Source organism: Solanum lycopersicum, chromosome 3, assembly GCF_036512215.1.
Source record: "Solanum lycopersicum chromosome 3, SLM_r2.1".
NCBI lineage: Eukaryota > Viridiplantae > Streptophyta > Magnoliopsida > Solanales > Solanaceae > Solanum > Solanum lycopersicum.
The window spans coordinates 47,377,801-47,449,889 of NC_090802.1; the positions used below are offsets into that span (position 1 = coordinate 47,377,801).

The following is a 72,089-nucleotide window of genomic DNA, read 5'->3' on the forward strand; positions in this document are numbered from 1 at the left end:
TTTTTTGTATAAAGTGAGAGAAAAACATATATCGTCTTCCTATACGCTTATGATTATACAATACTTCAATTCAATTGTATGTAAAACAAAATTTATACACATATTGCAGCGGAATAGGCCAGCGAATTATACAATTGTGCATGATACAATTGCAGTGAAATAGGTCAGCGAATTATACAATTACAGGGAAATAGGCCAGCGAATTATACGATTGCAGGGAAATAGGCCAGCGAATCATACAATTTAGGCCAGCAAATCATACAATTGTATATGTATAGCGAGGCCAGCGAACTATACAATTTAGGTCAGTGAATTATACAGTTGTATATGTATAGCGAATTATACAATTATATATTTGCTATGGAACGCAATTATGCAAACTTTGTTATAACATATAAATGTGAATTTTTTGTTTGCTATACGTAAAAATTGCCCTTTAAAAATTAATAACGTAAGCAAGTAAACAGACTTACCGTTATATATGATTTAAATAATGATGCTCATATAATTGTTAGCTGCTTATAACCTGTTCTTTTGAGGAATAAAATATTAGGGGATTGACAAAAGATATAATCATGAATTGATAATTATATCCATTTCAAAAGTACTATGCATTATAAAAGTATTTGTTATAAACGTATATTGATAAGACACCTTTATTATGCATGCATCTATTTTAAAATTTGTTCTTCCTTCTAAAATTATTTGATTTATGTGACCTCTTCCATTGCACATGAAATTAGTTGCATATACATTGTACTAAATTAGTTACATACCTATTATCTTTTATTTTTAAAATAAAAAATCTTAAAATTTATAAAACCATCACATGTTATCTTTGAAGGTAGCCATAAGGACTTCAAAGCCAATTAATGAAGAAAATATACTAATGAAACGCAACAGAATTCAACGTATATTGTTCCAACAATGATGAATTATACGACCAAAATAAATAGAATACCATAAAAATATATGAATCACAAGAGAAAAAGAAAATACTGTGATAATATTGAAGTTTGTTACTAGTCAACAGAAACATAGCGTCATACATATATTGTTTTTTTTTATCATATAAAAACATGTATATTGAATCATCAATAGTTTCAACCCCATTAATCATTACGTATTATTTACGACATACTCCTTGCCGTACTTTGGATTTCAATATCAAATAGTTTAATTTTGACGATAAATTTGAATATGAAAATTTTAATTTTTAAAGATAATATTTACGTAAAAAGAAATTATGTTAAAATATTTTAAATTATAATAATTGTCAATTTGAGATATTCAAAAAATACTTTTTTTTCAATTTGTTTGACATATTTTTTTCTTTAGAATTTTTAAAAAAGAATGACTCTTTAATTTCAATTTTTTATTGACATGTTTAAAACTATAAGATTCAAGATCTTCTTTATTTTATTGAAATGCGTCATGTCAAAATAGACCAAGTAAATTGAAACAAACTGAGTATACAAAAAAAATTACAATCAAAGAAGACTTATTTAAATTTTAAAATTTGCAAAATGCCACATAAATTGAGATGAAAGGAATAATATTCAAATTTATACAATAATATATTTCTTGTATTCGTATGTACTTCCAAATCAAAGTGGAGACAGGTAGAACTACCGTAAAGAACTACATTACATGATTAAAATTATCTTTAATATTTATATAATAAATGTTGAATTTCACTATTTTTTAGGTGTATTTATGTTTTGATATTCTAAATTTTCTATATGAAAATTCTGACTCCAGAACTTTCGGTACTTCAAACTTCTAGAATTATATTTTTTTCCCAATAAATACAGTCAAGTATGTGTAAGAAACTCCTAAGGTATATCGCAAAATCGGTGTTAGACTTTCGATCAACCATATCTTTGCCCAATCAGAATCTGTCACCTTGAAGTAGGGTGGTCGAGTTACGTGATAAGAATAGACAGTGAGCAGATGTAGATTTGAGGTATCACAAATGTAACACCCAAAAAAATTTTCGAACTAAGACTCGAACCGTTCATCATAGTGAGTGATATTTTACCAAGGAATTAAATTTTTCTTAAGTATTAAGGTCGTTTCACTAGCTTAGCACCAAGAGTTCCACAAAGAACTAAATTGGAATTAGCAAAAATCTGAAATTTGGAGAGTTAAGTTAAGTATGAGTAGTAGGTCAACTTCAAATGACCATAACTCCTAGCACAGGATGAGCTAAATCTACAACAAGACACCATAGGAAATATTTTTGAATTATATTTTCAAATCCGCCAAGTTTGCTAAGTTTCGAGTTCGGATGAGTGATATATGACCTTTTGAAGTTAGGCTGTCCAGTTAAGGAAAGTTATCCAAAAATATAAGGGGTATTTTGGTCCTTTCCTTACCCGATCAGATTTAATTCATTTTTAGTAATATTTTAGGGTTCTAATCCTTTTAGGTTCAGTTTTAAACTCCTAATATGCACCTAGGGTTTTAGTTGATAGTCAAGAAGAGAAAAAAAAAAGAAAAGAGGAGAAAATATGAAAGGATGAAGGCATTCATCGACGTTCTTGAGTTTAGTTGTGGAATTTTTTCATGGGTCTAATTCCTAAGAGGTATATAAGCTTCCATAGTATTAGGTTAGTTCACCCACACGCCAATCATGTTATTTTTTCAGCGAAATTTCATGCTTAAAGGTTAAAGATTAGAGTTCTTGATGAGTTCTTGATAGGTGTTCTTGAGGTTCATTCTAAATCTTGTTGTGTTGGGTTTTTTTGATGAATTCTTGAGATGAAATTGAGTAATTTGAGTGTTGTTTTTAGTATATTATAGTGTAGTTAAGTAATCAAATCCAAGTGATCGGGGAAGAAACCGTTCAATTTTAGGCGAGTTAGGGTGAGAAAACGAGCAAAGACGTTCGACAGAATTTCTGGGTTGGGGCCTGGCGCGGCGCGCCTTCCATAGCTCCCCAAACCCTTCTTTGTACTTCAGGGGTTGGCGCCTCGCGCCACCCATAGCCCCAGGGTCACCTGCCCCATCTAGTTTGCCCCCGGTTTCTCCGTTTACACTCATTTAAAGTGTATCTTCACTCCTTTTTATTCTAAACACTTTAAACTACTGCTAAACAATTGGAAATCATTCAAAACATGAATAATAACCTTTAAATAATAATAAAAATTCAAGGTGTAGTTAAGATTAAGTTTTGAGAGTTCTTTCGAACCTTTTGAGAGAGTCCTTTCGATTCTTTTGGAGGAGTCTTCTACAACTTCTAGTAATTTTTTTTAAGACTTAAGTAAGTGAGAATGAGGGTGAGGAGAATGTATTCATGAGTCTAAAATATCACCTAGATCATTCATATCATGAACCATAACTCTTGAATTTCTGATTCATATTCAAGAAAGAGTTAAGAGTAGAGTTCAAGAAAACCTTCAAGTTAAATTGTGAATTCTTTGAGATACATCATTGATTGAACTTAGTTTTGAGGAAGTAAACAAGAGAATAAAAAGAGTCATATACATGAGTTCCATGTAGTTATGTAGTCCTTGAGTTGAATTGTTCATGCCCATAATTCAACATGAACCTTATGTGACGAACAATCTTGACATGAGAGGTACTTTTGAGTTCTCGAATTGAGTAGTTCATGCTCATAATTTCGCATGAACCCTTCAAGTTGAAAATCATGAAATCATCGATAAACATGAGATCATGAGCCTTAAATCCATACTTCAAGTCAAGGAAACTTAAGATTCAAGTCTAGAAGTTAAAGGCAAGTCAAAGTAAAGTTTATAAAGTTTTCAAAAGTCTTTCAAATGTTTTCATTTTGTTTAAAACTTAAAATTCAAGTTGAGTAAAGAGTAAAGATTGAAGTCAGTTCTTCAAAGAAGTATATGAGGACTAAGTATTCCCAAAGAGATTAAAAATGTTTTCAAATTTAGATAAGAACGGAAACTAAGATTTTCAAAGTCTCCGAGCTAGTTTTTAGTTAAAGAGAAATAGCTTCTAAATAAAGCAAGCAAGGAAATTGATATTTTCAAGAAATCCTTTGAGCTAATTATTTTGAGAACTAATATCAAACCACAGAATCAATATGTTTTAAAACATAAGAGCTAGTATATTTTGAGAGTAATACTGAGCACCGATATGAGGGATAGTTCAAACAAATCACAGCCCCCATAAACCATGTAGTCACCAAAGAGAAAAGTGCCATACTTTTTAGATGAACTCTTTTCATAGTAGACTAGTGGATCCATTAAACAATTCAGGTCCTATACTTTTGGTCGGGTATAGGATGCGCTAACAACGTGATATAGATCGTTGTATCATCACTATAACTCTTATGTGATGGTTGTCGGTTAGAGAAACTCCCACACAAGTTATTATATTTTTATATACATCAATTAATTGTATTTTCATATACATTCCAGAGTTATGTTGTATCCTTGTTACATAAGCATAATTGACATCATGTTTTAAAATAACTTTTCTTTATATTGCACTTGTTTTAAACTGCTTTATATTGAAATGAGTCAGTTAAGTATAAGGATTTGAGTATTTCGAATTGAGTAACTTAACTTGAATATCTTGAGTTAATATGTACTTCATTGAGTCTAATATCATATCTTTTAAGTTTAGTATCTGATCATTATGTTGAGTTGAGTACCTTATTCTTAAGTTGAGTTGAGTGAGTTTGAAAAGAGGTAAGTATATTTCCTTTTTATTCAAGTTTCAAGTTTATGTTATGCTTTAGAATTCCCCTTACATGCTCGTACATTCCACGTACTGAGCCAATTGGCCTGCATCTTCTCATGATACAGACATATGAATTCAGGATCATCAACAGGAGCTTCGTTGAACATCCAAGAGTTCAAGTTAGCTATCATAAGCCTCCTTGCTTCCGGAGGACTTCATTTACTTTTCAGTTTAGTTAGGAGGTCGTGGACCTTGTCCCGACTTCCATCATTATCAGTTAGAGGCTTCATAGATAGTCAGTATAGTTGAAGAGTTTGTATTAATTATTTATTCTATTAAATGTTTTAAAGACTAAGGTTGACTATTTTATGGCGAATTGAATAATTCATTTTATTCAAAGTTTTCATTTGACTTAAAGCTTTGTATTTTAGTTTCATGAATCTTTATTTAGTTTATAAGTTTTGTATGCTTAAGTAAGTCTTTTGATTGTAGTCATCCAGGATGAGGGTTTTCTTGGGGACCAACAATGGTCTTTGAGTACCCGCCATGTCCAGGGTGTAATCTCAGATCGTGACAGCAAAATACGCTTCACTGCCACTCAATGAGTGTCCATAAGACTGCATAAATTGTGAAACTTTATTTACTGTGCAAGCTATGTCGGGATGAGTTAATGTTAAGTACTGTAGGGCCCCAACTATTCTATGATGTATATATAGTAGGATCACTCAACGGAATTCCACTAAAAGAGGAAAGCTTCGTAGTAGGGGAAACTGGAGTAGTAACAGGATTGCATGAGTCCATTTGCTCGACGAAGGAGATCAGGGACATACTTGTGTTGCGATAGAAATAATCACTCTTTCATCCAAGTTGTTGCAATACCCAAAAAATAGGACAATGTCCTTAAATAACTGACAACAAACTAGGATTGAAGTTGAGCAACCAAAACCTGAATAGGTACATGATTATTACCCATTCCTAAAATATCATCCACATATATCAAGCAAAAAAGCTTGTCCCTAGGAGTGGACATATAAAATTGAGAAGTATCAATCTTATAACCCATGAACCTAAGCGAATGAAGAGCATTAGTGAATGGTTTGTTCCACATTCGAGGGGCCTGTTTAAGACCATAGAGAGAGTGCTTGAGAAGACATACATGATCTAGACGAGAGGGGTCAGCAAAATCAGGAGGTTGAGACACATATACCGTCTTATCCAAGTTCCCATGATGAAAAACATTAGATATCTCTTGTTGTATTAGCAGGCTTAACAACTGGACTAAATGTATCCATAAAATCAATCCCAAGCTATTAATGTGATCCTTTTGCAATGAGACGTGCCTTGTAACGCTTTAATGAACCACCAACCTTCAACTTTGTCTTAAATATCTAGCGAAAACCAATGATATTTGGTGATGGAGAAGAAGGCACAAACCCATGTGTCATTCTCTATTAGGGCATTATACTTTTTAACCATTGCATTGCACCAATGTTAAGTTTTAATAAATTGAGTGTAACATGCTGGTTTTTCAAATGAAAGATCGTAATAGTAGACATGGACAATGGCTGATGCTGTTTTAACGAACCTATATGAGATCAAGTAACCATTCGACGAGCTGGTGTTGAAGGCAACAAAGAAGAAATATAGTCAGAGGCAACAACCGACAAGTCAAATTTAGAGAGGTCAACACACAGAGAAATTTCATTATCATAGGAGTGTAGTGGTGAGGGTTGTGGATTTCCAAATGTAGTTGTAGGCGTAGAACCAATATGACTAGATGGTGAATGTGGTTGGGATTTGGAAGGTTGCCAAAACTAGAGGTGGAGATGTAACTAGAAGTTGTAACGTGAGAGGATGGGTGGTCGTATTGGTTGATGTTTCGGGAACTATAGCATCTAAGGAAACACAATTTCATAAAAAAATAACATGAGGAGATACAAAAATTTTGGAGGAAGTAGTATCAAAACATTTATATCCTTTATGAATTTTACTGTATCCCAAGAACACACAAAGTTTAGAGTGAGGTGATAATTTTTTCTTCGTATAAGGACAAACAAAGGAAAGCAAAGACAACCAAACGCATAAAATAGAGAATAATCTGGATCATTTCGAAATATTATCGAAAAAAGAGATTGATTTGCAGTCTTGACATAGGTAATTTATTAATGGTGTCAAAAGAATTAGTCCAAAAAGAGAGAGAATATTATCATAATATAGTTATGTTCTACTAGTTTCGACTATATGTCTATGTTTACGTTCAAGACAATCATTTTGTTCAGTCGTATAAGGACAACAAGAACGTTGTGTAATTCCATTATCACAAAAGTAACTTGTTAAGGCTTGAAACTCTCCAACCCAGTCAGTTTGAAAAGATCTAATAGAACAATCCAAATATTGTTCAACAAAGGTACGGAATAGAATAAACACAGAGAGAACATCAGACTTAAAGCGAAGAAAATATATCCAAGTATATTTAGGAAAGTCATAGAAAAAGATCACATAATAATGATAACCATTATTAGAGACAACTGAGATAGGACCTCAAACATCTGAACGAATTAAATCAAAAGAGTCGGAGGCCTAAAAACTAGACTCACTAAAAGGTACCTTATGACCTTTGCTGACTGCACAAGTAGTTTTTACACTAGAAGATTTACTAGATTTTAAAACAATTGATAGTAATGCTTGGAGAACGGTAGGATATGACGCATGAGCCGAACGAGCATGCCAGGTACTGAATGAAGCTGCAAAGGAGGTCGATAACTTTGTAACTGGGAGCGAATATAGTACTCCGCTACTCAACCCTGTGTAGTGGTGCCCACTTTGCCAAGTCCTTAATAAGAAAATACTTAGAAAAAAATTCAACAGAGATATTATTAGATTTGGTAAAATAATTTATGAATATCAAATTTTCAGTAGCAGTAGGCACATGAAAAATATCTTCAAGTTTAAACTTTTTGGCTGAAGCAATAATTGAAATTTTAACTGTATGAGAAATTGTAGTTTAGAGCCGTTACCTAGAGTTACCTCCTGTGGACCTTGATGTTCAGAGTGAATGCTAAGATTATTAAGGTCATCTGTCATATGATGCGTGGATATGCCACTATCCATCAACCAATCTTGGATAGGCGAGATTTACGTATTTGTTGGGTTAAACACGGGTTCGTCAAAAGATCGAATTCCATTGGCTGTTCTAGGTGACAGACATACTCATGAGACATACTCGTGTGAATTGACCTTTTCTTTCATAATTCTGACAAATAATGGTTGATGCATCTGTGATTGAAGACTAAATATTAGAGGATGGAGTATGGTTTTGATAAACACTATTATGAGCCATCTAGAAGTAAACTTAATTCGAAGATCAACCACGACCTCTATTACCTCTACCTCTACCTCTACCATGTTCACTATTGTGAGCAACTGAGCTGTGAATAAATTGTGTCGTCGGTGCCATGAAATTAAGAGCCTCATATCTTTTAAAGTGTCATTCCTTATTCAACACCAATCCGTATAAAGCATCAAAAGAAATATTCTTTTGATGCAATTCAAGTGATCTTGTAAGGGGTCAATAGGCAGGTCCTAAAACAGTGATAAATCTATTCATGAACTCATAATTAAAATTACAAAGAAATTTAAGAACTAAAAGGAAATTTAAGATCTTGTCTGCAATTCCCTTTGCCTATTGACAATAGGTTTCTATACTTGCATTATCTCTTCGTAATGTAGGTAATTATGTTTTCAACTCATGAATTTGTGGCTTTGTAGACAATGTAACAAACCCAAAAGTTAAATCAACACAATTCAAATTCATACAAACGAGAAATCTATTCAGGAACTCATAATTGAAATTACAAAGCAATTTAAGAACTAAATGGAAATTGAACAACACACTAACAAAGGGGATTAGAGGACTAGGCATTTTTTCAACAATTTGCATGAGCCTATTTTACTCTTCCAAATCTCTATTTATCAACCCGGATCCTATACATAGCCAATTATTCCGGTTTAGGGATGCTTTGTCAATGCTGATCTAGGCCCATTCATAATAATACTTTCGGTCCCAATAAGAACCTCGTCCTCAAGGTTCGAGTGGTACAAAATTGATATCATTGTGAGGATTCTCATTGTAGCTATTAAGGAAGCTACACACACTAACATCAGCAGGTTAGAAGCATGTGTAGGTAGTTCTCATACACTTTACCAATGAGCATTACATTGCTCCAAGTTATCATCGGGAGACTCCAACCTTTATCTTTTAGGAGATAAATTGACTCAAAGAACATAATTTCAACATTGTAAATTTGCGATATAACACTCACTAGCAACTTCGTATGCCCTTTTGGTGCAATATAGACCTTTGTTACTACGTATTCCTTGTTAACTAAAGAATCAGAAGGCTAGCTGTATTCCTGTAAGGACACATGTCCAAGTCCTAAGCAACACAATTTCTTGAATTAGCCTTCTTATTTTGAGATCCAAATGGTGTATCCATATTCTTAGTGTCATTAATCGAGATCACCAATTTGAACAGACTCCAATTGCATTCCAAGATGTTCGTCCCATGAATGATTTGTGCATTTGCTTCTTTGTGAATTTGGCCAGCAACATCTAAATATCATGACATAGAGCAACGACTAGTGCATCATTAAAGACGTACCTAGTTGGATTTCTAAAATATCTATCCAATAATCTTTAAGCACTTCAAATTGAATAAATTCAACCATCTCATACAAACATGATGTAAGCATTTTGAAGTCGAGTTGTTGTCGAAACACTTTTTGTACTACAATCAAGAGCAACAAACTGAAATAGATTCGTCCACAACTATCAAGTTCTAATTCTATCATGATTACTCTTGAGACTAAAACATAGGAAGATATTGCATTTGCCCCGTGCATTGGGCCAAACTTAGTGATATGAGGCATTGTAGCTGCAATAGTAATGTATTTGTATTATCAAATGGTGTTCAAAGACTGTCATTATAATACCTTGACAGTGCCATGTCATTAATATCAGAGTATATCAAATTGTGTCCAACTGTGTTTCTTATAACCTTTTGCAAACATATTTTTGGAACAATCATATCAATGTGACACACCTTATATTCAAAAGGCACTGCAACAAGCAAAATAAAAAGTGTCTCTCTCCAAGAAAATACGTTAGTCCTTTTTTCCAACTTGATTCGAACATAATGTTGGCTTCTAATTAAATGCCTCATGTTGCAATATAGAAACTTAGAGACACCCCCTCCCCCAAGGGTTATAATAAATAGATTCACATCAGGATCAAGTGGGAGTTGAGGCAAAATACATTCAGCGTTGGAAGTGGAGTCAATAAAACATTTGAATATCCTAATGAACTCCTTAACATCAGCCACAACCACGTGTGAGTCATAGCTTGCAGCGCCAAGAAATATGGTAAGCAAACTAGAACCTGAATCAAATGGAAAGCTAAACATGAATTGATCAGGTGTAAATCGATACAACCATAATAGGAGTTTAGTATAATTGAATTCCATGTAACAATAAAATATAGATCTTCAAGTAAGGTGGGCATGACTACAAGCCGAAAGCAAACAAGGTAATGCAAGATGACTATAATCAAACATGATAAGGTTACTGTGGGTTGGGCCCTTCCCCATAAGGCCCCACCGTCGGGTACTCTCCCTCCTTAACTGCAGAAGTTGTTTGAAACATTTCATCGGGCATATGGGATGCAGGACATCCTGAATAATATATCACTGGATGTTTGACTTCTATGTCAACTTTATTATTGGTCATTTTAGAGAACACCTTAGATGCATAGCTTCTTGGTTCGTCCTTTATGTCATTTTTATAGTCCAACATAGGACCAAAGTCTCAATGCAACCAAATGAAATCACCAAGGAAGGTAAAGGAATAGAGGTTAAAGAACTACCCCTTGATTTAACAACTTAGGAAGTACCTTCGATTTCGCCAGATAAGGTTCTAACATCGTATGATATGCGTGAAGATTGCTTCAATTTGTAGCAATAGATCAACAACAGAAGGCAATTCAAGTTCTGTAACAATTTGTTGGCTGTAATGGAAAGCTAATTTATCATTGAAATGCTTCAACTCATAGAATTGCTTATTGCGATACAACCAATAAACCAGGTGAGGGCTTATCCATCAAAATAAAGGTAAGGAAGAGATAACCACATATCCTTAGAAAATCCATAAAAATTGAAGTAACGTTCTGCCTAATAAACCCATACGGTTGAGTCGGAAACACTACTGAAACGATCCAACACAATTGCAGTTGAGGTATGGCAAGAAAATTTGAGGTAGCCGTCAGCCATGGAGTATGAGCAATGAAAGCACCAATGTAACAAACCCAATAGCAAAACCAACATAATTAAAATTCAAACAACTGATAAATTAATTCATGAATGTGTAATGGAAATTACAATGCAATTTAAGAACAAAAAGGATATTTAACAGCACACTAAGAAGAAATGTATGAGAAGTAGAACTCAAAGAAAGGGGATGAAAGGACTAGACATTTTTCTCAACAATTTGCATAAACCTATTTTGCTCTTCCAAGTCTCTATTTATCAATCTGAATCTCTTAAATAGCAAATTAATCCGATTTTGGCCTGCTTTGTCAATGCTAATCTAGGCCCATTCATAACAGGCAGCCATGAGTTTGCTCCATGCATGGTGAGTCGTCTCTGCACCAATCAATTGACATAAAATACCTTCGGAGGCTGAAGCAACGATCCAACTTAACGCAAATTGCTCTTGTCTTATCCAACCATGGTATACAGAATTAGGTTGATCACTTGTCAAAAACTGATTTGGAATCACTACACTACCATCGATGTAATGACCAAGTCCGCATACTCGAACCATCGAAAGAAATTGTGTCTTCCACAATAAAAAGTTTGAAGATGTGAGTTTAATTGGTAATTGGTGTGCAAAATTTGGTAATGGTAAATACATATTAGTGAATGAGGTTTGTAATGTTGCAATTAGCTCTGTTCCTATATTATCGTCCTTTGCCATTGGAGTCAGCTCCCTATTTTTTTGTTTTGGTTGTTTTAACCTCTTACGGCACCGATACCATGTAAGAAACTCTTCTTCAATAATAATGTTCAGTGAACACGAGGATATATATATATATATATATATATATATATATATATATATATAGAGAGAGAGAGAGAGAGAGAGAGAGAGAGAGAGAATAACTGAGAGTCCTAGATGACTTGGGTACAACAAGACAAAAAATTTATATAGACTAGGATACAAGAAACCAAGACGTAATAGAACTTATCAATATTATCCTTCATCCAAGTATGAACTTTTATAGCCAATATTTAAAGATTATGTAAAATGCAAATCATAGAGTATACCTACAATGACAGTATTGAACAATTGAAGGGATGTGACGCAACACGTTTGTTTTGAGTATAAGATATACGTCTTCAACATTGTTATATCTCACGGCGTAAGGAGTGTACTTTTAATGAAAGAATCAAAGGATCACTTCTACTTAATTTCTTTGTATCCAATATCATTTTAATGAAAGAACCAAAGGATCACTTCTACTTAATTTCTTTGTATCCAATGTCATATATTATTATAAATGGGAAGCTTCAAAGTGTAAAGTTGAAATACCATTTTATCTCTATACTAAAAACGTTTTTCTAAAAAAAATCATATATTATTAGTTATTATATATTAAATATAAATATTATGGGATGCTAAAAGTCTACTTTCCTTTTTCCTTTTTAATGAAATAGTAAAATATCTAAAGAATTTGAAAAGTCAGTTTATATATTAAATATAAATATTACTGGATTCTAGAAATTTACTCTTTTTAATATAATAGTAATTCCTGAGGAATTTGAAAAGTCAGCTTTCCATTAAAAACATAATAATAATAATAATAATAATGATAATAATAAAAAGTGAGAAGAAATTAGGAAAAAGTTAAATTGTTTTTTTCCACTATATTAGATTAAAATGTTATAAAATATCAAACTTATTAAATATTCTAAAGAATATCATATTAAATTTTTACAATAATATAATTAATATGTATTAAAGTATTATAATACGGATAAATTAATTTCCTTGGTACTGCCACTTATTTCAATATTCTAGAATGAATTATCATTTTTTTTTATATCAGTTTAATGTTTTAAAGTTCTTTTCAACTTCTAATAAGAAGATTTTAGAATTTTATAAATAGTCAGTTAGGGGTGTACAATACTGAACCGAAAACCGAATCAAATCACAAACCTAGTCAAACTAAAAAAAACCCGACTAGTGGTTTGGTTTGACTTGGTTTGGTGTTGGAAAAAAAACCTGATTATATTTGGGTTGGTTTGGTTTCAACTAAAAAAACCAATCCGAGACCAAACCAACCCGACATTATATATATAATTTTGAAAATTTATTTTACACGTAAAAATACCTATTTTGATATAATTTTTAAATATCTCTTATACTTTTTCGTAATGTTTATCTTTTAATATATTTATTTTATGTTTGGAAGTTAGAATTTTTAATGATCTAATAAAGATTATAGCTCATAATACATGTTGGTAATTATAATAAAGTTTAAATAAAAATCAAATTAATATTAATGCAAAAAAAAAAAATTCAACACTAAGAATGACAATAATATTGAATATTTATTTTTTAGTTTTACATAGATTTAATTTTACTTTCTTTTAATGTCTAATCATGTAATTAATACTTGCTAAACTTATTTTAGCATGATTTAGTACTTTAAATTATGAGAATTTCATTATGACTTATTAATTTACAAAAAAAAATTACGCAATTTTATTATTATTTTTTGATGGATATTTTAGTGTCATTAATCATATCATATGTTTTGTTATTTTCTTGAGAAATAACTTAGATAGTTGCATTTTGGTAGGACTAAAGAAATATTTGATGTACGAGTAAATTATATGTTTGTATGAATACTTTACCGAAAAACCCAAAATCCAAAAAAACCCAAAAAACCCGAGAAAACCCCAAGTTGAAAAAATGAGTTTTGTTGGTTTGGTTTGGTTATAAATTCAAAAACCCGACATAAATGGTTTGATTTGATATTTGAGAAACCCGAACCAACCCGGTCATGTACACCCCTATAGTCAGTGAATATGCTAGACTAGATCCATTAATGTTCTCCCCCTCTCCTTCTTCTTCTAAATTCATCTTCAATGTTACTGGTAAGGACTCCATTGATATTATGCTTGATTATGATTATTTGTCACGACCCAAAAATGAGTGTGATGGCACTCGTCTTATCCCACCAAGACAAGTCAGCCTAAAACCAAATATCTAACAAAGTGCGGAAGTAATGACGATTCAACAATAATTTCTATTATGAAACCAAGTCATATTAATTCAATTCCCAAAACTAGGTTGTCACGTGCACAAGCCTCTAATGTAAATATTAGAATTGAAATAAAATAGGAGTCTAAAATGAAGTTGTCTTTCAAGTAAAAACAAAATCATAAACTGGAGTAGGAAAGTTCGCTGAGATGACAAGCAGCTACCTCACAACCCTCCACAAGATGCCTCGGAAACGAAAAGAATGACAGGTATCAAGAAGGTCCAGGCTCGTAACCTACAAAAATTTGTAGAAGCAAGGGGTGAGTACCAAACCACGCGGTACCCAGCAAGCAAACCTCTAAACACAAGTTAAGAGAACAAATTACGGGATAGATGTCTGGCCAGCCTCAAATGTCGGCATAGATGCATGAATAGGTCCCCGCTGCTGAAAAGAACCACTCACTCTCTGTGATCCCCTACCTCCAGATGAGGCACCCTGAAACTGACCTGATATACAAGCTCTTTTAGGGTCCCCAAACTCCTCTCTCTCCATCAATTCCGCCTCTTTGGCGGCGCTCACAATGGACTGGAAAGAAGTCCCCTCCCTAGATGTCCGAAACACAGCTGACCTGATAGAGAAAGTCAATCCCCTCACAAATCTGCGGATCCTCTCTGTCTCATTTGGAATAATGGCCAACACATGCCTAGATAACTGGCAAAAACGCGCCTCATACTCTGTAATCGATAAATCATCCTGTCTCAGACTCTCAAACCTCAAGCGACTCTCCTCTCTCACGCTCCATGGGATAAAGCGATCTTGGAATGCACTAGCAAACTGCTCCCAAGTCACTAGAGGAGATCCAACTGGCAAACATCCCGAATAAGTCCTCCACCAGTCTCTCGCTGGTCCACGAAGCTGAAGTGTAGCATATCGAACCCCATGTGACTCATTTAATCCAACCACCTCTAGTAACTCTCGGCAGGTAGTTAGAAACTCATGACCGTCCTCGATCTTCCCACCCTGAAACTGAGGTGGGTCCATCTTTCAAAATCTCTCATACCTACGTTGCTCATCCTCTGTCTGAACAACAATCGATGCAACTTGACCCCCAACTGCTGGTGCAACATCATTCTGAACCGCGGGATCTACTGGTAGTTGCCCCACCGCATCCTGAACAACTGGAGCTTGTTGCTGCTCTGGGTTATAAGCCCCCTCTCTAGTACGAGAGTCATGTTGTGTGGTAGTCGCACCACCACCCTGAGAAAATACCTCTAGCACACTTAACACCCTCAATAGTGTATCTTGAAGCAAATGTGTGACTACAGGATCTGAAGGAACCTGGTCCTCCCTGCCATCAATCTGAGGTTCTGTAGAGACCTCTCTAGTACGACCTCTCACTGGTGCTGCTCCACGTCCACGACCTCTGGCTACTGTCGTACTACTAGCACGACCTCTAGCTCGAGATCTACCCCTACCCCTAGCTGGGGCCTCAACAACTGCCTCGGGAAGTGCCTCCCCTCTACCACCAGTAACATTAGTTCTAGTCCTCGTCATCTGTCAAAAGAGTATACAACAACTCAGTACTAACGAAGGTAATTACGCACGATGAGAAAGAATGAACAAAAGGAAGTTTCCTAGTAATCTTTATAGCCTCTTAGAGATGAGTACAGATGTCTCCGTACTGATCCTTGAGACTCTACGTAGACTCAGCTTGTATACACGTGAGACCTATGAACCTGGGGCTCTGATACCATTTTGTCACGACCCAAAAATGGGTGTGATGGCACTCGTCTTATCCCACCAAGACAAGTCAGCCTAAAACCAAATATCTAACAAAGTGTGGAAGTAATGACAATTCAACAACAATTTCTATTATAAAACCAAGTCATATTAATTTAATTCTCAAAACCAGGTTGTCACGTGCACAAGCCTCTAATGTAAATATTAGAATTGAAATAAAATAGGAGTCTAAAATGAAGTTGTCTTTTAAGTAAAAACAAAATCATAAACTATAGTAGGAAAGTTCGCTGAGATGACAAGCAGCTACCTCACAACCTTCCACAAGATGCCTCGGAAACGAAAAGAATGACAGGTATCAAGAAGGTCCAGGCTCGTAACCTACAAAAATTTGTAGAAGCAAGGGGTGAGTACCAAACCACGCGGTACCCAGCAAGCAAACCTCTAAACACAAGTTAAGTGAACAAAATACGGGTACTCATTACACCCTATCTAAACCTCCACGCTACAGCCTAATAGTTTACAGTTTACCAAACACACAACTCAATAATCACACTCTATCAGTTTACACATTCTCAATAACAGCTCAATATTCAACAGTCACATGCTTCACAGAGAAACAATCACAAGATCAGCAAAACACGTGTTCAAGTTCATCAATAATAAAATGTGCAATGCCATGAGATGCAATGTCAAATATAGTGATGCATGTCTTTCTTAATGATACACACCCGTTGTCTCTCAGTCCGGGACCCATGAAGGACATATTTGTCCATGCATCTGTCGCGGCGCACGACATGACCCTCGATAATAGTAACCTTCACGGCGCGCGGTACGTCCCTCGAAATATAATATCATCGCGACGCACGATACGACCCTCGAAATAGTACATCCTCTTATCACTTAACTCTTATCACAATCATGTTTCAGATACAATGCAATTGACATGCTCAAATGAGAAATGAGGAGATAACCATTTTGATAACAATCACAATTTACAGCAAGGAATACAACACTAACAAATAAGCAACAAGTCTCCAAGTCACTCTCAATGCCACACAAGAAAATACACGAATTTCATACGCTTAACAAGGGTTTAGAAATCCACTTGCCTTAGCCAATCGAATAATTACTCTTGGACTTGAGCCTTCCCTTTCCGTTGAGCTTCTGAACCAATGGAATCTATCAAGTATATATTCACAATAAGGTTTCAAAACTAACAACACTCGCACTTTTATGTGTTTAACCTTGACCTAAAAATACACCCCAATTTATAATCAAGTTTGTAATTCTTGATGTTAATTAATATGTCAAGTTTCCTATTCTCAAATTTCAAGCCTAGAGTTAAGTTCCCAATTTCTCCAATTAATACAATCTGAATAGTTTTCATATTTTATAACATACAAATATTAAATTACATATTCTCAAATATACCAAAATTTAAATCATACATCCATGCCAAACACAAGCTTTAATATGAATGTTTAAACTTAATGGCTGACCTCAAATTCTCAACCATGCCATACGGTAATTTCAATACTGTGATCACACATTAATTGCTAATTCTCACTTTACTTCGCTTTCAATTTATTTATCGTTTGCAACTAATTGAATGAAAAGAGAGTTGAAAATCATTCCTAATTATAACTTCCACTAATGAACATCTAGTCCATTTAATTTTCTTAGTTTCTATGACGAAAACTCAACAAAATATTAAAAAAAAATTTAATCAATTATATGTTTCAACATTAAAACTATATTAAGGAATTTGCAATGTTAATCCGTAAGTAAATATGCTTAGGGAACCCAATATCATCCTATAATCCATATTGTTCAATCATTTTCTCATTCAATACCATATCATAGATCATTATTATAATTAATTTCCTACCTCCAATTCTTGTCCCCACTAACCATTTCATATTAATTATATTGCTGCACTTCAATTCCTCATTATATTATAATAATATAAAATTCTCTAGTGCTCATTAATTGACATAGAAAACTTCAACAACCCATACTAAGAAAGTACTGTACCTGAAGTTCTAATGAATTCAACGATGCTCTTTGTAGTGAGTTTGCCGCCTCAAGCTTAAGCAGTTTGTAAGCCGCAAGTGCAGAGAAACCCTTCGCCCTTTTTTTAAAAAAAAATTAATTATGTACTAAAAGTGATAGGTTTTACCCATATATTTTATTAAATATAGTCTAAATGGTATAGGGTCTTAAATAAATTATCACTTTAGCCCATAAACTATCGATTAATTAACTTAAGTTAAATAAATATTCAAAATTCTTGATTGCTAATAATTCTATCACGACATACATAGTTTCTTTCTTTATAAATTGCACATAATATGCTAGTTTACTAGACTTTCTTTGTTTAATATATTGCTTTGTTTAACATTTTTATTTTGTATGCATATGATGACATGCATATTTTATTATTTTTTTAAAAGTTAATTGGGTTGATATTACACATATTTCAATACATAAGTTAGAGCTACATAAATTTTATATAATAATAAAGGTCAAACGTGCAAGACACGTTCTCAAAACTAGTATATGTAATTAAATATATACAACTTTCAAAAATTGAGCCTACTTAATTTTTTATAAATTATGGGTGTCTAATCGTTTTGAAAGTGCATATAATTAACGGAAAAGGGTCAAAAATACCCTTAAACTATCTGAAATAGCTCATATATACCCTTAAACTATATTTTAGCTCAAAACTACCCTTCCCGTCAAACTGTTGGGTCAAAAGTGCCCCTCTAATTAACGAAAATTGTTAAATGCCATGTGGATGCCACATGAAAGCCATATGACACCCCAATAGATTTCCACTGTCACATAGACTAAAAGGAAAAGGGTCAAAAGTACGCTTGAACTATCCGAAATAGCTCATATATACCCTCAAACTATATTTCAGCTCAAAACTACCCTTTCTGTCAAACTATTGAGTTAAAAGTGACCTTCTTATTAATGAAAGTTGTTAAATTCCACATGTGCCACATTGACTAAATTCCTAAATCTTAATTACTCATTTTCCCCTAATTTCATTATTTTCCAGAAACGATTTCACCCGTTCTCCCTCATTTTACGGATAGGGTTTCATACTTTTCTTTGTGGCTAGGTTTCAAAGTGGATATTCGTGGTTATAGGTTAGTAAACTTTTTTCTTATTTTATTGTATTTACAACCACGAAAAATTCACTTTGAAATTCAGCTCCGAAGAAAGTTATAGAACCTGGCCGCGAAATGACGGAAAAGTTGTGAATTCTAACTATCACACTTTAAAATCATAAACATAATAAAATAAGAAAAAATATTTACTAACCTACAACCATGAATATCTACTTTAAAACTCAGCCTCCAAGAAAGCTACGAAGCCTTAGCTGCGAAATTAGGGGAAAATTGTGATATCCTAACTATCATGCTTTGAAACCGTAAGCATAATAAAATAAGAAAAAAATATTTACTAATCTACAAGCATGAATATCGACTTTGAAACTCAGCCACGAAGAAAAGTATGAAACCCTAGCCGTGAAATGAGATAGAACGGGTGAATATATCATTTCTGAAATAATGAAATGAGGAGGGAAGTAATTAGAATTTAAGGATTTAGTCTATGTGGCAGTGGAACCTTATTGACATGTAATGTGGCATCCACATGACATTATACAACTTCTATTTATAAGAAGGGTACTTTTGATCCAACAGCTTGACGGGAAGGGTAGTCTTGAGCCGAAATATAGTTTAAGGATAAATATGAGCTATTTTGGATAGTTTAAGGGTATTTTTGACCCTTTCAATTCAGTCTACGTAGCAGTGGATCCTATTGGCATGCAATGTGGCATTCATATGACATCCACGTGACATTTAACAACTTCGTTAATAAGAAGGATACTTTTTGACCCAATAATATAACTGGAAGGGTACTTATGAGTCAAAATAAAGTTTAAGGATATATATGAGCTATTTCGAATAGTTTAAATTTTTTTTGATCATTTTTCCTATAATTAATTACTTCCTATAATCAAATACAACTACACATTCATAAAACAATGCCCGTTTAGATTAACTTATTTTTAGATATTTTTCAATAAGCCATAAGTAGATATGATACCTTTTTTTACCCTAAAAGTAAGTTAATCCAACGGGCATTTAGTCTATTTTGCTTGTTTTGATATTAGCTTAATTAGCAGATTAGGAGTAATAAATCGAATCATAATTTTATTATATTATTTTTTGAAAATGAAAGTAAAATCAATGATTTAAAAAATAACTTACTTAATATTAAAAATGAATTAAGAATTATAATGAATTACTTATCTCTTAACTTTTAAAACTCGAGGAATAAAAATGAAAATTTATGTTCAGTACGGTGACTAACTAAATTTGACCAAAGTAAGTACAGTAGTAAACAATAAAGTACTGCTTAAAAATAACTTGAGAGTTGAAGTTGGGACGTGCGTAGCACATTTTCACTCATCTAGTAAAAAAATATATAGTTGTGTTATTATATATAGCTAAGAGACTCATCAAAAATTTGTTTGTCTAGTGCTTAACCAATTCATGCATAGAGTATTAAAAATAATTTTTTATTCTTTTTGTCTAGTTTTAAAAAATAAAAGAGAATTTATCGTTATATATCTCTGTCACACTTAGTATTAGATACTAGTTAATTTCAATTCATTAATATCATTTAGTCGGAAGAATTTAGGTGATATTTTCGAAGTGACTCTTGACGGAAGAATCCAAGCTATTGAGGAAGAATCACAACAATTTTCCAATTCTAACGAAGTAATTTCTTCGAAATTCATTTTTTAATAAGTGAAATGACTTATAATAATTGGAGATGGTACTAATGCTTATTATTGCTTTTTTAAAGGGCGTGACCAATTAAATTATGAACAAATAAAAATAAACGAAGAAAGTAAATACTAATACATCTATACCTACCAAATAATCCCTTATAATATAATCCTATTAACTAACTTTTTCATAGACGAAATTTTTTGATGGCTCAATGGTGCATGATATCGAAGTCGAACTCAATGCATAATGAACCCATCTTTGTGTGTTTCTCCATTTAAATATCAGGTTATTGCATCTAGCTCACATATCAAACTTTTATTACTAGATTGAAGTCCGAGAAAAATAATTACTCTATGTTATTTGATACAAATTCTTAATAAATCAATAGTCATTGACTTGTCATTATTTTCTCACACATAGGGCACCAAATTACCCATTGAAAGTGAAAAAGATGTTTTTAGAGTGTTGAAATAGTGACATATCATAAATTGAGTTAACTCGGAAAAAAAGTTGACTAATGGTTTGGTTTGACTTAGTTTGCTATTGAAAAAAAAATTCGACTATATTTAGGTTGGTTTGATTTTAACTAAAAAAAATCAACCCCACATTATATATGTTATTTTAAAATTTTATTTTATACAAAAAAATATTTACTTTGATATAGTTTTAAAATATTTCTTATACTATTTCATAGTTTTATCTTTTAATATATTACTTCAAGTTTAAAACATAGAATTCGGGATGGTCCAATAAAAATTTTAGTTCATAGATGTTGATAATTATAATAAAATCAAAATCAAAATCAAATTAATACTAATGCAAAAAAGAAAACAATTCAACACTAAGAATGACAATAATATTGAATATCTGTTCTTAGTTTTCCATTGGTTTAGATAATTAAAATACATAATATAATTTTAATTTTCCTTAATATTTAGTATTGTAACTAATACTTATTAAACCTATATTAGCATAATTTAGTACTTTTAAATTATGATCATTTTCATTATGACTTTACAATATTTATTTTATATGATGATTTCATTATTATTTTTAATTGAGTATTTTTGTGTCATCAATACTCATTTCATATTTTGTGTTATTTTTTTTTATGGAACGCCTTATATAATTGTATATTGATTGGACTAAAGAAATATTTAAAACAAAATTCAATTATATGTTTGTATGCAAACTTTACCGAAAAAATCCAAAAATCTGAAAAAATTTGAGGTTTATTATTTGGTTTGATATATAAATTAAAAGTTCGACACAATGATTTAGTTTGGTATTTGAAAAACCAGAAAAATCCAAATTTTATTAATTTGGTTTGATTTATAAATTTAAAATTTTTATACAAATGGTTTGATTTGATATTTGAAAAATGTGAACAATTTTGATCATGTACGCCCCTGAATCATTAGAGGTGAGAAGTGTAGATTGGGAGAACATTCAAGAAGAACCACCACAACGTTTACTCTATTCACTTTTAATTATTCACTGTACAAAAAATACTAGTTACTTGTTTCACAGATCATTTTTCAAATAGAAAAGACATAAAAGTTACCATTGAAGTTGTCTTGGATTTTCATAAAGAAACTTTAACTTTGCAACTGTCCTATTACCTCACTAAATAATTTTGAACATATATTATTATATCATTTTTCGATCAGCCCCAAATCTTAAGAAGCAAGTGAATTCACACCCCAATCATTACATGACACGTGTTAATTTAATTAAAAGTATTTTTTTTCATTTTAAAATTTTCCTTTATCTTTTTCTTTCTTTCTTACTTTTTGAATTTTAATTTTGATATATCTTAAATTTCATTTCATCTTCCATCTCCTACTTTCAAGTGATTCATCCCTTCATTTCGTTTTTTTTCTTTATCTCCACCCCATATCAAATTGAAACCCACTTCCATTTTTTCTTTTCTTTTTCTTCTTCTTCTCCGATCAAATTCTTCATAAAATTCATACTATTATTTAGACTTTATTGAATTATTGAGGACAAAATTAATTATTGTTTAAGAAAATTTAAAATTTTGAAGGTACCATCAACTACTCATTTTTCATATATATTAGAAATGATAATTTTAAAAGAATCAATTAATTTTCTCAAAAATTGAAAGAATAAAAAAACTATATGATACTTTCTAACCACCATGAAATCTAATGAGTTTATCGAATTGTTCGAAATATAAAAAAATATTTAGATAAAATTTTAAAACTAAAGAAAGTAAAACTAATAGTAATAAAAAAAAAGGATGGTGAAGTTGTCATAAAAATGGTGATATTGAAAGTAAGAAGTTTAAATGAATGGAGATGACAATAAATTTTTGTAAAGAAAGAAGAAAGAAAGAGAAAAAATTAAAAGGAAAAAATGTTATAATAATAAGAAAAATAATAAAATATATTTTATAATAAAATACTTGTAAAAATAAAATCATATTAGTTATTTTAGCCTGCTCATTCTCTTTGAGAGAGTGCACACCACTCTCTATGTCATATAGACGAAAAATAATGTAATTATACATATTCAAAATTGTTTAGTGGGGCAATAGGACGGTTGCAAAGTTAAGATATCTTTTTAAAAATTCGAAACAACTTCAATGATAACTTTATATCTTTTCTCTTTTTCAAAATCAAAGACTAAATGTTAATTAATATGTGTATTGTAATAAAATATTTATATTAACCGTTACATCTTAAGGGACGTGCGTGTTACTATGAATCCTCCACAAACTGATTTGCAAGCTTAACAACATATTCACAAACAAGAGCTTTTGTGTTATTTGTTTATGTGCCAAGTGTGCAAATTTGTAGCATATCATAGATTTAAATAATCTAGCAATTTCAGTTTAGGTACTTCAGAATAGATCTACATGCAATTTCATCTGAGAAACAAATCTTTTGGTTGAAATGGCAGTTCTTTTGTTTCACCACCATAAAGCTTAAGACATACTAATTGACTAATCAACCTGTTCACGTCAAAACATAAAACATTTTAACCAAGACATAATGACACGATGTGTTTTTATGCAACGATAGGTATGAATGAGAAGCTGAATCTGGCATTCGCAATTGAACTTCTCTAGTAGTTGCATAGTTGGCCCCTAAAACACACACAATCAGAATCACAAGTCTGGTGATGCATGTTTTAGAGTTGCTAACAAGAATATCTTGAGTTGTGCCTTGTCAAAGCAAATTCTTTTCTTTTGATCCAGTAGTGCCTTGTCCAATACCACATGAACATACCATGGCTCAGTAGTTTCTGTCATTGATCTTTCAAAACTTTGTTTAGACCATCAAAAACACTCTGTAAAGTAGCATCCTCCACGATGATGACCTTATCCCTGGATTTCGACCCTGAACCTATAGAAACTTGTCTTTTTTTGACCCCCACAACCTGTCCAAAATCAAGTCAAATTTTACCCAAGGAAACATAGCTTCTGTTCATGCTAAACACAAGTAACAGGTATACAAGGAATTCGAGTTAATTTTCATCTGAACACTACTGAGAATTTCCCGTCTGCTACAATCTTAGCCAAAACAATTTCAAGTGGCTGTCTCAGTAATTGGTTTCCAAGTCTATATCGGAATATCAAACGAACAGTGATAGGAAAGCAGGAAATTACTTCTCTTTTTCACCTTTTAGCAGTTTATCAGAGGCTGGTACCAGATAATGGAAGAACAAATAAGAACAGAAAAGATGCTTTTGTAAATGTAAAGAGTTAATACGAATGATAAAAACCAAAATAAATAAAAATGGATTCCCTAAGCAATTGTCTTACCAAATTGCTAGTTAATCAGACACCAGAAGCTCCCTATGACTACTTTCCCAGAGGATATGAAACCAAAATTTCATTTTATCAAAATGGACTCCGCAGAAATTTCATTGAGGGTTTTCTTTCAACAAACACTCCATTCTTTTCCTCTCAAGACATTCACTCCATCCATGATCTATATATGGTATATCAGCAGATAACTTTACATTTTTTTATATCCGAGAAATCCCCAAGTACCAGCGGCACAAGGTTCAAAACTCGGTGTATAATTGGCTCCCCTCTATCCTTTACCACTTAAATATCAGGATTTTGTCTATGGCAGGGTCAACCTCATGACGTGCGCTTGTTACACTCTTGCCACCAGACCAAAGCCCTGGGGGCGACAGAATGTCAGTTAATTAGGATCCTTGCTTCCTCAATTCGCAAGTAGCTTCCCTCTCCATGATCCAAAGAAAGAAGGAAGAGACTAGTATTCCCAGCTTCCTTATTAAGACAAACCAACTCAAGATGAAAATCACCCACGAGAAAAACAGAAGGGGTTACTTTTACTAGTGTAATCGTACTAAACTTATATTGCAGGAAAGTTATAAAACTAAATTATGTAACCAAAAAGTATCAACTATTCTTAAGTATCTCAGAAAATCAAAAGCCCTATAAAACCATTGAACCGAGAATAAACGATCTACATAAGTTACCACATAAGTATTAAGTAAACATTGCCCAAGTAAACATTGCCATCAGAATTTTTTTCTTATGCAATAAGCCCAATTATTTTTTACTTTCATCCTCATCTTTTCCTCACAGAAAACTGCTTGAAATGCTAACTGAGATATGTCCTTCAGCCGGCAGCTAATGTCTTTAGATCTACGACCCTCACCCTTTTCTCTTTCTTTTGAAACTTCTACCTCATGGAAATCCATTCAAAAAGTAATACCCCAAAATCTTCTCTAAATGGAACACACTAAATCTTAATTCAGTTCTCTGGGGCTTGCAAATTACTATGTCACTATCGCTGGAGTTGTGGCTTACAGGTTATTCCATCACCCTCTTCCCTCTTTGTCTTCGTACCACTTCTTTATAGATTAATAAATTTCTTCTATATAACCATTGTTGGATCTTTACTAGTCCATATATAATTACTTTAGGTAGTTTTGTTTCCTTCAACAATGCTGTGTGAAAAATATTACTAGTACTAATTAATAACTCGAAAAAACTGGTAGTAAGTATTTTTACTTATTATTAATTTTATTTTTAACTCAACAAGGATCTTGATAAAGTTAGCCAGCAGTGGATCCATTTTTTCGGTGTTTACTTCTCCAGTTTTATGTTCCAACTCCATTGGTATGCCATCACCAAAAATCTAACCTTCCAGCCAAGGGCCAAGGCCCTCGCCCCCCTCCCCGGTTCAAAGACGTTGCTTGGTTATTCATAAGGCTGTCAAAAGCTTGCCTAAAACGCTCTTAAGCCCTAAACATAGATGCAAAATAGGATGGCTTACTTATGCAGAACTTCAGTGCAGGCACCAAGTAGCTAAAACATGCACCTCATCGCCCGTGGATTCCAACCTTAAGAGAGCGATACAAAACACAAAACAATTCACCTTATTAATAATTTTCATTTCCTTGGCCAATAGAATGCTTGTTTCAATTATTACTATTATTCTTGAACTACATATATATATTTCATATCATATTTTTTATTTTTTCCTTCAACGTGGCCTTTCTCTTTAAATTCTGAGTTCCGTTTGCTCTCTGAGCTTAAAGCTCTGATATACAGATACTTTAGCTCTTGTTTCACCTATCACCTTTGATAACACTGGAACTTCATCAGCCACAATGTGGTCTGATGTAGTAGCACTTATTTGGCAATTTTAGCTCATGTGTAAACTGATACAGATATTCAGATGCAGGGTTAGTAATATTTTTACGGTTTTGATTGTCTAAGCTATAAAGCATAAGTGAGGTACTCTTTCGTTACAAAATCTAGGGCGTCTGGACATAAAAAATGTGGAATTAGAAAGAAATAAAAAAGTTAAAACATGGTATTTGAAAATTGGGGTTGGATTTCAACAAAAATATTGAATTATTATGAGTGATCTAGAATGGAAAATGTGAAAACAGGTATTTGTATTTTTTTAAAATTCCGGAATGTTACGAAATTCATATAGTAATAATTCTATGTCCATACATGATCCCCAAATACAATTCCGGAAAAAGAAAATGAAACATCAATACAATTAATTTTAGGTTTAACGGGGAGAAGTTAAGGGGAAAAACTGCTGAACAAATTGAATGAAACTGCAGTGATGTTGTAGAAGCACATACTACCCTAGATGAATAATGAATGAAAAGATAAGACTTACGGAGCTTATGTAATCGATAAGTGCAGCATTAGCTTCACCATCTTTAGCAGGTGCGTCAATTTGGACCCCAACAGCATCGTCATTCAAGTCAGTTACGGTGGCTTGTTTGGAGCCTGGCTTGGCATGGATGGTGATGGCGACGGAGGAAGGAGGAACGGCACGAATACATGCTGGAAAGTTGGAAGTTGAAACTGCCGGCGCCGGTGATTCGGTTGAGTTTTTTTTAGCTTTGGTTTTCTTTGAGGGAGGCATCAGGATGGGCGATCTAAGGGAAAGAGGGTTACCAACAAAAACACCTTTTCCATCCCAATTCTCATTACTTTACTTCACATCCTCACTAAAACCATTTGTCTAACTTTTTAAATACAATTGTATTTAACAATAATAGTGTGTGTATATATATATATATATATATTTATATATATGTACAATATTATATATTATATTATTTCCTATATTATTATTATTATTATTATTATTAGTAACTTCTTTTTCTTCTATAAAAAAGAGAGTTATTAATAACTTGTTTGACATTGATGTTGGACTCTCAGAAATATTTATGGGAAAATTGTATATAATAGCAAACTAATAACCTAAATTAAATGGAATAGCTAGGGTTTGATTTAATTGTGCTCCATAGCAAACATTAGCTAAAATTTGTCAGCGTCCCTCTCCCAAAAATCTCGCTCGCCACTCTCCATTCTCGCTCGCCTCTCTCGCTTTGTACTCAGAAGTGTATAATTCTATTTTTGTTTTGTATAAAGCGAGAGAAAATTGTATATACACATGCAAAAATGTATATCTTCGTGTTATACACTTAATTATACTATTTACAAACATTTTACTTCAAATATTGCAGAGAAAAAGGCCAACGAATTATACAATTGCAGTGAAATACAATTTTTCCTAGTTTTATACAACAGAAGTGTATACATTGTGTTTCTGTTTTTGTATAAAGCAAGAAAAACATATATCTTCTTGCTATACACTTATAATTATGCAATATACATACATTTTAATACGATTCAACTATATGCAAAACAAATTATACAATTGCAGCGAAATAGGCCAGCGAATTATACAATTGTATATATATAGCAAATTATACAGTTTATGTTTGCTATGGAGCGCAATTATGCAAAGTTTGTTATAGCATACAAATATGAAATTTTTGTTTGCTATATGTGAAAGTTGCCCAATGTTTATTGACAAAAAAAATATTTTTATGACAAAATTAAATGTTTGATAAATTAGTAAAAGTGATTTTAAATGAAAGCTAAACCAGTAAAACATTTTTATGGAAAAATTAAGTGTTTGACAAACAAAAGTGATTTTAAATGAAAGTTAAACCAGTTATTCTGCTATTAGAAACGAGCTAAAATCAAAACGAAAAAAAGTTATTTTCTTTTAAATTATAATATTTTTTTTCATATATACATATTTATCAATATATCTCTTATTCATTAATTAGTATATCTCGTAAGTTTGCTTAATTTCATTTAAGAATTTTTTTATGTAATAAAAATTTTATAATTTATTTATGTTTATATAATATTATCTTGTTAATTATATTATATTATATTATTTTAAAGAATTAGGAAAGAAAAAGGTAAAAACAATATTTTTGCAAAATTAAAAAAAAGGAAAAAAATAACAGTTAAATATAATATTGATTGAAAATTGAAATATGTAGATTTTAATTTAATTATTTTTTTTATAATAGATATTTAAAATTGGTTTCTATTTTAAAAAGAATTGTAATATATTATAGGGAAAATTGTATGAAATAACAAACTATTAATTTAAATTAAATGCTATAGCCATAGTTTATTTTAAAATTGTAATTCGCAGCAATCATCCCCTTTTCTTTTCATCTGATTTGGTATACAATTAGACATTTTCGGTATACATTAATCATTTTATACAATTCGATATAAAATGTATAATTTGCGTTCGTATTTGTATAAAGTGAGAGAAAAAGTGTATATACATATACAAATACATATATTTTCGTCATATACACTTATAATTATGCAAATTCAGATTTTTTTTACAAATTACCACGTATAAATGAATTTATACAAAACTAAACAATTGTATAAAATTGAATGTTTGTAACAAATATACAAACTAAAAGCTCCATAACAAACATAAAATTTGCTATATAGCGCACTATGCAGACTATAACTATAACATACAAATATGATTTTTATGTTTGCTATTTGTGAAAGTTGTTCATTATTAAAAGTATATTAATAATTGTCGCTTTTTATAATTTGAATTTCTTTAAAAAATTCAATTGTTTACGAAAGCACTTTTCAAATGAATTAGTCAAAAAGAAAATCCTATACTTTTTTGAAAAGTCATTTTAATAAAATACTTCTAAAAATAAGTTGTTAAGTTTTAATTTACGTATGAAAAAAATTAATTTATTTCTAAAATAACCCTTATATCTTGATATATTTTAATTTTATTTGTACCTTGCATCTTCATAGTGAATGACAAAAAGACAAGACTCGAAGATATATTAAAGACTAGAATAAGGCAGGGCAGGCAGCAGCCTGCACAAGCATGGGTCCTGCAGTTAGATTGGATCATGATAATCTTGCCTTCGATGATTTTGTTGTAAGTTCATAACATTATGGCTTACTTCCTCCTAACAGTTGGGTAGGTAAGAAGAGAATAGGCGTGTCAAGAAGTTAACATCATGAAATAGGTGCTATTATTTCACTTTTCTTCAATGCTTTTTAATTGTTCAAGCAGTTCTGTATTGTAAATTAAAATTTACTTCTGGTTTGTGCTAGAAAATAAGTCCATTCTAAAAACGTACATTATTGTTCCTAAAAGGTTACAATAAGAACATAAAATCAGTTTCACATAAATGGAAAAATAAGTTAAAGCAATTTGAAATGTAGGGTATTATGTGAAATTGTGAAAGCTGTTTACGTAACCTTGCCTGTTGTGCAATGTTAATAATCATGACTGCTCGTCGACCTAATTCTCTGTTGTAAACTGAATGTTGTAAAGTAGAAACTAACAACAAACTGATGTCAGTAAAGAAGTTATACAAATATAAATTTGTTTAAATCTCAAAATTTCAAAAATAGGAATATATCTAGATTCTAGTCTAAAGGTGCAAAAGTGCAATTTCCTCACCGAGAAGTTAGTTGCAGGATAGTTGTAGCCAATATCAATTTTGTTCCATATTGTGGAGCTGATCATATTTTATTTTGAGATGGTGGAAGATAGGGGTGAAAATCAGGTGGGGCGAGTTGAGCCTAATCCGCGCCGCCCGCATTATAACTTTTTTTGCATTTTTAACTCATCTTACCCCGCTCCACATAGACCCGCCTCGCATAATTTTTTAAATATTTTTCTTCTAGTTAAGTTTGATAACAAAATATCATAAGAATTAAGAGATTCATTTTTTCATTAAGTTGTATTAATTTAATAGAATAGTAACTTAAAATTTTATTTTTTAGAGGTCAAATATAAAACATGTAAGAAATTATATTATTTATTATTGAATTATTTTCATTTATTATCTTGAATATGTTAGTAGTTTTAAAGAAATTATTTTAATAAATAATGCTTTATCACTCTTATAACATGTAAGAAGTTAAAATTAAGTTTGAACCCGCATAAAATCACATATACCCGCAACCAGCCCCGCCCCACATTAACTTTAAAAAGATCACTTCAAACATCCGCGCCCACCTGCGCCCCACAATCTTAAACCCAACCCGCCCCGCATCCGCCCCATTTTCATCCCTACTAGAAGACTTACAAGGATACTCTTTGGATGATTTCGTCATAAACAATATTATGTGTACAACGATCGTCACAGTTAGCTGCTGGTGTGGGCAGACGAATGAATAATTTAACAGAGTTTGAACATTTAGCTCTTGATAAAACAACATTAAGTTGATCGAGTGAAAAAAAAACAGATTTTCGTAAGCAACAAAAATCAAGTGTTTGACCTTGTGCCTTATTTATAGTCATAGCATCGCATAGTTTAATTGAAAATTATCTCTGTTTAAAAGAAACTAGTAATCTTTCATCCACTTACGATAATAGTGGAATTCTTGAAATGAATACATGTTTGTTTTTAAAATCACATGTTGATGTTTTAGCACCGATAATATGTTTTTTAATATCACAACATGTAAATAGTATACCATTACATAAACCTTCATATAAATTCAAATTTCGTAGTAATATGATGGGACAATTTGTTGAAACAAGGAGAAGCTATGGAGTACTTCAAACCTCCATTGAAGAAGCTTCGAGAAGAATGAAAAGTGGAAGAGAGAAACAGAGTTTTGAAGCTAATCAAGAGTGAATGAGAGAATGGAAAAACTTGTATTATCTCATCTGTGAATTACAATTTATACAAGTGTATATCTTTCTAATCACAAGCAAATGCTGTAAAAATAAGCTAACTAAGTTTAATAACAAAACTAACTAACTCTATAACAAAATAACCAACTCGTAACTAACTTGTACCTAATCTGCCAGCTAAACCAACTTGCTCTAAATTAAAACTAACTAATCTGCATCTTAACAGCCCCCGTCAAGTTGGAGGTGAGTAGCTCACAGCTAACTTGTGCAGTAGGATGGAATGTTTAGAGCTTGGCAGAGGTTTGGTTAAAACATCAGCTAATTGTTCATCAGTTGGAATATGATGAAGTACAATAAGTCCTTCCTGTAGCTTTTCTCTGACAAAATGACAATCAACCTCTATGTGTTTCGTTCTTTCATGAAACACAGGATTCTTTGCAATATGAACAGCTGCTTGGCTATCGCAAAATACAGGAACAGGTAAATTACATGGTGAATGCAACTCAGTTAGCAACTTTTCCAGCCAGACCAATTCTCCCACCACTTTTCTAATGGCTCTGTACTCTGCTTCTGCTGAGGACAAGGAGATTGTTGCTTGCTTCTTGGATTTCCAACAAATGGGACTGTCTCCCATTAACACAATATAACCACTCACTGATCTTCTAGAATCAGGACATGCAGCCCAATCTGAGTCGCAATAGGCAGTGATAGTGCAGTCAGTGCTATTGGACAAGAATACTCCCAAACAAGGATCATTCATGAGATACCTCAGGACATGGTAAGCAGCTTTAAGATGTGGTTCTCTAGGAGATTGAAGAAACTGACTAAGGTGTTGAACACTGAAAGTTATGTCCAACCTGGTATTAGTCAAGAAGTTTAACTTTCCCACCAATTTTCTGTAGAATGTGGGATCTTTTAGTAAAGCTCCTTCATTTGCTTTGAACTTCACTGTAGGTTCAAGAGGCGACATGGATGGTTTGCATGATGTGCAGTCAAATTCTTTTAGCAAATCTGTAGTGAACTTTCTCTGTGAGATCAGAACTCCAGTGTCCTTATAAAGTATTTCTAGTCCCAGAAAATAATGAAGTTTTCCCAAATCCTTTATTTTGAATTGATCATGAAGGAAACTTTTCAAAGATCTGATTTCATTAACATCAGTTCCTGTCAGTATTATGTCATCAACATAGACAACAACAAACACTAGAGAAACACCAACCTTTCTATAAAACAAGGAATAATCACTGTCTGAGTGAGAATAACCTCTTGAGAAAAGCATTTGAGCTAACTTGTCATACCATTGTCTACTTGCCTGTTTCAACCCATACAATGACTTTTTGAGTTTGCAACACAAACCTGTGTTTTCCACTAAAAGTCCTTGAGGTATGTCCATGTAAACTTCCTCACACAAATCTCCATGCAAAAATGCATTGATAACATCCAGTTGATACATGTTCCAATTCTTTTTCACAGCTATACTTATCAATTCCCTGACAGTAGTCATCTTTTACACTAAGAGTCCTTGAGGTATGTCCATGTAAACTTCCTCACACAAATCTCCATGCAAAAATGCATTGTTAACATCCAGTTGATACATGTTCCAGTTCTTTTTCACAGCTATACTTATCAATGCCCTGACAGTAGTCATCTTTACTATTGGAGAAAAAGTTTCATTGTAATTTATCCCAGCCTGCTGGGTGTATCCCTTCACAACAAGTCTGGCTTTGTATCTTTCCACTGTCCCGTCAGCTTTGTGTTTGATCTTGTACACCCACTTACAACCTATTGTTTTCTTCCCTGCAGGCAACTTAACAATCTCCCAAGTATTGTTAGAGTATAATGCTTCAAACTCAGATGTCATTGCTGCTTGCCAAGCAGGGTCTATCACTGCCTCCTCATATGAACATGGTTCATTGTCATGGGAAATGTTGTTAACAAGTTGTTGACTATCATGGTTAAAACTGGTGAGAGACACGTAATTGGTATTGCAACCATAATAAGATGAAGGATTTGAATTTGAATTTTGGGATTGTAATAAGGGTAAAGAATAGTTGTAATCTTGTAGGTATGTAGGAATGATATGTGACCTCTTGGACCTCCTAAGGTTTTGATGTTGGTGAGTAGTTATTGTTGGTGAATGATTCACTATATCTGGTTCATTAAAAAATGGTGAGTTATTATTTTTTAGTGTTGAAGGCTGATCAGTATTAGTGGCAGTAATAGTGGTGTCATCATCCATCATATGAACTTTGTTAGGAGTAATGTTGGTGGAGTGCAATGTAGTCTGATTCATACTCAGCTTTTTCAGTATTGTAAAAAAACTAGAATCAACTTCAGAAAGAGTAAAAGGAAAAACATTTTCATAAAATGACACATCTCTGGAAACATGTATTCTCTTAGTGCTTAAGTCTAGAACCTTGTATCCCTTTGTGTTATAAGGATATCTTACAAATATGTGGGGTGTAGTTCTTGGTTTAAACTTGTCTTTGTGACTGTTGAGAGTAGGAAAACATAGACAACCAAAGGCTTTAAGGTGAGAGTAGGTAGGTTGTTTGTTATACAACACTTGAAAAGGAGTCTTGTTATGAAGAAAAGAGTTGGGCAGTCTGTTTATCAAGTAGGTTGCTGTAAGGATGCACTCTCCCCAGTATCTAGCAGGTAGTTTCGATTGGTACAGTAATGCTCTAGCAACTTCAAGCAGATGTTTGTGTTTTCTCTCAACTACACCATTTTGTTGTGGTGTGTATGGGCATGATCTTTGGTGTATTATTCCTTTTTCTTGGAGGTAGATATTTGTCTCATGATTGATGAATTCTGACCTTTTATCAGTTCTAATGGACTTGATAGTGATTGTGAATTGGTTTTCCACAAGGGACACAAAAGACTTTATGGTTTGGAGGGTGTTTCTTTTGCAAGTAAGAAGTTGAGTCCATGTAGACCTACTAAAGTCATCAACAATCGTCAAGAAGTATTTGTAGCCATTATGAGTAGGTACATGATAGGGTCCCCACAAATCTAGATGAAGAAGTTCAAAATATTTCTGGCTGGAAGTAGTAGTTTTTATTGGAAATGGTGATCTTGTTTGTCTGGCCATGGGACAAACAATGCATTCAAAGGGTTTTTTTGGTGAGAAGGATATAGGAATAGAGGAGATTCCTTTCATTTTGACAAAGGGCACATGGCCTAGTCTGTTATGCCATAAGTGATCAATACTATTTCCATGAGACATGCATGATATGAAAGGATTATCAATAATTGAATTCATGCTAGTAGATGATTTTTTATTACAAGGAAAAATAGCAATATCAAACAAGGAATTATATGAAAGAGTGTTTGGAACTACAGAATTAGAAAGTAAACTAGAATCACTAGAACCAGAATGTGTCCTAGAATCAACAGATGATATTTTGTTGTGTGATCCAACATTTAGTAAATTGTTGTTATGGCAAGGAATGTGGCATTTTGAGCACAAGAAATATAGTCCATTATGTGCTCTACCAATCTCCAGAGGGCTCTTCATTGAAGGGCCCTGCATCAAACAAGAAGAAGAGTTGAAACTGATCATTCTTTTATCATGAGAGACTAAACAATGAACTGATATCAAATTGAACCTAAAACTAGGTACAAACAGAACTTTATGCAAAGTTAATGAAGGATTCAGACATGCATCACCAATTTCTGCCACTTTTACTCTATAGCCATTTGGTAAGGTAACTAAGAAAGGGTCGGGTAATGGTTTGATGTTGATTAGTATTGTTTTGTCGAATGTCATGTGGTTTGAGGCTCCGGAATCTATGATCTATGAATTGTTTGACAACTTGGAACACGTACATGACAAACAACCAATATCAGTAATTGAGGAAAAACAGGTCAGAATACCTGCAAAGTTCACAGCTCCACCTGCAATGTTGTTTGCAATTTCTCTAGATGAATTTCTAGTGTTGTTTCCTCCCTGAGTCTGAATGTGTTCTAGGATACTAACCAGTTGATCAATCTGCTGCTTGGTTATAGTTGTATTCCTCATGTCAAGTGCACATCTACCTTCAGGGCCTTTTCCTTTGTAATTATCATGAGAACCATGAGCAACAGTTGATGTTCCTGAAGAATTTTTACCCTTTGTGAACTTAAAATCCGATGGAAAACCATGAAGTTTATAACACTTATCCTTCATGTGTCCACCTTTTTTGCAGTACTCACAGAACATGTTTGATCTATTAGAAGGCTTATTTCCTCCATTTCCTTTAGAAGATGAAGAAGCATAGTTTGTCCTAAAATTTGTGCTAGAACTGCCAGCAGCATTCACATGAAGGGAAGTGGAATCAAAGTTGAGCTTGTCATGAGGTTTGACCTCTCTGTGCCTTTCTTCCTTTACTAAAATAGAAAAAGCCTGAGCCATGGTAGTTAAGGGGTTCATCATCAATATGCTACCCCTAATTATCGTGTATACCTCATTTAATCCCATAAGGAATTGAATGATGCGTCTGTCTAACTCAGCCTTATGCATCTTCAACTTGCCACCACAGGTACACAAGTATGTGCACTGAGAATTGGTGTCCAGTGTGCTAAATTCTTCCCACAATTTTTGCATTTTGGTGTAGTAACCAGTAACATCGAGATTATCCTGAGTGAGTTCATTGATTTCCCGTTGCAATTGATACAACTTAGCACCATTAGCTTGATCATACCTGTCAGCTAATTCATCCCAAAGTTCCCTTGCGTTGTTGACATACTGCAAACTGTCAGCAAGATCTTTTGACAGTGAATTGAGAAGCCACGAAGTAACCATGTCATCACATCGTTCCCACTGGGCGAAAGCAGCTGAATCTGGAGATGGCCTTACATTTTTCCCATTGATGAAACCAGTCTTATTCTTTACTGACAGAGCTCGAAGAATTCCCCGTCTCCATGAACGATAACCTGTTCCATCAAAAACAAGTGGAATGATGGCAGATCCGGCACTTTCAGATGGATACATGTAGAAAGAATCATTAGATGTACTCGCAGCAAGGTTCTGAACTGGAATTTGATTTGAAGCAAGGTTTTGAACTGGAATTTGAGGAGCAGGCTCTTGATCGATATTACGTTCCATGACTGCTAGAAACTAAGACGAAATTGAGAAGAAAATGAGTGCGGAAAGGATGAGCATAAGATGAATCTTACCACTCTGATACAATGTTGAAACAAGGAGAAGCTATGGAGTACTTCAGACCTCCATTGAAGAAGCTTCGAGAAGAATGAAAAGTGGAAGAGAGAAACAGAGTTTTGAAGCTGATCAAGAGTGAATGAGAGAATGGAAAAACTTGTATTATCTCATCTGTGAATTACAATTTATACAAGTGTGTATCTTTCTAATCACAAGAAAATGCTGGAAAAATAAGCTAACTAACTTTAATAACAAAACTAACTAACTCTATAACAAAATAACCAACTCGTAACTAACTTGTACCTAATCTGCCAGCTAAACCAACTTGCTCTAAATTAAAACTAACTAATCTGCATCTTAACACAATTTTCTTTCAAAGTTAATTTATAAGGAAACAAACCAGCAGGATTCAAACTGTGTAATAGATTTTCATATTGAGTTTGATAGTTAATCTTAATTGTTTTGTCAATGGCAACAAATGTAGTTGCTTTCTTTGAAAACTTTGCAATAAGCATATCGTTGATTTCATTTACAAAGTCATTCTTTGTTGTTAGGATGACACTTGAATCTACCAAAGAAGGATGTGTGTAAATTTGAACATGTCATAATAAATAATGTATCAAAAGATTCTTTTTCAATTGTGAAAGGAACAATCAAAGAAGATGGAAGCTTAATTTTATTTTTAAGATTGACTCTCTCTTGTGCATTTTCAATTTTTATCAAGCAAACACAAAAAGAAGGGTGTATTTTTGCTCACATATTTTTAGATAATTGAAAATTTTCATGTGTGCCCCAAATGATAGAGTATACTATACATTAATTAATGAATCTTTTTTTTTCATTATGAACAATTGGAAGTGATTGTCTAAAGTCTCCTCCAAAGACGACGACTTTTTCACCAAATAGTATGTCTGTATTCATAAGATCTTTTATGATCCATGTAAAAATTTCAAACATTTTCTTTTTAGCCGTAGTCACTTCATCACATACAATTTATTTTGCCTCACGAATGAGAGAGCAACTAAACTTTGTTCATCAATGTCAATAGGTATTTTGAAGCGCGAGTGTGCAGTTCGTTCACTTGAGAGGATCGAAGCAGCCACACCAGAAATCGGTGTTGCGAGAGCTATTTATCCTTTAAATCTTATTGTTGCCAGTAGAGCGTGATATATAATAATGTCTTTCCTGTTCCTCCTGGCCCATCGATAAAAATGCTTCTGGTTTCTTAGAAAAAATTCTAGCAGTAATCACATTGTATGCTTTCAGTTGTTTGGTGTTCAATTTTGTGTGTAGTAACACATCTTCTTCACTTACTGTAATGATTCTTTCAAAAAAATATTTTTTTGCGTACTTTACCATTGTAGATGGGTTAATTGTTTGTGGAAATAAATTCATATTCATTCACATTATGACCCATATAGTGTAAAATATCATTAATGTGATCTGTAGTCTTCTGAAATTGACTCTTTGAATTATTTTCATAATAAATTTTGTGAATTGATCGAATAACAGTAGACAAGCAAGGAAGCACCTTAAACTATATGACATTTGATAAGTGTTGCTTTTAACCAACAGTCGATCAGATTGTTGTCACAATGTAGTCACTCTTTTTTTTTCTTCAGATTATCTAAAAGTATTATAATGCTGTCCATTTCCAGTTTGAAGGTCTTCATAAGATTTGAATCCCCTTACTTTCAGCACTCTCCTAAGTTGGGTAACATGTTACGATGCAACCAATAACAAAAGTATTGCTTTCGTAGTGTCCACATTTTGTCTCATGCACACCATACAAAGTGTTCAGGAAATTTTTTATACAAAAACTTAAGATCTTGGGCATTTTTGTTAGTTCTTTTTATCTCAAATAATTCTATTAGCATCGTCTTTCTAATCATTGATTAAATGAAGCATAATCCGATCTCTGAATTTCAAGCTTTATATATTTGTCTAGTGAGTACGGCTGAAACAATCTATCAGTGTGCAGTATTTCATCTTCATCATTTCTCTTTTGGATTTTGTAACAATAAGTATTTGCGAATAAAAATTGTATCTCTTTTAGGTTTACCTAGAGCTTGAGCTTCCATATAAATATATATATGAGATAGAGCGAAAAATAATTTTTTATGCTGGACAATTGTTCATATTGACCAATATCTCTTGAAGGGACATTTGTCGGCCTGAGAATTTTTTAATACCGTAATTCCATCCATTTTGGCCTTGTGGAAACAATAAAGGACTCTTTAGTGCATCATAGTATCCAAAATAATAATATTTTGACTATTTGTGTTGGTGCATAACTGACATTGTTCTCGTGTTCTTCAACCCCATATCACAACAACTTTAGATGAGTTGGACAAGTTACAGAGTCGTCGATCTAAGCTAGAGTTGCATTTTTGAGTGCAAAATTAAGATCATGTAGTAGGGAGATATGTATCAAAGACAAAACAAAAAAGGAATATGGGTTAATCCTTAAGATATCCATAAGCTCGTGCACTATAGATTCATTGAGTCTATCAGAACAAAGTTGTTGTTAAGATGTCGTCATCGTAAAAAAAAAGCTGCAAGTTTTTTGTCTCCTTGTTACTGGATATAAATTATATATCTGATGGTACATTCGACCTTTAACTCTGAATGTGTAGATACCTTGATTTCTTCGGGCTGAATCTGCATCATAATTTACACCAAGTGACGTGTTTCTATTGATAATTAAATTGTCAGGGATGTCAATATGGGTCGGGTCGGGTGAGTATGAGAAAGTTTGATGGGTTAAATTTACTTAAACTGTAAATACAATAAAATTATTGTATGTTCTAATGTATATTTGAAAGTATCGAGATTTTTCATCATTTCTTAAATAAAAATCATGTAACTTAATTGATAGTCTATGTGAAATGATCTTTCAATGTACCAGTGCCGCAACACAATCTAGGAGGCTCATATTGATGTTCTTTTGCAAAACGAAATTTACCATTTGAAACCTTCTTTAATGGTACATTGTCTGATCTTAGTTTAATATTTAGAGCAGGCTGCTTGTTATGAATATGGTTAGTGGTCCACTTACACTTAGGCGCATCAACAAGCTAAAATCTGCACCTAAATATTTGGAGGAATACGTCACTACAGGAACCAACAAGGGGACAAATGTGTCATACATGCCAAAAGTCACAAATTACCACCAGGGTCATCTCAATAAGGCCACTAAAACAATTGCTAAAATAGGGTCCCCATTTTCTCTCAATGATGCATATCATGTACTGATAAATTTGAAGAAAAACTTTTTGTATAGAAGTTATAATTGAGAAAATTAATATTGTGTAGATTGTAGTATCTTTTCTAGATTATTATGTGGCTAGTTAATTGTATTAACCTTTTTAGTTTCGCATTTGACTATCTATTTTATTGTCTACCTCATTTATACCTGACAATTATCATGAACCAATAATATTGTGTTCTTATTCTTACTTCTTTATTCTCCTTTCACTATTTATTATTTCATTATTGAATATTGTGAAGTCTCTCAAATGTTACAACATTATACATTATGTAAAATATATTGTTATGTGTTTATATAAGAGAAAATACACAAGCACCCTCCTAGACTATGACCTAAATCACAGAGACAAACATTAACTAAACTAAGGTCCTATTACCCCCTGAACTTATTTTTTTGTAATTTTGTGCATCTTTTTGGTTTACGTTCCGTCCAAATACTTCCCACGGACTTCAGTTGCGTGGAGTCACAAAATGTGTCACGTAAGACAAAAGGTGTATAAAAATACAAATAAAAAAGTAAGTTCATGGAGGTAATAGGACCTTAGTTTAGTTAAGGTGTGTCTATGAAATTTTGGTCACAGTCTAGGGTGGTACTTGAACATTTTCCCGTTTATAAAAAGATCAAATTTGTTTTGGACTCTTATTCAAATTTCAAGCACTAAAAGTAATTAACACTTTTTTTAATATTATTTATCTACTTATTTAATCCATCGCAATACTATTTTAATACCATCATACTTTTAGAAATTTTGAGTTATGTTTTATTATTCTAACTTTATATTACATAATTTTCATTGAAAATTTATATTATTTGCATTCTTATTTCATAATGTCTACATATATACCAGTCTCTCCAGACCTCATTTGTACGATTACGCTGAGCATGTTATAATTATTTAATTTATATTGTCAACTAAAAACAATATAGCCTCTTTATAAAATTTGTCTTTAGGCCCCTAAACTTGTTGAGGCGACCCTGATCACCACATAGGATTCCTCTCCAAGCAGCAAAGCCTACAAATAGAAGAGACATACAAGGCTATTGCTTATGCATATTCTGAAAGTTTATTTCTTTTATTCGTTTTCCTTTAGTTGCTTTTGATAGTCGAATGATTGTAGTTCTTTTGAATTTCCTAAACAAGTTTTTATTCCCTAAAAGCTTGTATTCCCTGTCAGTTCATCAATACAAGTTGGTTCATATCATTTGGTGCTTTCATTGACCCTCCCCTACAATTCGGTGACGTGACACATAATACTCGACTCAAACATTAGATGAAGCTTTGAAACGAAGAACAAGTGGCTTCCCACAACAAGAGCTTTGAATCCATGTCTGTTACAATCTAGATTCATACCTCCATGTTTCATGAAATTCTTTCTCAGCTCTCCACTCTGCAATTAAACCAGTTAGGACAACAATCGGGGAAAAGCTCTGTTTCTAGTGTTCCATCTCCGCCCACCATGCCACCTCCACAAACTTTCTACCACCAACACACTGCTCCTACCCAGAATCCAATTTTCTCTCCTTTTCTCCATAACTCCAGTTTCCACCCCAAACCCAGTCTCACCACAAATTCAGTTTCCACTTCATGCCCCTTCAAACCCATACATAGCGTTTAGTCATGACCAACCAACCTCAATTGATTTGCCTAAGTTTGATGGAGCTTACACTGAGAGTTGGGTGTTCCAAACTAATCAGTACTTTGATGCCTATTGGGTTTTTGATGAGCAACGCCTTACATTAGCCTCTTTTTACCTTGTAGGTGATGCTCGTGCTGGTTTCAACGGATGTACAAAGATCACCAGTTGATTGGCTGGGAGCACTTCACTACAGCTTTAGTGACTCATTTTTTTGCAAAAACACTAGAGGCTCCTGAAGATGTTCTGGCGAAACTCCAAATGATCTCATTTGTTCATAAATATCTTCTCTCAATTTGAGAAGATTGCAAATTGGACGTCGGGTATGGCATCACACCAAATGATGCACACAATTATTTCAGGGCTCAAACACGATATAAAGTCTATGGTACTAGATTTTTTCCCCTATTAGGCTAACCTATTTACATGAGCAAAAGTTATCGAGCTCATGTAAGCCCAGCTAATGAACTACTTCTCATTACACAGAACCTAAATCTTCCAGTCACTCAAACATCCCTTCATTTGCTCCGACCTCTTCCACACTAATTTCACCGGCTTCATCCCATAGACCTTCAATGTCCCTACCTGGTGTGGGTCATGTTCCTTATAAAATGCTTACTCCTGCTGAAATGCAATGCAAATGTGAGCTTAATCTTTGTTATCATTGTGATGAGAAATGGCACAAGAACCATCTTAGTACTTCTACCCCCAACTTATACTAATCTAATCAAAACACGAGATTGTACTACTTCCTCCTCCTGAAGCCAAAAAGGTCATTGACAAGTTTCTTACCCTTCCTTGTACTGAGGAATCACCAGTTCGGGCGATCTGTTATCTCCTCGTATCTGAAGGCTTACACCCCACTGCTCTTTGCTTCTCCAGTAATGTCAAGGGATATCCGGTTAAGGTTCTTCTTGATGGGGCCATCACTCAAAACTTTATGCATCCTCTTATTGCCAATTTTCTCAAACTACCAATTCAGACCTCCTCCCAATTTTCAGTTCTTGTTGGCAGTGGTAATACACTAAGATGTTTGAGGGTCGTTTATTAGGTCTCGCTCACCATTCAAGGATTTAATATTTGCACAAATTTTCTTATCATAAAATTTCATGGGTCTGAGATATTTATCAAACTACCAATTGAGAGCTCCAAATTTTCAGTTCTTGTAGGCAGTGGTCATACACTAAGATGTTTAGGGGTAGTTCATCAAGTATCACTCACCATTCAAGGATTTAATCTTTGAACATATTTTTTACCATAGAATTTCACGGGTCTGATATTATCCTTGGAATAGTCTGATTGCGCACTTTGGGTAGAACTATCTCAGACTATGCTAGTCTCTTCTTTGAGTTCTCTTTTGTGTAGAAAACCATCAAGTGGGTTGGGATCATGCTCAATCTAAGGACCAATTTCACTTTTCCTCTCTTTGTCATTTAACCACTACTGATTCAGTTGCCTGATTCTATCGCTTGGATCTTATTGCTCCAAACTCTCTACCGTTAACAGAGTTTCCCCTGATTTGACCCGCCTACTATTTTCCTTTTCATATATCTTCAAAAAAAACACTATCTTAGGTCCTTCTATACCTTAGTATCTTTTTATTTCTTTGTTGCCCAATTCGAATTTGGTGAATGTTCGCCTATATCTCTACCCCCATTCTTAGAAATTCGAGATGGAAAGGTTGGTCTCTAAAATGATCAAAGATGGTGTGATTCTCTCTAGTTTTAACCCTTACTCTTCCCTTATTCTTCTTGTTAGAAAGAAAGGCGCAACTTGGCGATTTTGTGTCGATTATCGTGCTCTCAACCTTATTACAATCAAAAACCATTTTCCCATCCCTACCATTGATGAGCTCTTTGACAAACTCCATGGGTCATGCTTATTTTCTAAGTTAGATTTGTTCGCTGGTTACCACCGAATTTGAGTTCATCCACTAGATATTGAGAAAATGACATTCTGAACTCACGAAGGGCACTATGATTTTGTTGTAATTCCTTTTGCTGTTTCCAATGCACCATCAACCTTTTAGGCGACCATGAACTTAGTTTTCAAATCATTTTTCCACCAATTTGTTTTGGTCTTGTTTAATGATATCTTGGTATATCGCCAATCGTGGTCTGACCACCTGGACCATTTACAAAAAGTATTTGAGGCCTTATGTAACACGCATTGGTGGTTAAACGTTTCAATTGCCAATTTGGTTGGACCTCTATTGAGTATCTTGACCATATTAATTCTTTTAGGGGACTTCAAGTGGACCCGGATTAGATGCATGTTATTATTCTTGTCCTACACCTATGATCGTGAATAATGTGCCGGCTTTTCTTGGACTTATCAGCTATTATCGCCGTTTTTTCAAATCATTTGACCATGTTGCTTCAACACTCAATGATTTATTCAAAAATGACGCCTTTCGTTTGACTGATCTTGAGGTTTTTACCTTTGTTAAACTCAAAGAGGTTCTCAGTACTTTCCCTATTCTTTGCCTCATCAACTTTCAAAAGATATTCACGGTTGAAACTGGAACGACCTGCAATTATGCCCTAGAAGAAGAGGGAACTTTTGAGTCGTTACGCAACGCACTTGACCTCACGGAGGTCTTGCACCAACCTCTTAGCTATCAGTCATTACATAAGTATGAAAAATAGTGTAGAATTAAAACTTTTCACAACAATATAAATAAGAAACTGTTTTATAAAGACTAAGGAACAAGTCTCATCGTCACAAGCCAACTTAAAGACACATTTTAAATATCTTAAGGTCACGAACCTTTACATTGAAAGTAATACATAATAAGTCTTATACAAGTCTTAAAGAAGAAAATAAAGAAACATAGGCTATGTCCTCGAATATATGAGGACATACCAAGTCTTGAGAGATTCAACTTCCTAAGTTTTTCCTTTTAAGAATCTTCACTTGCCTTCAACCTATACTTTGGAATATAGAAAAGTATGGGGTTTGTACAAACATTGTACTAAGTATGGCATTATCCAAAAACATGCAAAAGAGGACATTTAGTTGAAAAAACCTTTCATGCTATTTTAGTTAAACCTTCATGAAACAAGTCATAAAACATCATATAGATCATCATTTAGCACATAAGGTAAAATTCCCATAATTTCAACATAAGGTCACACTTTACAGTAAACCCATTTCATATAGACTTTTCCTATCCAAAGTTATCCTATGACTCACTAAAGTAAGAAATGAAGGAACCGCTCTCTTGAATACACTCTTAAGTGATCCTTAAGAATACCAAAGATAAGCATGCTTCATTTCACTTAGCAAGTCAACCTTCAATATTAAAGACTAGACTAGGCACATCACGTTCATCATTTACATAACCTTCATCAATCTTACACATAAACTATTATACTTCATGAACCTTAGAAATATAATCAACATGTTTCACTTCCATTAGATATAAAGTCAGATTACTTTATTTACATTATATAATGACCCATTCATTCATTTTCATATAAGGACACACCAAGACTCCCTCCAAATGCCTACTTGTGCAATGGATAGATAGTGTCCCATTCCACCACCTACCCTAAGTAGTGCACCTTTTAGAAGACTTAGTTCATTACATTCATTTGTGAGGGCTAACTTTAACCGGTATAGACCATGAGAGCTAGATCTAAAATCCCGATATAAGTTCCTACCGGATGAGGGATCCCCACTTGCCTAAGGTAGGGTCATTCTCTTTAGACTTTACATGGGTTCTCCAATAGCTACACCTACGTGGGCACATAGTTAAGGGATAAGGAGATTGCTTCTAAGTAACTCATTCTATACTAATGAGGATCACTCATCTCAAGAGGTACATTGGATACAATATCTCTACTAACACAGTGTAACCACACCTTCTTCAAATCCTCACAGTGCTAAGCATAACTCTCCCACAGAGTCTTAAACATTCATTTACTACAGGTTAAGGGATAACTATTTAGCACCACATATCAACTAACGAAGGGTACTTATTCCTAGAGTTTACTTTTGAACACCACATCTTAACTCACGAAGAATATTAGACCTCCAACCTATCTTTGAAAGCTCTTGAGAATAGTGAGGTTGCTACTAAACACTTCATATCGACTCACGAAGAGTGTTCACCCCAAAATCCTCTTTTCATTTCTAGAGTTCTTTAGGAATAGTAGGGAATGGTCTATACACTTCATTTATACTCACGTGGAGTGTCCACCCTACAATCCCCCATTTACATTCATAACTTCATTCTTTCATTCACAATGTGTGTGACTACATGTGGCACACCTTTCACATAATCACCATTACTCATAACATTAACTTCTAAACATGATCATACTACATTCTTCATACTTCACACACTATCATGCTTCACATATATCTATCCTTCATTTGGACATAATATCTTCAAGATATACATTAACAACTTCATAAGACATATCTGCTATGACTTCAAGGTCATAATCACAATACATATATTCATACATACATTCATACACTTCAAGTAAACACTGCCACCAAAGGTGGACCATACCACTCAAAATCACTTCAATAAGAACTAAACAACATAAATCAACTTGCCCTTCATCCAAGCCTTAGCCACCTTTTCTCAAGACTTCACAAAATACTCATAATAAAACACAATAAGGCAGTAGGTAATTCAAAATATAGAATAGGAAACTCAACTCTAACATTATCTAGACATAAACACTAAGCCCACTCCATAAGCCAAAAGTTAATAATATGCATAAGCATGGGTTCATTGGGGTTTTGACATTAAATTTATCAACTAACATTGAAAAAAACATATTTCATCCATAAAATTATTTCATGCAAACAGCCACGATTAAAGTCAAAGATAGAAGAATTTGGAGTTTCAAACCCTTTTTGAAAATCTTTGCAATGACTCCTTGAATGAAAGAAGGTTCAAGGATGAACTGTCGTACCTCAATGTAAAGAAACCCACGAAATATTGGTGAAGAAAACTTCCAAAACCTTCACTTCTAGCCCTTCTTTGAGTTGTAGCTTCTATGGAGTTTGAGATAGTCTTTCTTGAGGGAGGGGTTTTGATTTTGAAAAGTGAAGACTAACCTAGGTCTAACAGTATAAACTAACTTAAAATACCTAAAAACCAAACACTTAAAAAGACTTGGGGTGAATTTACTAAAACACCCCTAGCTTGGCCAAATTTATAGACAGCTTTTGTAGGCCACCAACGACGCCTACCAGTGACGGACCAACGTTTGATCAACGTCCCATTGATGATTGCTCGTGGTTTTGGTCTTGAAGTCGAAAAATTTCAGACTTGCAGGTCCAATCGACGGACCAAGTCGACGAGTCATCGTTTGATCGACAGGCTATCGATTGGTTAGTTGATTGACATTGTTTTGGCAGTTTTATTGTCAAGTCTTGGGTCCTCCTCAAGGACCCTTAGGGTGGTCGTTGGGGAGTCATACCCAGAAATTAAACCCCTATGTATGGACATATAGGTCTAAGGGTTCTCCTCTATAAATTTCAACCCAAAATAACTCACGGAACATGCATAGGCACACAAAAACACATGCAAGCACATAGATGTCTAATCGTTGAACGTCTTGATCGTCCCATGACGTTTGACCTCCAAACTCACCAAACTAACCTCAAACACTAAAATTCACTATTTTAACACATTATTAACCCATGAAACACTTGCTAATATCTAGCTCAACCCAGTTCATTATGAGGGTCTCTACAGAAACAAATTCATCTGGATCAAGAACCTCTCAAATCATTCACTACTCAGGTCATCCAAACTCCTAAACAACGGAAGTGGTTAGCTAAATTTATTGGTTATGACTTTGAGATCTCATATAGATCGAGAAAATTGAACACCGTTACTGACGCCATTTCTCATTTGCCTGCTTTTTATTCTCTTATAATGGTAGTAACTGAATTTGACTTAGTGTCAAAACTACGAGAACTTAATAAAATGATGCCTCCTTAGTTAATCTTTGTCAACAACTTCAGGATGATCCTACCTCCTTTTTGGACTAATCTTTCCATGGTTGCCACTAATTGGACTCTTTGTAAGTTGTCGTAACAAGAATTTCATGCTTCCACTATAGGAGGACATGTTGGTATAGCCAGAACTTTTATCGACTTTCCTCAAGTTTTTATTGGCAAGGCATGCGTTCTAATGCTAAGGACTTTGTTTCTCACTGCCAAGTTTGCCAACAAATGAAACATACTCAATTGAAGCCAACAGGACTTTTTCAACGTTTTTGACTTCCTGATGCCATTTTTGAGGAAATCTCCATTTATTTTATCACAAGTCTTCCTCCTTCATATAGAAGCACAACTATTTTAGTGATTGTGGATCCTTTTTTCAAAGTATGAGCATTTTGTTGCCTTACCCCCTTCTTTCACCAATCAGTAACTAATGATTTTTAAAGGATTACATCAAATTGCATGGTTTTCCTTCTAAGATTTTCACTGATAGAGATCCTCTTTTATTATCTAATTTTTGGAAGGAAATCATTGCCTACAAGACACTCACTTAGCAAAAAGCTCAACTTACCATCCTCAAACAAATGGTCAAACTAAGGCTCTCAAAAAGTGTTTAAAAATGTATCTGAGGTGTTTTAGTGCTGATTCTCCAACTGATTGGTTCAAACTCCTTCCATGGATTGAGTTATGGTATAATACAACCTATCAATCCAGTTCCCAAATGACTCCATTTGAGGTTGTCTATGTTATACCTCCTCTTACAGTTTCTCGTTATGTTATGGATGGATCCCATAACCCTTTCACGGTTGCCTTTAGAAAACCTGATGAAACTCTATCTCCATTGCGCACAAATATTCTAAATTTCAAAGAACGAATGAAATATTTTGTTGAGAAAGGGCGAGGGGAAGTTACCTTGAAAGTTGGTGATCGGTGAAAGTCAATACGGGGGTTGAATTAAAATATTCGTCCAGTCGACTGTCTCGGTAAGATACTCGACTAATCCTGCAAGTTAGTTTGACAAAGTAAAACAAAATAATTAAATGAAAGTAAATGAACTCGAGAAATATATACTGGTTCAGATTACCAATGTGGTGCCCAGTCCAGCACCCTTGGGTTTCGAGGGTTCCCTTCTGAGCTTATTTTAAACCGAATTGTACAAAATGAGTAATCCTCCGATCTTGTCTAATATGCAAATCAGATCTTCTCCTTTGATACTACCTCTACTTGTATAACCTACTCTCAGAATCTTTTGTTTTAACACAATTGCTCACTCGCATGTACAAAGAATAAGTTTAAGTGAAGTTGTGTACTTCACATTAATTTCAGAGGAGAATTATATAGTGTATGCTCTTATGAGAAACCCAAAGGTGTTTGAATCAAGGATCTTTGTTCTTATCATTAATTCATTTGTAATTGATCTGCTGAATCATGTCCATATTAAATATGTGCATAATAGATCAATTCTTTCCTTGTGTGAAGATCTTGAGTCAGTTTGAGTCTTGGTTGGATTAATTCTTTCCTTAAGGTTGGTTTGTCTTGTGCTTCTTGTAGATGCTAATCTGATAATGTTTGCTTAATTTGTCCTTGTGCTGATTGTTCAAATATTTATTTTCCATTCTTAACTGGAATTTCCATCATTAGTTTGATCACTGCAATCATCCGAATTGTTATCTGCATAGCCTTGTACTTTGTGTTGTATCTTGTTCCTTCCTACACTAAGAAACTGATCAGTATTGTCATTATTAAAACATTCGGATATGAGGGTAACAATCTCCCCTTGTTTGATAATGACAATCTTAATATAATATTTTAGTAAATTTAAGTGGAGAAATACACATAATGACACTTCCTAGAGACAGTGAGGTCCATGTGAAGTCTCCCCCTGAGTTGAGTGCCTCTTATTTTGAGCGTTTCTCAACTTGGACAGAGACTGAAAACATTCTCCCCCTTTGGCATAATAAAAAAAGCAAATAAAAAACCCCAGATACTAATAAACAACGAAACAACGATCAAAAATCTAGAAACCTTCAATATACAGTCCAAAAAGCGCATGGACATATCCCAGTAGAAATAGTTCAAAAGTTAGAGCAGAAGAGATAAACACCTAGAGTCTTACATTTTGAACCCAGAATTATTTCAGAGAGTTAATTATCGTGTCATTGAAGGAGTTGTAAGAATGCTCCACATTTTAGGAGAGGTTTAAGTAGGAGGTCTGAACTAAGATTGCAAGATTAGTGTCAGAGGATTAGACTCCTCCCTTGAGAGTGTCGATTTGTTTTATAAAACGGTTGATTGTGGCAATGCCTTCTTGCTTAATTCATGTCATATCAATACGAAGTTTACCAATAACAATACTAGTATCAATCTGAAGGTGCAACACTTCTTCAACAACATCCTGAAGAGTTCCAAGTCCACAATCCATAACCACGGTACGAGTTTTGAGTTCGTCTAAATCCTTAAGAAAAAGAGTTGCTGATCTACAGAGATTTTTGATGGTTTATCCGCTTTGGCCCATTCTTGTACAGAATCCTTCTTTACCCACTTGTTACCTACTTCCACATATCCCATACTAGAGAATGTGCGAGAGTTATAAGTGGCGTTGATTACAAAAGGTATGTATTTGGAAAGATCAATGAGACGGTCCACAAGAATTTGAGATAAAAGCAACCCATATGGTAGACTTGTTGTAGGTTTTGATTCCTCAACACTTTCCCACATATATTCCTTGAAACAATTCGCCCAGTTGACTCTATACCTCTTAGGAAAACAATAAAGAACGAACAGTCCCTATTCGAGATGTTGTTGAGAGATCTCATTCTACATAACAAATTAGTTACAATAATATGAACCAAAATGCAGTTTTCAAAACACAGGGGTCCAAAGTCAGTCAACTGTGCGCCGAGTTCAGCCACAGCGGATTTTGAACCATCTAGTGTGACTTCGAAGTCATCAAGCAAACTATCATTCATAGACGAAATAACCCTAAAATTTGTTTTGTGCCATACACATCCTCAAACAAAGGTTCACTGATAATAAGGCGATTTCCAAAATAAAAGTTTATAACTCACCAGTGTCGCTGGAAACACGGATATTAGCATAAAATAGTCTAACAACATCTTCAAACACTTCAAGTCTATATAAAGTAAATAGTAACGAATGTTTTTGAGCCTTAAGAAAGGGGCTTATCGGATAGTTAGAATCATCCAATTGATTGAGATTCGCCATTATGCCAGGCACAGTGGGTCGAGATAAGAATCTTTCATACCTGTTCCTATGATCGAATCCCCAGAACTGGTGCATGTACTTAAAGGAAAATGTACCAGAGGAACTAGGCTTTGTCTTCCTCGCGCACATAGTCAATGGAGCAATGATCTTCCATTTTAATGATACAGGAGTTGAGGTTGTTGATTCGTCAAATGAATTAAAGGATAGGGAGAGAAAATCAAAAGAACGAGGAACATGATTTTGGAGAGAAGTCATAGATCGAGTCTTAGTCATGGAGAAGAGAGGAAGAGAAAGAAGAAAAGGGAAGATTAGATGAGAAAATGTAAGAGAGAAGATGGAGCAAAGAGAAGGTTTTATGGAGCAGAGAGAAGTAAGAGGGGGCAGAGAAAGGAGGGGCTACAGTTGTATTCGGGAAACAGAACCGATGAAGTACACTTACAAAAAAACAGATCAGTGAAAACTTAAATAAGTAAAGTAAAATCAGTTTAGGGAGAAAAATAAGTGATACCCAACCTTTTCCGAATAAAGCAAAATCTTTCTTTGAGCTACGGTTTGGTAAAAATAGTTGCTAACTAATTCTCAGAATCAAGAAATTCTAATAGAAAATCACTATTTTCAACATGATCATGAATAAAATGGTGTTTAATATCAATGTGCTTAGCCCTGAAGTGATGCACAATATATTTATATAAGTTGTAGCACTAGTATTATCGTAGTAAATAGGAACACCTTCAAATGATATATTATAATCGAGTAACTGATGCATTATTCATGATAATTGAGTATCACAACTTCCCACAGCAAGATATTCTGGTTCTGTAGTGGATAGGGATACAGAAGTTTGCCTTTTGTTGTGCCAAGAAATAAGAGATTGTCCCAAGATTTGACAAGTGCCGTTAGTACTTTTCTAATTATTTTTAGGGCAACTTTCACATATAGCAAACAAAAAATTCATATTTGTATTTATAGCAAAGTTTTCATAATTGCGCTCCATAGCAAACATAAAACTGTATAATTCGCTATACATATACAATTGTATAATTCACTGACCTAAATTGTATAATTCGCTGGCCTATTTCACTGCAATTGTATAATTCGCTATCCTATTTCACTGATTGTATAATGCACAATTGTATAATTCGTTGTCTATTACGCTAAAATATTTTTATAAAATTTGCTTGCATACAATTGAATCAAATTAAAATATATGTATATTGCATAATTATAAGTGTATAGCAAGAAGATATATGTTTTTTCTCTCGCTTTATACAAAAACAGAAACACAATATATACACTTCTGTTGTATAAAGCTAGAGAAAATTGTATTTCACTGCAATTATATAATTCGCAGTAGTATAATTCGTTGGCCTTTTTCTTTGCAATATTTGAAGTAAAATGTTTGTAAATTGTATAATTAAGTGTATAACAAAAAGATATATATTTTTGCATGTGTATATACAATTTTCTCTCGCTTTATACAAAACAAAAACATAATTTATACACTTCTGTGTATAAAGCGAGAGAGGCGAGCGAGACTGGAGAGTGGCAAGCGAGTTTTTTGGAAGAGAGACGTCTGGCAAACTTTAGCCAACGTTTGCTATGTAGCACAATTAATTCAAACCCTAGCTACTCCATTTATTTTAGGTTATTAGTTTGCTATTATATACAATTTTCCCTTTTATCACTTGAAAAAGTCAGCATCTGAGTAGCCAATTAAATCAAGGGGAGAAAAGTGAGGATACCATAGGCCCATTTCGGTGGTTCCGATCATATAAAGGATGATTCGTTTTACTGTAGTAAGATGAGACTCTTTTGGAGTAGCTTGAAATCACGCACATTTGCATACACTAAACATAACGTTTGGTCGACTTGCAGTACGATATAACAGTGATCCAACCGTTCCTCGCTATATTTTTTCATCCATGTCTTTTCCTGGTGCGTCTGTGTCAAGACACGTGGAGGGGCTCATGGGAGTCCCAAAAGTTTTTCCTTTCTCGAGTACAAACCTTTTGATAAGGTCTTTAGTATATTTGGATTGACTAATAAAAGATCCATTAGTTGACTGCTTGATTTATAATCCAAGGAAGAATGTGAGTTATCTCATTAAACTCATTTCAAATTCTCCTTTCATAAGATTTGCAAAATTCTCACACAAAGAAGAGCTAGAGCTACCAAAAATAATATCATCAACATATTTTGAACGATAAGAATATATAAAACCAAATTTTTGAATAAAAAGGGTTGTATCAATCTTTCCTCAAGTTATTTTGGAGTAGAAAAGTGTTAAGTCCTTCATACCATGCTATGGAGCCTGTTTAAGGACATAAAACACTTTTGAAAGTTTATACAAAATATTAGGACAAGCAAAATTTTCAAAACGAGGGGGTTGTTTAACAAACACTTCTTATTTTATAAAGACATTTAAAAAAGCACTTTTCACATCCATTTGGAAAAGTTTAAATCGTTTGAAGGATGCACATGCAAGTAACATACGAATGGATTCTAACCTTTCTACAGGAGCAAAAGTTTCATTGTACAATACCTGCTTATTGAGAGTAGCCTTGAGCAACTAGTGGAGCTTTGTTTCGAACAACCTAACCGTTTTCATCTAACTTGTTACGAAAAACACATTTTGTTCCTATTATGGAGCAATTCTTTGGTATTTCCATGAATGTTCATACTTGATTTCTTTTAAATTGATCAAATTCTTCTTGCATTGCCTTTGCCCATGACTCGTCTTCCATAATTTCATTTATTCTTTTTGGCTCCATTGAGATATAAGGTCAACTGAGGCTTTTTTATGAGAGACGGTCTTGTTTGCATTTTATCATTAGGATTCCCAAGAATGTAATTTTTAGGATAGTTTGCATTATGTCTCCATTCTCTAGAAATATTTGCCTTATCAGCTGGTGTAGTCAACTTCCTTTACATAATAGTCGACTCGCCAATATTTAGTTTGATAGAGTCCCCTGTGATATCTTGTGATGGCTGATCATCTTTTAAAGTAGCTTCATGGTAGTAAATGACTTCATCAACGATAGCTTATCTTTCCTGGATTATAGGGTTAGTATCATTAAAAACAATGAAAAGCTCTGCTAAGAGGTGCATATCATAGGAAGATACCTTCATCTCTTCTCGGATCAAATTCTCTGTGATTGTTCTTACTGTTACTGTTGATAAAACACTTACAATTAAGTTATTGTGGATAAAACACTTATAATCGAAAGAATGAAAGTATCTTATGTTAGGCTTTTTTCCTCTCCATAATTCATACAGAGTCTTCTTTAAGATCGATCTGATTAGACACCTATTAAGAATATGACAAGCAGTGCTTACGACTTCTTCCTAAAAATGATCAGGTAAACTTCTGTCGATACTCGAGAAGCAAAGTTCTTGTTGTATCTTGTAGTGATCTATTTTTTGTTCAACTACTCCATTTTATTAAGGAGATCTAGGTGCAGAGAAGTTCTGAGTGAAACCATTTTGAGCGCAAAATTCTTTAAATGTTTTATTCTCGAATTCACCACTGTGATCACTATGGATAGTGGAAATGAAATATTATGCTTCTCTTTGAAATGTTCTACAAAATGCTTCAAATTTAGTAAACACTTCATTTTTATGAGTTAGGAATATTACCCATGTAAACCTTGAAGAATCGTCAACAATTACAAAAGCATATCGTTTACCTCCAATGTTGGCAGTACGATTGGGACCAAAAGGTCCATATGGAGAAGTTGTAGAGGTTTAAAAGTACTTACAATATCTTTTTCTTTGAAAGAGGAACGAGTGTGCTTACCCATTTGACATGCGTCACATATTTGATCTTTTTCAAACTTTAGCTTTCGTAGACCGATAACTGGTTCGAGTCTAGATAATTTTTCGAGAGCATGCATACTTGCGTGTCCAAGCTTTTTATGTCATATCCATGGATCCCTTGCAAATGCAGTCAGACATGTGAGAGACACAAAATCAACATTATTTAAAATGTATATATTATTTACTCGGTCTCTGATAAGAGTCAACTTTTTCTCGGGATGTTTAATGATGCAACTTGTTGTATTGAAGGTGACATGAATCTAGCATCACATAGTTGACTAATGATGATAAGGTTATGTTTGAGTCCTTCAACTAACTATACTTCGATTAGATCACATGATGAACTTAGTGTGATAGTTCCGACGCCAGTAACTTCTCCTTTTGCATTATTTCTAAATCAACACATCCTCCATTTATTATTTTTATTGTTTTGAAGTTTCTTTCTTTCAACACATATGTCTGGAGCATCCACTATCAAGTACCCACATTCTATTTTTGTAGGTTTTTTTATTGCCCCTCCAAAACAATGAGATTAGTTTCTTTTAGGAACCCAAATATTTTTGGGTCCTAAATGATTAGCAACTTTTGGTCTCTAAATCCATTTCCCAGAAGAAAATTTTTTACAATTAAAAGATTTATGACCAATGTCCTCATATGTGTAACAAGTAATTTTATCAGAGGGATTAAAGGAGTCGGAGTTAGAGGTAGATCTATTTGATATATTTTCGCAGAATTTCTACTGAGTCATTGTTTTGTTATATCAAACAGAAATATGACTTGGAAACTTTCTGATGCTATTCAATTGCATTTTCACTTCCTCTAGTTCTTCAGTCAGTAAGTCAACTTCAATCTGACTTGCTTTGAGAAGAATCTACCAGTCTTTCTTTTCTTGAGCAATTTCATTTGTATTCGTCGAGGACCTTCTACAATTCATTAGTGAACATATCCAAGGAATTCGGTAAATCATTACAGTTTGGACAATTAAAAGGTCTTACCTCTCTTGTTTCATCCAATGCCATGAAACATAAATTTGTCATTTCATCATAGTAGTAACAGTGATCCCGTTTCTTTTGAATTCATTACTGTCTTCTTTGTCTAAGAATTTGTCTTACTCCACGGGTTCTGAGTGTCATTCCTTCGTCTTAATTTTCATCGGCCTCCTCATTGTTCGGGTGTCTCAGTAGTAAATGCCACAACTTTCTTTTTGTCATCCTTGTTGTATCGATTTATATGATTTTTTTCATAAGCCATTAAGTTTCTCCGAAGCCAATCATATGTCATATTCTGCTGATCTCCATCTTCAAGAATGTTTACTTTAGTTTTCCAAGCCTTAGGAAGACTTCTAACCAGTTTACTGACTTGAATTGCATTCGAGTAAACCATTCCAAGTGATTTTAATTCACAAACGATTTTGCTGAATCTTGAAAACATAGATTCAACATTTCCATCATCGGTCATTTTGAACAGCTCGTATTCATTTACAAGTGAGTTGATTCGAGCCTCATTTAGTTTAGTGGTTCCTTCATAAGTTACTTCTAATTTGTCCACATCTCTTTCACAGTTTCACAAGTTGATATTTTGTCATATTCTGCTTCGCTTACTGGACAATTCAACAAACTTATAGCTCTAGTGTTAGTTTGAATTACCTCTTGTTGTTCCTTAGTAATATCGAATGATTCAGGATCAAAAGGTTTTTCAGTGCCATTTTTTTTTCACGTAATCCAGGAATAGTCTTTGGGACTTTCTTGATAACTACTCATGCTTGATGGTCATTTGAGGAGACGAAGATTCTGAATCTATCTTTCTAGTGAGAGTAATGTTGTACATTGAAGTATGGTGGTCGATGTGACGAGTGTCCATCTTGGATTTAAGTGTCAGGGATGTGGTAGTGTGTCATTTGATATTTACTCACGTGTGGTTAAACATTGAATCTGTGAGACCTACTCTGATACCAATTGAAACACAAGAGGGGGTGAAGTAAAATATTTGTCTACTCGACTATCTGTGTGAGATAGTCGACTAATCCTACAAGTTAGTTCAACAGAGTAAAACAAAGTAATTGACTGAAAGTAAATGAACACAGGAAATTTATACTGGTTCGGATCACCAATGTGGTGCCTAGTCCAATCCCCTTGGGTTTCAGGGTTTCCTTTATAGCTCGTTTTAAACTAGGTTGTACAGAATGAGTAGTCTTCTGATCTTGTCTGATACGCAAATCAGATCTTCTACCTTTGATACTACCTCTACTTGTATAACCTACTCTCAGAATCTTCCCTTTTTTTTACAATTGCTCACTCACGTGTACAAAGTATAAGTTCAAGTGAAGTTGTGTACTTCACATTAATACAGAGGAGGATTATATAGTGTATGCTCTTATGAGAAACCCAAAGGTTTTTTAATCAAGGATCTTTGTTCTTATCATTGATTCATTTGTAATTGATCTGATTATGTGCATGATAGATCAATTCTTTCCTTGTGTGAAGATCTTGAGTCAGTTTGAGTCTTGGTTGGATTAATTTTTTCCTTAAGGTTGATTTATCTTGTGCTTCTTGTAGATGCTAGTCTGATAATGTTTGCTTAATTTGTCCCTTGATTTTATCCTTGATTGATTTGATTAACTTTCCTTGTGTGCATCTTTCAATTCACAGACAGTGAGTTTTAATCTGTATTTTTCAGATATTTATTTTCCATTCTTAATTGGATTTTTCCATCATTAGTGTGATCACTGCAATCATCTGGATTGTTATCTGGATAGCCTTGTACTTTATGTTGTATCTCATTCCTTCCTGCACAAATAAAGTGATCAGTATTGTCATTATTAAAACATTTGGATCTGAGGGTAACAATCTCCCCTTTTTTTTATAATGACAATCTTAATATAATATTTTAGTAAATTTAAGTGTAGAAATACACATAATGAAACTTCCTAAAGACAGTGAGGTCTATGAGAAGGCTCCTCCTAAGTTGAATGCCTCTTATTTTGAGCGTTTCTCAACTTGGACTGAGACTGAAAACATTCTCCCCCTTTGTCAAGTCGAGTGTCTCTTTAAGATAGTCGACTAATCATGCAAGTTAGTTTGACAGAGTAAAACAAAGTAAATTGAATGAAATTAAATGAACTCGGGAAATTTAATACCGGTTCAGATCACCAATGTGGTGCCTAGTCCAGTCCCCTTGGGTTTCAAGGGTTCTCTTTAGAGCTCGTTTTGAACTGGATTGTACAACATAAGTAGTCTTCCGATCTTTTCAGATATGCAAATCAGATCTTCTACCTTTGATACTACCTCTACTTGTATAACCTACTCTCAGAATCTTTCCTTTTTTTTTTTTTTACAATTTCTCACTCACGTGTACAAAGCATAAGTTCAAGTGAAGTTGTGTACTTCACATTAATGGCTGAGGAGGATCATATAGTGTATGCTCTTATGAGAAACCCAAAGGTGTTTGAATCAAGGATCTTTGTTCTTATCATTGATTCATTTGTAATTGATCTGATGAATCATGTCCATATTAGATATGTGCATGATAGATCAATTCTTTCCTTGTATGAAGATCTTGAGTCGGTCTTGAGTCTTGGCTGGATCAATTCTTTCCTTAAGTTGATTTGTCTTGTGCTTCTTGTAGATGCTAGTTTGATAATGCTATCTTAATTTGTCCCTTGATTTTATCCTTGATTGATTTGGTTAAATTTCCTTGTGTGCATCTTTCAATTCACAGACGGTGAGATTTAATCTGATTGATCAAATATTTATTTTCCATTCTTAACTGAATTTGCCCATCATCCCGCAATCATCCGGATTGTTATCTGGATAGTCTTGTACTTTTTTTTGTATCTCGTTCCTTTCCTGCACTAAGAAACTCATTAGTATTGTCATTATTAAAACATTCGAATATGACGTAAACAATTGGGTCTATGTTCATCGTTGACCTTACCGTCAACTATCAGTGCGCCTTCAAAAAAAGAACAAGCTCAGTCGTCGGTACTTTGGCCCATTCCAAGTCCTCAAACGCATTGGTGAAAATGCATACAAATATGACTTGCGTGCCTCTTCCCGTATTCACCTACTTTCACATTTCAGTTATTCGGAAGTGTATAGGTACACCTGACCAATAGGTTACTCCTCTTGAATTGTTGGATCAATCTTCTCTTTAGTTCTTATGGCTGAATCGATTCTCCAGCAGCGCGTGTTGCACAAGGGCAATGGTCAACTAGTCCAATGGCTTTCAAGTGGTCTGGCTTGCCTGATTCAGATGCCACTTGGGAAGCCAAGTTGACTATCCATCAACAATTTCCCCAGCTGAACCTTGAGGACCATGTTCCTGTTCAAGGGGTTGGCAATGTTATGAATATGGTTAATAGCCCACTCACACTTAGGCGCAACAAAAGGCGAAAAGTTGAACCTAAATATTTGGAGGAATACTCCAGTACAGGAACCAACAAAGGTACAAATGTGTCAGACATGCCAAAAGCCACAGATCACCACATAGGGTTCTTCTCCAAGCAACAAAGCCATTAAATAGAAGAAACATACAAGTCTACTGCTTATGCATATTCTGAAAGTTTATTTCTTTTCTTAGTTTTCCTTTAGTTGCTTTTGTTAATTTAATAGTTGTAGTTCTTTTTACTTTTCTTAGCAAGTTTTGAGCCCCTAAAAGCTGGGATTCCCTATCAGTTTATCAATACAAGTTGGTTCATATCACTGCAGTTGTTTTCTAACATGGGTATGCAAGAAAGAGAACACAAAAATATATGTGTGAATATGAATTAGTCTTATAGGTTACAAGAATGCAAAAAAGAGAATGTATGAAACTAACACATACCTTGAGTAACGACTGTCTTAGCTGTACTTAGTTGGTCGTTAGAATCACATGACAATGAACCTAACATTGGAGTAGAGTATGTACGAATATTAATGAGTCTTTTAGGTTACATCAAAGGTCCAGTAAGTTTCAGTAATTTTGGAAGTAACATAGAAGTAGGGTGTATGAATATTAATTAATGGCCGAACTCATAAACAGATTCCTAAAGTTGTTGGGTTTTTCCCCTCACGTATCTCAACTACGTCATTTTTCCATTAAATCATTGAACCACCCATAATTTGGTTCCTTTTAAACATGTTAACTGATTTTGATAGACTTTTCTATTGTAAATACCTTTAATTGTGTTCGTATTGTAATGATTTTGATTGAAGGAATGAAGACAAACTATGTGTTAGTCTCATTTGTTTTCTAATGGGGTTCAAATGACTTTAAGTAAAACACAATTATTCTCGAATATTTTCATTATCCATTGAACGAATGAGTTCTGGAATAACATATTTATCCTCTCTATTAATACCCTTACAAAATATGGTTCCACATCAACCAGCGGTGTTTAAAAGAAACAATTATGGGTGGTTTAATAATTCAATAGGAAAATAAGATAGTTGAGGTACCTAAGGGAAAAGTTTAAGGATCTGTTTATGTATTTGACCTTGATTAATCCTATAAATGCATTACCTTTCTCATAGATGGAAGGAGGATTTCCCTTGGAAGCAGGGATTGAGAAAGTGATTTAAGCTCAGCAGTTGGATATATATCATGTAAAATTTTCACAGAATATTGAGTTTCAAGTAAAAATTCAGGCACATGGACCAAAGTTTATGTGTCCAAAAGGGTAAAAAATTCTACATTTGATTCACCAACCTGTTTTGGGTGCAAAGTAGATGTTTTCTGTATTGAAAACGGAAGGCCAATATCCTGACTGCATCATTAGACCACCAGATATCGTAGGAGTTGTAACTTGTAGAGGAAAACTTTGAAGCATTTAGACTCTCACTTGTTGTTGCTGGAACATTGCATTATTTTCAGCTGCCATGCTAAGTCTATACAACTCACGTTGTCTAGTATTTCTACAACACGTCTCTCATCAGTTAAGTTGTTGAGCATCCGTTTATATCCAATTTGTTACTCCTGAGTGTTATTCTACATTAATAGTGGAATTAGTAAGTATAAAGATCCACTGGACAAAGAAGTAGAATTGAATTTTGTAATAGTTGGACTCTCATGAAAGATAAGCACACTACCATTGAAACTTTAACACTGTAAAAACTCAAGAAAGGATGTGACATCAAATTTGAATAAAGAAAGAGAAGTGTTTTCTTGCTAAATTACCCGGCTTCAGTCATGGTGAAAGCTGGAAAAAGGCGGGAGGTGAGTGAGTTAAATTTTTTTTTATTTGTTTAACTAAGTTGTATCAATTGCACAACTTCTTACTCGTTATAGTGGAAGGAGTTGTTATCCTAAAGGGAATGAGTAATATTTTTAATTCATAAATATCAAAAATTGAAAAGTACCATATAAAATCATGATACTGACAGCTTGTTTGACATTGCTGCTAAAATTACTTATTATAAGTACATTTTTAAAGAAGCTTGTAGTTTTTGAAAGAAAAAAAATTGTTTGGATAATTCATTTGATACCTGCTTTTGAAATGTAGATTGTGTTTGACTAGTTTATTTTTTTTTATTACTTTTAAAAGTAAAATTACAAAATATGACAAATATCAGTTTACTTTTAATATCAAGACTATTTATAGAGAAAAAATATTTTTGTAACGATCCGATTCGTCTTTACTCAAGGTCATCTCATGTGAAATTTTAAAAACTTGAACATACGATTATTTTAGCCCATTTTGAATTTTGGCTTCGCTGAATGGATTATCTGCAACCTAATTGATGCATCTTCTTTTATTTTCCTCGCAATTATATGGAAAAAAAAATACATGAGTTTTGCTTCAAAAACTCTTCAAAGGTACCTAGGGCAAGGGAGAGATTACAGTGTGAGGGAGGTTCATCTTAATTTTACTCTCATGGACTCGGAAGCCCATGAACAATGTTCATCAGTTGATGCTTGACGTCTTGGTAGATTATAATTTTCTTAAATTTAGTAGTTAGACCTATATTATTGCATGACATTTTGTAGATGTTCATACATGGAGTTCGAATGATTAAAATTGTTGTTTATTGTTACTAAAGCGGGAGATGAGATAATGACTAGGAGTAGTTCTATGTTTTCTTTCTTGTAGACTAGAGTGTTTCTTGTTGAGGTGGTTTAGTTGTAATTGTAAGATTAAGTGTTATGAAACTCTTGGGTTATAGTCATTTTTTAGACTTGTGGCAATTAAGAGGAACTGAATGAACGAAAGATTATTAATTCATGAGGCTAGGGAGGTATTTTCTCAAGGAATGAAATATGTTACTCATTAAGTGGTTGCCAGTATTGGGATATCGACCTATTTTTAATCATTTATGTTGTCCATGTCTACTTCTTATAGTATTAGTTGTGGAATACATATTAGGAGAGCTAATGGATAAATGTGAATTAACATCATGTTGATAATCTCAAGCAATGATTTTAATTTTACTTGTTGGTTCATGTGTTATTGGTCATTATGATTTGAGATTATGCATGTTGTTTACGATTGTTGATTGGTTCGAGTGTCAAGCCGGTATATGAATACTAATGATTGAGTCGAATATCATGACTGGTATGGATACTAATTCTTATTGACTCGGGTACTACGCTGAAAATATAATTTGTGTGTGAATTTTCTTGAGAGAATGAGTGAACTGAATTTAACTTTTTATAATTGATGATTGTATGTTGGATCTTTGAGTGACACGTGTTACTTGAAAGGTGAGTTGATCTCAAATATGACTTGTATGTGATTACGTGAGACATATTTCATGTTATAGTTAAATCAAGATAAGAACTAAGAGTCCGAACTATGTACTATTTGTGGTTATATGAGATATTATTTACTTTGTTGAGTGATTGTTACTAGGTCAGACTGATGGTCGAGGGTTTGATGCTAATTTAAGTATTAGGACTTAATGATGTTTAGTTTAGAAAATAAATAATAGTGGGGATGCAAGTTAAGATTGGGGATTTGGTCTTAGGCACCAATTTTAGGTATTGGTTCGAAAAGGACTACATGTTGTAATGATCACTTGAGGGAGAGTATCAGATTGCTTAACAAAGTTTGTGATGATTGGTATTTGAGAATCACATAGAAGAGTTATATTATCATTTCTTATAAGGGTGACATAATAGGTGGAAAGCCTAGGGTGGTAGGACAAATAGGTTTGAGAAGCGTTAGGGTGCCATAGCAGGTAGGCTTGAGAAGCTTCAGAATGATAAGAGAGTTAATATTTAATGATAGAGTTGACAACTAGTTTGAAAAAAAATCTATTAATTTATGGGTATTACACTTAAGATGATAAAAACATGTTGATAAGTACTCGTGCGGTATAATTTTCTTATCGCATGTTGTTTTTTCTTTTGAATATTAATTTTATATTATGTGGTAGATTTATCCTGATCGATAATGTATACCAGTATGTATTGTATATATTGATAATATTCTTGTTATTTCACTTTGCATAATTTGATTGCAAGGTCATTAGTGTTTCATAGGTGATGAAGATGGTGATTTCCAATAACTTCCATTTCCCTTTTTGTATGGTGGGAGCTATTCTTATTTTTATGTATAAAGGGTAAAGGGTACTTTTTAGTAACTCATGTACCTGGTTAGACTAGTTCCTTAGGAATTGTTTTAGATCGTCGTAAAAGGTTTTTTAAAATTGTTGTTTCCATGAAGTTTTATAGTATTAAAATAATTTTGCAGTGTTTTGTTAATTTTCGCAATGTTTTGTTAATTTTTGCATTGCCCATTTTTGAATTGGGTGGTGAGAATTTTTCTATCTAGATGTTAGAGTAAGTGTTCACGATCCGGTGGGTTGAGTCGTGACAATTTTAAACATCTATAATAGATTTTTAATCAAATTTTTTTTTATTGAGTTAAAATTTATATATTTAATTTTTTAATCAATATATTATACATAGATAATTTAAAAAATAAATTAAATATTGATACAATATTAACGTGATGGTTTAAATAATTTTCTATCCTTTTTCGGTCTACGTAAAATTATCTTCTTGTCCAGCATGTGTTGACATTCTTTTCCATCTAATATCACGTATGCTAAAAAGTGATAGAAAATTATTTATAAAATAAGTTCAGGGCTAATAAAACCTTAGTATAGTAGCATAAGTTTGCCTCTAAAATTTCAAATATAAGTTGAAGTCACTTATACATTTTTCCTAAATAATATAATTAAAAATATCGAATATAAAATAATAAATAAAATTGGAGGTGAACTTTTAGGATGTTCTCAAAACGTGGCCCATCTAATCCATGACTTGGAAACACTTATTGACAAGTTAGTATATTTGCTTTTGAAGGAAACCCGAAATTTAAGCCAAGTATTTTTACAATATTAAAGTATAGGAAAATTTTCAAAATGTCAATTTTTTGATATTTAATTGATTTTCTTAGTAACATTTTTAATATTAATTTAAAATGCTAATATTTTATTTTGTTATGTATTGATTTATGTATTTTTTATTCTTTGATTTTTAAAATTACAATTATTTATAAAGGGAGAAATCAAGAGAGATAATTTTTTTTAAAAAAAAGGAACATTTCACTTAATATTCTTATCACCTACAATTTCATTAAAAATTCCTTTTTCATTCGAATAGATTAACTTTTCTTTCTATTATGTTTTCATTATGATTGTATATCAATAATTTTTACATTTTATGTGTTCACTTTACCATTTAAATTTAAATTTTTTTTTACTTTCATACTGAAAATTACAAATTGTATTTCAGTGATCAAAATTGTATCACATGATTACCATGTATCGTTTTTTATTTGTATTATAAAATATTATTGATTATATCTCAATGTAATCTAATTATTACATATGAATATCATTTATAAAAGGATACAAGATTTTGGGGAAAAAATATAATATATGGTGGAAATAATACAATCTCTTGAAGAAGGATAAACTATTCTAAAAAAAAAAATACGAATTGACTAGGAAAAAAATAGGGACACAAGATTCTGGAAACAAATAGCATACATAGTGAAAATAATATAATCTGTTTGGGAAGGATACAATATTCTAAAATAAATAAATACAAATTAACTGTTAAAAAATAGAATACATCTATACTTAAGAAATGAAAATTCATTTGACATACCTATTTGAATGACTATAAACTACAAAAGAAGTACAATGTTCTTAATAAAAATAAAGTGATGAGTAAAAAAAAACAATTGACAAACAAAAATTAATGTGATTACTACTCTGGTACAAATACAGTTTTGCAACCTTCTTCTCTGACTTTCTTTTTTCATCGTCTTTTATGTTCTTTTTTTCCGTTTTTTTCACCAAATCCAAATCTGAATCTGTGTTTGTGCATTAATAATCCTATAAGCAAAATTCAAAATTATTAAATATAAATAGATATAAAAAAATCAAACAATATGCTATGTATGAATGTCAATGTATATTACTACAAATTATATACTAAATCTCAAATATGAAAATAGAATCACAAAGTGTTTAAAATATTAAAAATCTAAAATGCATAAATATATAATGAATATATTAACAAACTCACATAAAATCGGGAAAAAAACCCAGAAAAATCGTAATACATACAATTCAAAATTTAGCATAATTTATAATTTTGAAAACAAAATCTCATGAAATTTCGCAAAATAAATGATGAATTCGAAAATGCTTTTATCTATTGAGATAGTTAATTGATAGATTTGAACAAATTGGTAATTGACATGAACTTGAATAATTAGTTCTTCAACAATGAGAGAACAATGGTGAAAATTTGATGAAAGAGAAACAAAATTGAAAATAAATTTAATGATATTAAAGCCTAGAAAAGTCTAAATGAATAGTGGATGTATTTTATGTTGGACTGTTTTGAGAAATAAAAGGAAAGACAAATAATAGTATTTAAATAGATATTATTTTCTAAAATATTGACATTTTAAATAATTATTAAAGAGTATATATTTTTACTATTTAAGTTAGGGATTGTGACTAGTTTGCTAATTTTTCCTTTATTAATTTAGTTTGAGTCATAGTTATAATTATGAATTAATTAATTTATAGCTAAATTAATTATTTTATAGCTTTAAAATTAAGAAGTTTGTTAAGTAATTAATATCAATTCATTCTATTTGAATTCCAGCCAAATCTACTAAAATTAATTCTTTTCGGTTGCCTTTTAATTCTCTTTAGCTAAAATTGTTAATTATTTCTCTATTCCCTCTATAAATCAAACTTTTTAACTTAAAATGCAAAATCTTTTGAAATGATCTTAAGATATTTATGAAATATCCTAATTACATATATAATTTTATGAAATAAATTTATTATTTAAAATACTATAAAAAATGATTGAAATTATTTAATATAAACTTGGAAATATTTGAATTTTATAAAGCTATTTATTCTAAATCATTTAAAAAATTAAGAAATTTAAAAATTAATTATTATTGAAAAGGATCAAAATCTGGTGTCTAACCCTCTTAACATGCAAATCTAAACGTAATTCTAGTTTGTTTTTGTGAGGAAAGAAAGAACATTGAAAAGAGAGAAATTTGCCTTCAATTGAAATCAAACATCCAACGCGCAAAACGACAAACTTAAACCATCCAACACGTAAGTGAAGATAGAATAGTCATACAAAAATTGACTAACGAAATACATAACGCCTCCCTAAGAAACTTCCTAGTAAAGACTTTGTTTCCATTGCATCATTCATTTATCAAAACATTGCTAACTTTTCAATTGTTAGCTTGCGTTGCTATAATTTCAAATTATTTTTGGTAAATATTATTTGGATAAAAATTTGGGTGAAATTTTTTCACGTGTTTAGTTATATAGTATGTAGGAAATATATATTTTTTTTTAAAAAAAATATGATTTATACCGATAAATTTTTAGAACTATCAAAACTAACCACAATTTTGTATTACAAGTCAATTGGATCTTATTTGCTACAATAACAAATAGTATCCATGACACTAGAGCAATGTGGTAGTTTGGAGTGAGCGCAACAAGCATAATTCCATAAATCGGGAAGTAGATAAAGCATACGACTTTGAACCTTGAGTCGATTGTTCATCATTTTCATCAATAAACATCTCATCATTTAATATTCACTGAATATTTCAATTTTTATCACTATTTTGATGTTCACATAAACTAGTGTGCTTTTGAAAGAAGAAGTTTGAGATAGATATAAAATAATGAGATTTGACCAAAAACTAGTACTTGAAAATTTTGAATATTTGTCAAATAATGGCCAAACGGGCCCTTTTGGAGTTTTGGAAAATATTACATGAAGTTGACTCAGCTGTTACCTAATTCGTGTCAAGTGTCAATGTGCTAATTATTACTAGAAAAGAATAATTCAAATTGGAAATGTCCATCTCAAGTTGGTATACAAAAGAAAACTTAGCAAAGAGTATATGCATATTCCCCATCCTTGTGTAATGGGTAACATAACATTTACTTTCATGTTGTTGATGCTTCCATTTGTATTTGCAGCTATTCAAGTTGGAGCTCAGCAACAGCCCTCCAACATAACCTTAGGTTCTTTTCTTTATCCAAACCGAAATCCAAGTTATTGGCCATCTTCTTCAGGCCTTTTCTCATTTGGTTTCTATCAAAAAGGAGATGGATTTCAAGTTGGCATATGGCTATATGATAAAACTGTTGTTTGGACTGCAAATAGAGATGATCCTACACTTCATTCGGATGCATATATCGAGTTCACAAAGGAAGGCAATCTTATACTATGGACAAAACAGAACAAGAAAGTCCTTGTAGAATCTCCACAGCCAGTAACTTCAGCATCCATGCTTGATTCTGGTAACTTTGTTATCTATAACAAAACAAATGTTGTTTGGCAAAGTTTTGGTTATCCAACAGACACCATCCTAGCCGGTCAGCATCTAACATTAGGCCAGAGCCTTGTCTCTAGTGTTACTGAAGTTGATCATTCAAGTGGAAGATTTTATCTTAGTATGCAGGCTGATGGGAACCTTGTTGCCTACCCAACCAATTATTTAAATGGACCCGAGGCTTCCTATTGGGGTTTTATGCTACAAACCAGAGGTGAATTTGGTGAGGTTAGCTCAGTTTTCATAGGTCTTACTCCAACAGGCCAACTCTTTCGGAATGCGTCTAATGGTTTTCGTTTCCAACTCAATACCTTAGCGAATACCTCTAATCAATCACCAACCAACAGAGCAGCAGCAATTTATCGTGCAACTCTTGATCCTGATGGGATTTTTAGGCTTTATACACATAAGTTTAACAACTCAAGCTTGGAAATCAATTGGTCAGCGCTGGAGAATCAATGCAAAGCCAGGGGATTCTGTGGTTTAAACAGTTATTGTACTGCAAAAAATGGCAGCAGCATAGGCGATTGTTCTTGTTTTCCGGGATTTTCATATGTCAACCGTGAAATGAAATTCCAAGGCTGCTATCGGGGATTCATATACGAAGAGTCTTGTGGAAGCAGCAGAGACTCAACAATGGCCTACAATGTCACGACGATTCAACACTTGAAAGTTGGAGGATATCCATTTTCTCAGGTTCCAATGGTTGAGCAGGACTGTAGAAATTCTTGCTTGGGTGATTGTACTTGTTGGGCTGCTCAATACATGAATGGAGTTTGCAGCAAATTTAAGCTTCCATTCGTTGATTCTACACTTGAACAAAATGATGAGTCCGTCAAGAGCTTTGTCAAGCAGAGTTATAACATCTCCCAAATGGCAGGTCACTCCACTCCCTATCCTGGAAAAACAAGGAACAGAAATGAAAGTAGTAAAGAGATAATATTGATTCTATCCCTGGTTCTTGGTTCTGTAGCATTTCTGTTCACTGTTGTTGCAATTTTCAGTTATATTTTCTACCGAATCAGAGCCGACGAATACCAAAAGCTATTGGAAAATCCATATTTGGGGCCAAACGAGGAGTTCACTCTTCGATCATTTTCTTACAGTGAGCTTGAGAAAGCCACTGAACATTTCAAGGAAGATAAAAGACATGGTTCATTTGGAAACGTCTATAAAGGAATTCTATCAGAAGGTAACAGAACAGTTTCTGTAAAACGATTGGAGAAAATCGGGGATGAAGGAGAAAGGGAATTTAAAGCAGAAATGACCGCGATTGGGCAAGCTCGTCACAAAAACTTGGTTCATTTGCTAGGGTTTTGCTTGGAGGGATCTAAAAAACTTCTTGTTTATGAGTACATGAGCAACGGATCACTCGCAGATATTATATTCAGTTCTGAAACAAGACCTTCTTGGGAGCAAAGGATGAGACTTGCATTGGACATATCAAGGGGTATACTTTATCTGCACGAAAAATGTGAGACTTGCATTATTCACTGCAACATAAAGCCACACAATATCCTAGTAGATGATTCATGGACGGCTAAAATCTCTGAATTTGGGCTTTCTAAGTTTCTGGTGCCTGATCAAGTAGGGAACCAACTTCAGCTTAAAGGAACAAGAGGGTATTCGGCACCAGAGTTGCAGAATAGTGTGTTGATCTCCGATAAGGTAGATGTTTATAGCTATGGAGTAATGCTCTTGGAGATCATATGCTGTAGAAGTAATATGGATGTTAACGTCTCAACAGAGGATGAAATCTTTCTTCCTAGTTGGGTATATAAATGCTTTGTCGAGAATGATATCAGAAAGTTAGTGGGAGATGAGGAAGTAGATGTGAAGTCCATGGAGAGGATGGTGAAGGTTGGATTGTTATGCATTCATGATGACCCTGATTTGCGCCCTTCTATGAGGAATGTAGTTCTCATGTTAGAAGGTACTATGGATATACCATTTTTGGCATGGCATTAGGTCTTTTACACTTTGTTTGGCTGGTTGCTACATCTTGTTCAAAATGTATCATATTATATTGTATTGTATCGTGTTCTTGTATTGTACTGTATTGTTTTGTATGAATACAACATTTGGTAGATTGCATTGTTTCTCATTGTTAGATAATATCATACATCAACAGTTTGAAGTATAAACCTATAAGAAAAAGTATGGTATGGATAATTAGAGTCTTTATATAAAATAAGATTATTAGATGAAATTAAGATGAGGACACAATTATACTAAATTGATCTTTATATAAAATTAGAAAATAAGCTACTTTTGTACTAATATGGACGAAAAGAAGAATATATGAAAATGAAGAACTAGAGACAATAATTTTCTACTAAATATATGGACGAAAAGGAGTAGTTGCAAATTTTTTCTTCGTAGTCCTTTTCAGCCCTTGTTTTCAAGTTTTGAATTCTTGCACAATATATTAGTTTAAAAGTATCCATCTCTCCTGTGTTTGATAGACTTTTCTCAGGATGATGACTTAGTGAATTGACTTATGGATCAAAGCATTTAACTCTTCTTTATTATTTTCTATTAAGAAGACGACTTGACCAGGTAATGTTCCCAGCATCTTCATGGATATTTCTTGAAAAAATGTTCTGTTTGACTCAACTGCTTGTTTAGTTATTTCTTAACCATGTTAACAGTTAGAACTTGTCCTTCTTTCTCACCCATTGATATCATGGCTCTCTATTTCTTACTTGTGTTGTTTATCTTTGGATCCGCTAGAGCTCAATCAAATCCACCTATTACAATAACATTAGGATCTTCTCTTCATCCCACTGGACAATCTACAGCATGGTACTCAGCTTCAGGTCATTTCGCCTTCGGCTTTTATCCACAAGGAAGTGGTTACAAGGTGGGAATTTGGTTAGTGGGAGGCTCCAATAACACTATTGTGTGGACCGTATTTCCTGATGATCCAGAAATATCTGTTGATTCTACCTTGGCTTTCATTGATGGAAAAGTAGTTCTGAAAACAGATAACAGTGAGGATAAGACTGTTGCTAGTTCATCAGAATCTGCTTCTTATGCCAACTTGCTTGATAACGGTAACTTTGTTCTTTACAATCAAGATCATGAAGCTATCTATGAGAGCTTCAGGTATCCTACTGATACAATTTTAGGTGGCCAGAAATTAACAAGTGGGAGTAAATTGGTTTCTAGTTACTCCTCCACAAATCATTCCTCAGGGCGATTTCGCCTCTTGATGCAGGACGATGGGAACCTTGTTGCATACCCCAGAAACTTGTTTCGCCCAGTGGATGCCTATTGGTCTTCACAAATTTACTGTGATGGTTGCAGAAATCTCCTGCTTCTTAACAGCACTGGCATCTTATTTCTGATCAATGACACTGATTCTTCAGTACTTCGACAATTATACACTCCACTTGTACAGAATGACAGAGCTATTTATCGGGCCACTCTAGATTATGATGGGAATTTTCGACTCTATTCTCATGAATTTGACTCCAATGGAAATTCTAAAATGGTAGTGGAGTGGGAGGCAATTGATGATATTTGTCTTGTGAAGGGTTTCTGTGGCCTTAATGGCTATTGTGTCAGAAGTAATCACAATGCACCGTCTTGTATGTGTCTACCAGGGTCATACTTGAGAGAGAATGATCCAAACTTTGGTGACTGTCAAAGGAACTTCACCAGAGGAAAGTGCATTAATGGGAAAGAAGATGTAAGTGTCTACAAGATTACTACCACAACCAATTTGACCTGGGAGGATCCTCCTTACTTTGTTACATCACTTCTACGAAAAGAAGATTGTGGTAAATCTTGTTTGGAGGACTGCGATTGTGATGCTTCTCTTTTCAATGAAATTGGGCAGTGTATGAAACACAAGCTGCCTTTGAGGTATGTCAAAGCTGCACCTGAAGGATCTCGCACTGCTTACTTCAAAATCAGCAATCTAGCAGTGCAAAATCCAACAACGGATTCAGTGAAGCCACCATGGGTGGTGATCTTGGTTTTATCAATAAGTTTCGTTCTATATTCAGGTACTTCTCTTGCATTTTCAGGCTTTTATGTCTTCAAATTCAGGATAATAAAGCTCAGGCAGCTAGTACAGACAGGAACCACAGGCTTAACAAAAGATTTCATACTCAAAACTTGTTCTTATAGGGAGCTAAAACGGGCAACAGATGGTTTCAAAGAGGAATTAGGAAAGGGTGCTTTTGGAGCAGTTTATAAAGGGAGCTTTGACAAAGGTAAAAACCTTGTGGCAGTGAAGAGGCTAGAGAAGGTAGTGGAAGAAGGTGAAAGGGAGTTCAGAGCAGAAATGAGGGTCATTGGTAGAACTCGACACAAAAACTTGATTCGTTTGCTTGGATATTGTGCTGAAGGCTCAAAAAGAGCTCTTGTTTATGAATATATGAGCAATGGTTGCCTAGCAAATCTGTTGTTCCAAGGAGCTATTCGGCCGGATTGGAACCTAAGAGTAAATATTGCACTAGGTGTGGCCAGTGGAATCCTTTATCTCCATGAAGAATGTGAAGCTCCAATTATCCACTGTGATATAAAGCCACAAAACATCTTACTTGACGAGTTGTTAACAGCTAAAATCTCAGATTTTGGGCTGGCCAAGCTGCTAATGCCTGATCAAACAAGAACATTCACTGGTGTAAGAGGGACTAGAGGGTATTTAGCACCAGAGTGGCAAACAAATGCCCCCATCTCAGTCAAGGTTGATGTCTTCAGCTATGGTATTGTACTACTGGAAATCATTTGCTGCAGAAGAAACATTGAAGTCTGTGCGACTAAAATAGAAGAAATCCAGCTTTCTACATGGGCATATAGTTGTCTTGTTGAAGGTGAAGTAGACAAACTTGTTGGAAGTGAAGAAGTAGACAAGAAGACCTTGGAAGGAATGATCTCTGTGGCAATTTGGTGCATTCAGGACGAACCAGCTCTTCGTCCTTCCATGAAAAAAGTATTACACATGTTGCAGGGAATTATTGATATTCCAACTCCTCCATGTCCAAGTCCCAGTAGTTAATTTCAGTAGTTGTAAGTGGTTTGGTTTATTATATTGTTGTTTTCTTCAATAATATTTTTTAGTGGAAATTTTAGTGAGAACATATAGTTAGTTCAATATACATTAGTTCAGATTTAATGAGATCAGTTGAAGGCCCTATGGGTGTAATCTTGAAAGATATTACTCA

General features: G+C 33.5%; 3 protein-coding genes across 3 annotated transcripts in view; 2 read left to right on the forward strand and 1 right to left on the reverse strand.

The window, feature by feature from the left end:
- Positions 1-23,424: 23,424 nt before the first annotated feature.
- LOC101266102 (uncharacterized) lies at positions 23,425-27,063 on the reverse strand. The gene is made up of 2 exons (XM_004235025.5): positions 26,684-27,063; positions 23,425-23,942 (listed from the first exon to the last, which is right to left on the reverse strand). The coding sequence occupies exons 1-2, from the start codon at positions 26,933-26,935 to the stop codon at positions 23,811-23,813; spliced, it is 384 nt and encodes a 127-aa protein (XP_004235073.1). The 5' UTR covers positions 26,936-27,063; the 3' UTR covers positions 23,425-23,810.
- Positions 27,064-64,345: 37,282 nt separating this feature from the next.
- LOC101265806 (G-type lectin S-receptor-like serine/threonine-protein kinase LECRK1) lies at positions 64,346-68,999 on the forward strand. Its single transcript, XM_004235024.5, has one exon. It carries the CDS (start codon positions 66,478-66,480, stop codon positions 68,878-68,880), a length of 2,403 nt encoding a protein of 800 aa, XP_004235072.2. The 5' UTR covers positions 64,346-66,477; the 3' UTR covers positions 68,881-68,999.
- Positions 69,000-69,477: 478 nt separating this feature from the next.
- The window catches only part of LOC101265517 (G-type lectin S-receptor-like serine/threonine-protein kinase LECRK2), a 2,648-nt gene continuing 36 nt past the window's right edge, over positions 69,478-72,089 (forward strand). The window contains exon 1 of the mRNA XM_004235023.4: positions 69,478-72,089. This exon is cut by the window's right edge and continues 36 nt beyond it. Coding sequence (XP_004235071.1) covers positions 69,554-71,923 — 2,370 coding nt within the window. The 5' untranslated portion in view covers positions 69,478-69,553 and the 3' untranslated portion in view covers positions 71,924-72,089.

Excerpts from the sequence above, each read along its gene's own strand:
- LOC101265806 (XM_004235024.5), top strand. The coding sequence starts at position 66,478 with ATGCATATTCCCCATCCTTGTGTAATGGGTAACATAACATTTACTTTC.
- LOC101266102 (XM_004235025.5), bottom strand. The coding sequence starts at position 26,935 with ATGCCTCCCTCAAAGAAAACCAAAGCTAAAAAAAACTCAACCGAATCA. Across the intron at positions 23,943-26,683 it reads TTATCGATTACATAAGCTCC|GTTGTGGGGGTCAAAAAAAG; the intron begins GTAAGTCTTATC and ends GATTTTGGACAG.